Raw genomic sequence first — 65,495 nt, 5'->3', positions numbered from 1 at the left:
CCAGCTTGATCTCTCTGAAGTCGCTTTCAGGTATTGTTCATCTGCTAGGCATTCCTTCAGCTGGTATTTTGTGTGAGCTTAGTTCAGGATATTTGTTTTTGAAAATGAATGTTATGTGTGAGTAACCCCATGTCTTTGATAGACCTACATGAATAATGTTGCCTGGGGTTCTGTCTGGTAGCTAATAATCTGGGAGAGAAAGAGGACAAGAGAGACCTTATCCACAATTCCTTTATTCAGGTGGGGGTTTTTGATTTTGGTTGGGGTTTTTTTCTTGGTGGCAATACCTATCATATTTCTAAGAGCTACTGTATCCATAGAACAAGACCTTTTGTTTAGCTTCTTTTAAAATGCAGATGCATACATACTGGCTTTTATGTTGTTCCTTTGTGACAGGCAGAGATTGATGAGCCGCTGAATTATTTTCTGCAGGAGCTGTGTGGAATGTCACTTGGCTTCTGATGACAAGTCACCGGGAGAATGCAGTGAAAAATGCAAATTGGTTGATGCAACTGTCCAGCACTGCAGAGGGTTTGTACACTCAAATCTTCCTTTCCTCTGTGTGTGTGATTAGTGATAGCTTCCACTTTCAGTAACTTTATATTTGAAAGTAGCCTTGTTTTTCTGCATGGAATTATATCAGGGATCATAAGGCAATTGCTGTCTGTCTACGGTTCTTCTGTGGTAAGTAGGAAATGCAGATCAGGGCTGGTATTTACCCCTCCGGGTTAATTAACTCATTGGATCACACCTACTTTCTAAGCAGTTTATGTAAGAAAGGACAGAATTTAATAAATACCAGAATCAGTGGCTGATGAAAGCCCCTGAGGTGAAGTCATGCCTGCACCATGAGTTCCAGCGTGGCTTCTTTTACCATACAAATGCAAAACCTGATCCCAGTCCTTATGCAGACTCTTGATTACAGTTGGCAACTAGACACAGCCCTTTAACCTGTTCTGCTTCTCGTCAGGTTTTACTAAGACATTCCTAGTACCCTAAAGGCTAAGTACATCTTTCAGTTGCGCATTGTAATACAAAACTGCCCTTCATCAATGGGAATTTCTGGAATATGAATTAGCCTTGAATAAAATAGTACTCAGAAAAAAAAGAATTAACTTTGAATGCAATGCTACATCAAAATCTTCTTCTTTCCTATAGAGGAAGGTGCTTGCCTGTACGGTAGGCAAGTCTGTATTTATTCTTATGGCAAATCTAATCCCAATCCTATGGCAAAATGCAATTGTTAGGTGAGGCAGGACATGGGTGCATTATATCCACAGCACAGATGTAAACATAAGTATTAAATCAGCCAAATGTAAAAGTTAGGATGACAATGCAGAATGCTGTATGCACGTCTAAGGACTGTGTCTGCAAACTGTTGGAAGCCCATCCAGAGCTGCATGCATGCATAAATTTCACTGACAGACATCTTTCCAACAAAGATACACCTTTTGGTTTTGATGACATTACTCCATAATATAGACCTCAAAAGTTGCAAATATTGCCCTTGTAAAGAAATTCTAATTTTGTATTTTTATTAAAATTATTATTAAGCATTGCATTCCTAGATATCAGTATTTGTTTATAAATATAAAAATGTATTTACAAGCTTCAAAAACATATGAGCACTTTTATTGTATCTCTGTAGCTGGTAAAGTTTTCAGGTTGCTATTGCCAGATGGCAGATATTTGTAGCTAGGAATATATAAGACATTCTACTTTCAAATATAATGAATACTCATCAAGAGCAGGAACAGTCACTTATATGGCTCTGTTCCCACACATAGCGGTCACAGGAATATGAGCATGACAACATCACCTCCTGTTCCTGCTTATTTCCTTTTTTTCATGTCCTGTGCTTTCCTGACTGGGACTGTCAGCTAATTCTTTAGATTTAAAATTTATTTGCAGCAGTTACAGCAACTGCTGTAGTGAAGTGAGGTTAATCCAGCCTTCACTATTCCCATCCTAACCCCTCAAAAAAACCAAACAAACCCAACAAAAAACACCCCACAGAAGTTGTTGCAAACTCTGTTTCCTGTTAAACGCTTGTGTAATAGCTCAAAGGATTGGTTTTGGCATGGAGGTAGCCTCATTAAGTCATCCCGAGGGGGGAAAAAGTCTTAAAAATAATAATAATTAAAATATCCTAAAATCAAAACTGTATTACCTAAACAAAAAAAAAAATTGAAGTGGTATAACTAGACCACCACATAATATTTAGGACAGATTATTGATCAACTTCATATGGTAGCATACTGCTTCTTTCTGGTTTCTATTTCTGTTTCTTTAATGCTTCAAGGCTTTTTGATAACTAGAAATAGCTCTCGGTTAAATAAAATATTAGCACTTAAAGATTTACTTTCTCTTTTGCATGCATACGTTGCAACACAATGACTGGAACTGTGGAGCAATAAAAAAGCGTAGGCTTTACATTTGCCTCTTTCCCAGGAACACCTGTTTTAGCCTCTGAGCCATGCCTTTTGCCTCCTCTGCGTCGGTTCTGTGGGTGCTGGGGGTTTCCCTTCCCACTCCCCGCAGCAGGGCCACCGGTGCGGCCGCGGTGCGGGCACCTCTCCGCCTGGGGACCCAGCAGGGCACGGGATGGCACAGCAGCTGTGGGGGTGCTGACGTCTTCATGTTTACTGGGCTTATCTCCATGGCAAGCATCGCTTTTGAATATTTATTTTCATCCAGTTTTAATATTTTAATATTAAAGCGGGCTAATCCCCCCTTTGCCAGATGGATGTAAGAGGAGCCCTTGTTGCTCTACCCACTACCCAGGAGGAACCGCAGTTCCTAAAAAGCGGCTCCTGCCACCGCAGCAGCGCACCAGGCTGCTCCTGCCGCAAGCCCAACCGGGACGGTTACACTCGGCTTGGAGAAACGGAGTTTTTCCTACCCCATAGTGTTGACACCGCACAAATTCCCAGTGCAGCAACAAAATGGATGCTGGAGTCTGGATAAACCTCTAGATCAGCACTGCTCTGTCGCTCCGACTCAAAGTGAGATGAAACTCTTCAAAAAAAGCATTTTGTTCAGCAGAAGACGAAAAAGAAAGGGCATAATGACATTTAAATTTACAGTCAATTTTTTTTGTTGAATCTTTTATCCAAGTACCTCTTAGGGAACAGTCTTTCACACTTCCAGGCTCCAGCTTGCCACCATTACCCAATTCTTCTTGCAGTGTGACTCCAGTGATTTCAAATACCATTGAATATAATGGAATTAGGCCGCCGGCAGAAGTGGGAAGAGTACGATGATTCACTGCAGAATGCAGAAAATTACACAGCTGTAAATTACAGGAGTTTATCTACCTAGGCAAATTTTTGTGCCGGTGGACTGAAAATAATCTATGCGATAGTCTCTCTTAGTCATCCCTCATCCTAAAAATAACATCAGAGAAATAAAATGTAACTGTAAGCTGAGTTCTGAATCGCTTGAACTGGCATCTTTGCTTTCATTTCTACATCCTTGCGCATAATCAGATTTCTGCTCCCCAAATTATGTCTTAAATTATGACATTAAATTAAAATTTACAATTTAAAAATAACAAATATATTTGCACTTACTGCCTTCTGGATAACATTTGGAATATGCCTGCCAGTTTTTCACTGCCTTCAGGATAGCTAACAACTACCTTTTTTTAAAAAAAAAAAAAAGAGCAAGCTAATATTCTTTGGCTCTGCTTGCTTAAAAGAGTTGGGAAACAACAAATATTGCAAAACTTGTGGCAGCATTACTGGAATTGTGACCTGGCAATGAGTGACATTAATTCAGCACACTCAGTCTGCAGATTGTGGCCTTTCTAACAAAATTAAATCTTGTTAAATCAGCAAGTCCTGTCAGCCTGTCACCTTGATAGATAACACATTGCTCTGCCACCAAGGACAGGCAACAGGTTAAATACAAGATTATCACAAATCAAGAGCATGTTTCCATTAAAATCAAACCAGATGTGATTCTGTTTTTATAACAAGCAGAGAAAAAGACCTTAGGGTAGTCAACTATTTACACTTTCATATTTTCTATGGTGTTTAATAGTGTTTTCTAGAAGACCAAACCTTATGATAATAAGCTATATGAAAAAAGAAAAGGGAGCACTTATTTCTTTATGTACTATAGATTTCTTTAAATTCCATATTCCTGTCTGATTCCTACTTTATATTTCATTACTCTTCATATTAAAGTTTGAGGACTTAAGATTTTTAGCACAGTTGCTTATGAAATTTCAGTAAAAGTTTCAAATGAAATAAGAAGTAAGACATACTGGAGAGTGACAATTATTTTTAAAGAAATGTTTGAGAAGCTTACTGTTTTTTCTTACCTCTAAAAATAAAACCTAAGAATTTTTTTCTAAAAATATACAGAAAAGCATACCTAGATCTCCAAAGCTATTCAAATCATGGGTTATATGGAAACATAGTAAGTGTTCAGCCCCAGAAGTATTATTGCACACAGTTATAAGGTCAGATATTTTTGCTCTGTGAAAATATTATCTAAAGTTTATGCTACAAATTATGGCATTTCTGGTTCTGGACCTGTAGTCTCAGTTTTTGATCGTTTTACTTGCTTTATATTGTCCCTCACAGCCAGTTTCCTCCTGTCTCTCTGTTCTCTCTGAACTAACTTTTTGCAGCAGAAAAGGTTTCCCAGTTAGGAATATCTGGGGGAAAAAAAATGATTAAGTTTTTGTGCAGCTCTACATTAAATGGAGAGAAAAATGTCTGTCATCTCAGGTCAGTTTTTATCTGTTTCCCCTGGAATCACATTCCAAAGATCCCAGAATCACAGTTTTCTGGTTTTAATCTATATTTACTGTGGTGACAGTACTGGAGACGCTAATCTTTGAGAGCACTATTGTGGAAGAAAAAATGGCAGCCCTTTTAACAGTACCCATTGCTGTTTGATGTATGTATATCTACTTCTGAAACATAATCTAGACATGGTAGGAGTAGCTGTAAACCAAAGAGAACATGCTGTTTACTTTATCCTATACATACATTTCCTAGGCAGCTGGTGGTTCAGCATCTTGGAAGCACTTCCAATTCATTGAAATTCATAGTACACTAGACTGATAAGGTGCACTAGATGGTCAGGGCAGACTGAGACCACCAGGATCAGTTCTTTGGAAATACAAGTGAAAAATCTGAAACAAAACAAAGCTTGGGTTGGAAGCAAAATTGTTAAATTTAGTAGAAATTGTGAAGGTATTTCTGTTTTCATCTTTCACTTTGCCAGCCACAGACGAGGCTGTGACAAACATGATGCCAGCAGTCTCTCTTGTTCTTACATGTTAAACTTCATTCAATCTGATGAATGACTTTTTCTCCCCTCCCTCTGCAGATTATTCCGAGGATAAATCCATTCCCTGCTCTTTGCAGGGGGAAAATGAATGTATAACCACATTTCTACTGGCTATGGATGAACAGGGAAAGGCAGTCATTCATAGCATAGAACAGAAAGGTAAGCAGTGAATATTGCTTTTTCTATGTGAAATCTGATTTAAAAACACAGGCAGGGTGAGCTACCTAGAAGCTGAGCTCTTTTAAGCAGCACTGCACTTCCTTGTGTTTGTAGCTCTCCTCTGCTCAGCCCTCCTCAAGCACTTATTTAATATGGTGGTAAAATAGATACCTCTTCTTTCATGAAAGATGGGCAGAAGGATCGCTGGGCTGCAAGAGTAAGTTAATTTTTCTAAAGCCCTGTGCAATTCTAAGATACCAAACGTCATTTACATTATACGAGAAAACTGTAATTCACTTTGAAATGACATATATTTCATAGATGGACATATCCATAAGACTATCTGATTGGGTATACCTGATGAAATTCTAAAACATATTTATAATTCCATTTGATGTTGCAGTATCATTAAGTTTTTAATATTTTGCATAACTAACAGATATTCAACAGATCTCTTTATATCCTTTCATTTAACATTACTTCTTTATTTACTGTTATTTCACTACTGATTTTTCATTAAAGTTCCTAATCACGTAGGCCAGGAGAGAACACAGACAGCACTTTTCAGCTGACAAACAGTTTAGTTTCCAGGTGATAAAAATGCTTTTTTTTTCTTTTTTGACACACCCAGTGTCTCAGTGCTAAATGTCAGTTGTTTTAGGGAAGGCCATGCAGATTTGTAACCTCATTCTGTTGGCACTAATGGCATTTATTTTGTTAACCCTTTGTGTAGCCTTTCTCTAGCATCTGTGTGAGAATGAAAATCATTTCACTGCGCAAAAAGGCAGCTTCTACCATAAGAACAGTAGCTTGGTTTTGTATAGGTTACGATTACAGCAAGGATGGTTGTAACAAAGCTAGTACTAACGAAGCACATCTCTTTGTAAACTATACCCCTAAGACTCAAGAATTTAAGGGTAGAATTGTGCTGTGGTGGCTGCGATGCATGCGAACATGAACTGAGACCTCCATAAATGCTCTAGAAATGTATTTCATTTATGGAACCGAAGTCAAGATGGCACCAGAAGCCAGAGCGTTAACCCACTGCTCAACCCAGATCCCTCAGAATTAGTGAAATGATGACATCAAGCAAAAATTAATGATGTGAGCTACAATCATGTAAGCCAAATAAGGCTGAAAGTAATTTTTCAATGTCCTTAAACCATGGTTCAGCAGAAAATTTTGTAAAATAGTAGCATTCACCGACTTTGATGAGAAATACTTTTTAATATGAAAATAATAAAACTTCTTTGTGTTGTGGTGAAGAAGAAACTTCAGTTTTAATTTTGACTCTCTGAAATATTGTATGATAAAATTTATTGTAGAACTTGAAATGCGGAAGTCCTTCAAATTGCTCAGTCCAACGTTTTCAGCAAGTCTAATGGATTTTTTTCCTGGTTGTTTTCATGACTGAAATGCAGTTTCCTTTATTTTCTCAATATCATTGGTGACTCTACCCCGATATAAATCTCGCTAGAATGTTTTCCTCTGCAACACACTGAATATCAGCTAATTGAAGTAGAGCTTCAGTTGTAACATTGTAAAATTCATAATCTTGTCAACTCAGCCCTGTTTTTTAGAATTATATTGATACAGATCTGAATAATTTTCTAACTTTTCAGAATCTGGGTCTGTATCCAGCAGCTGCTTGTCGACACAGTAAAAGAGCAGTGGAAGAAGTTAGAAATTAATTTTTAAAATATTTTAATGCAATACTTTTCAGCCAGTTTCACAAACCCTTTAGCAAGCTAGCAGGAGAAAAATAACACAGACTTGAAGGAAAAGGCATGCATAGCTCACAGCAAATGAGAAGGCCAGCATGCCTCTTGGCTGTTTTTAATTGCCTAAAATTTATTGATTGGATAACCACAGTCATAATTGGTTTTATTTCCACAGATTGCCCACAGCTTCCAAATATCCCAATGATAATGGTGGGTGTCACCCTTGCTATCCTTCTCATTGGCATTGTTTTACTTTGTATATGGAAATTACTGGTGTCAGTTCAAGACCGAAAAGAGGTGGCCAAGTTTGAAGCAGAAAAATCGAAAGTTAAATGGCAAACGGTACGTTAAATGCATTGATTTTATACGAGGTTCTTTAATTTGGTTGCATGATACACAACTGCCTTTAAAATTCTGTGCCTTGGTTTTGTTCTTTTAAATTGATAGATTTTATTGGTAGTTTTTCACTACACTTAGTATTCTGTAAAGTAAAATTGCAATTTTTTTTTAGGGATGAAAAACAGTTAGAGTTTGATCTCTTGGTTTAATTTCTTCCACATGTAAAAGCATGTAGATAATATTTTTTTATTAGTTGTTTTTTAATTAGTACCTCGCCTTTGATTCATCTTAGCAAAGTTGTTCGCTGCCTATGTAATTATCAGAGGTGCACCCCTCTTCCCAGAAACAGCCCATTTTAGGAAAGAGAGATTATTGATGGCCTCTGTCATGACGAGAGCCCACTCACACGGAGGAGCAATGAATGTAAGCTGTCCAAAATGTAGGTAAAAGGACAAAGAAATTCTATCTATAGGTTGCAGACATCTAATGCAAGCTTATACCACATGTTCCCTTTTCTTCTTTCCTTTCTGCTCTTGACTTTTTTGCTCTTCTGCAAAAACTTTAAGACTTCTGAGGCTCTTTGTAAAAAGCATGTTGAGTAAGCGTTTCTGGCGGGTGCCAGGAGGACAGCGATACGCTGCCGTTCCCCCGGCTCCATTCTCGTATGAAGCCCTGTGGTTGCAACATTTCTGCAAGAATGGACATTGCTGGCCTTTCAGCTTTTGAGAGGGGAAAAATCAGTTACTTACCGGCAAGGCCACTTGAGAATGTTGAGCATCCTTCGGCAGAGCTACATGTGGTAAAAGGGAAGGATACACTTGATAGAAGCATTTTAATTTTCTTTTCTGTCGCAAGAGGAAACGATAGCAAGTGAATGATGAGAGCCCAGGATTAAAAGCCCATGTGGGACTCGCCCTTCTCCCAACGTGTGGTAGTCTGTGTGGCTCAAGCAAGAGGACTGTGACAAGTCATACCTCAGCGCTGAGACACTATCTGTGCTTTTAGAATGCTCCAACCACAACATGATACACAAATTATATTGGACATATTTGATAAAATATTGTTTGATGATGCATATTACTTTCATCCGGGAGGCAGATGTGAAGGGAAGCATGTTCTAGACAGGTTTGCGCTGCCTCATCTAGACCAGTCTGGATTTTGGTGACTGCTGAAGGCTGTTCTAAAATTATCAAAGGTACAAAATTACTTCTGTACAAAGAATAGACCAGAAGCCCTCACTGGGGAATAGAAATAGTGGGAGGAGGGTGTGTTACTGGTTTATAAAATTATGACTGGGGAAATTGAAGATGGGACGTTTGTTCACTGACTTTTCCCATACAAGCATGGTGAGATAGCAGGCTCCAAAGAAGCCAAAAGACATAAATACACAACACCTGCTTAGGCCATATGATTTATTTCCAAAGATATCCTGGATGATAAAAATTTGCATGGATTCAAAATGTCTATAGACAAATCCATCCCTTCTGACCCAGGAGGTTTGTGAAATGTGTGTCAGCCTTTTCACGCGCAGCCTGCATCACGCGCCATTGGGAACACGTTGCTGAGCCAGGGAGATGTCTGGCCCGAGTTTCTCACGAAGTAGAGTACCAGTCATCTTCTTCTGCACGTGGGAAAGCAGAGTGGTACTAGCTGGTGCACGTACGACCTGCATCGTAACGCTGGGTCAAGAATAATGGACTGCAATGGTCCCTTTGCTGAAGAGGCGCGCTCAAGGCAGTGGTGTGCAGCTGCATCTGCTTGCAGCTGAAGCTAGGGCAAAATGAGTTAAACATTGCATGACTCCCATTTCTTCTGTTTTTGTTTGACTTTTTAGGAAACAAATCCATTGTACAGAGGTTCAACAACCACTTTTAAAAATGTAACTTACAAGAACCAAGAAAAGCAAAAAGGAGCCGTGGCTGCAGATTTCTATTAGTACTTCCGACACCACAAACTTGGTTTTACTGGCAGGAAATCTAAAAACACTTGTTTCTTCTCAGCTGGTTATGTGATATTTGTTTGCACGTTGCAGTGGTATAATCATTCTGTTAGAGAAAATATATCTTGTCTTGGGAAAACTATAGGTAACATATTAATGGTAAAGGTTAGTAGAAATATTAAAAAAAACACCTTTAATATTAAAGCCCCCCATCTTAAAAAAATAGCATCACAAATATTTTTAATCTTCTCATTAATACTGAGGGATAAAGTTATCATATGTAAGCCTATTTTTGTGAAAATGGTTATGTACAATGAGCTGTATACTACTTTGTTAATACACATGATCCCATATATTTGTGTTTAGGAATGTATTTGTACCAGTCTATTTGGTGGGCTGGTTTAAATTTAAGAAGATAATTTTTTCATGAATGCTGTTTAAATTATTGAGGTTAGGGGTTCCCCATATCACCTCTGTGACTGAATAGTTTTTCATCAGAAACAAGTAGTGTTACTGCCTACCTTCTGTGTATCTAAGGTATACAGAAACCTCTCCCCTCTAATTCTTCTTTCTTGTCCTGTTTCCCTCTTTCCTTGTCCTTGTTGCTGTTTGATGTTCTTTAAGAACCCGGTCCCTGGGGTTATCTCAGGGAAAGCTAAATCAAGCCCTTACTCACTTGCAGGTTTGTTTTCTGTTCCAGGCATAGACTGCCTTTTTTTTTCCTCCCCCTCTCTCTTTCCTTAAAATTCTAGTAGAGACGATCCAGAGCAAAAGAGAAATATTAGTAAATTAGAGACCCCGGTAGAGAAACTTCAAACCAGAGGATTACTGGAACTCCTTTTCACCATTTACATCCTGTTTAGGCACTCAGAATAAACCTTGCATGCTGGACCATCATGGGAACTGTTGCAGGAGCCCTTTACATGCGGGAAAAGTTCATGCACAAAGACTCAGTATCACACACAAAGACAGTACTTTTTTGTTGATACATCCAAAATTGTGAGGTCCTTTCAATGCCCAGCAGCCAAACCATTTATTCATGTGTGAAATAATGTATTCATTATTTTGGTCCATTTTGTTTTGGTTCTTTTTTTTTTTTTCAAACTAGGCAACAAATAGATCTATGGATTCCACTTCTTATTAATTTCCATGACGTTAATGAGGATTTTTAAATCTCAGTTTTAGCTAGTTACTAATGGCTTGCCATAAATTCTTAAATTGTAATGCTGTTACCATGCGTAGTATTAGGAAAAATAAAGCCTCATCAAAATCAGCTAACATGCTGGCATAAAAAATTACAACATTGGGCTATTTTAAGCTAGCACTAATGTACTTTAGTTTTTAATATCACTTTTCCTCTGCATTTTTAGTACTCTGGAACGTATGGTCAAAATGTACATATGAATGTACTTACCAAAAGACGACTTAGAAATCAAAGGTACATCGACACAGTCACAGGCGAACAATTACCTACATTCCCTATGGTAAATCCTATATTTGATCTACAAAAATCGATGTTCATTTTATAATAAATGTTTATAAAGTCTGTGCAACTTCAGTCTCTATATCCTCTGCAACTCCTGGATGCGAGACTGATGTATTAGCTAGCTCTGACCCATGCCTGTTTTAGGGCCTGATCCAAAGCCTACTGGAGTCAACGGCTACAGATGAGAATCTAGTTTCAGTGAAACTATTAGTTTTGGTTTACAAAGATTGTTTTGTTTAATCAAACTGGTTAATACTGTCTATTAGTGGATTAGAACCTATAGTGTATATTTCTGTGCAAAGAGGAATAAACAGTATCAGGTGCCTTTGGAAAGAAGGTGATGCTATAACCATGTATTAAATTCAAAATTATTGCAGTGTGAAGGAAATGATGGCTGTCATTAAACTGGAACAGATTAATTGCAGGTTCACATCTGGACTCTTCAGTATTCCTGTATATCTCATAGAAGAAACTGTGCACAAAGGCTTGCACCTGCGGCCCTTCCAGCCACTAGACTCCCACAAGTTATAGGTGGGGCCAAATCCTGTTTCCCTGGTATATGGATAAACTCATATTTATATGGATAAACTCAGGAGGCAAAGCTGGCCCCTGGATTCTGTCTCAGATTCCACTTAGGTCAGGTTTGCCTAAGGGACTAAGGAAATCTGGGTTTAGGCCCATGTAAATTATCTGTTACTCTTTTGTTTTTCATGTAGGAGTCATCAAATGACAAACTTCCTCTGAAAGAAATGAAAATATTTTTATTATTTTTAAAGTAATAAAAATCTATGCTGTTGATTAAATACCCTTTAAGTTCTGTTTCTCAGAAGACTAATTCTGCTGCTCAATATTAAGGTTGAAAGCCCTTCTTCTGTAGGTCACCCATTTCAATATTGAAATATATTTCAGTATTCAAATGTTATTAACAAAGTGGTGTTTGCATTTCATATCAAACACTTGGTGGTCTACATTCCCTGTTCCTACAGGAGATTTCATTTCACAAAGCTACTTGTTCTCCTCCCATCACTTGCATCTTCTGATCATCACCAAAGACCCAATTTGGTATGTAGGCAAATGTTTACAGTCCCATCACTCCTCCTAGCAATCTCCAAATGATCAAAGACGTACAGAAATCAGGCGGTATGTTTTGCGATTTCCCTGCTGTGTCTGACTGTACTATAAATGTTCTGTGCACCTTCAAAGTTGTCAGGATGGAAATCACTCAAATAATTAAGAATTCATCAGAGGAGAGAAAATAGAAGGGCTTGATGAGGAAGGTCTCTATTATTGAGGGATACCACAGAACTAGGCTCATTCATATGAGCCATCCTTTTAACAGCATTAATTCAGATCATAAATTTTGACTAAACCCCCAGATTTCAAGAACTTTCAAGATCCTACTTAGCATTCACCCTAGAAACAAGAGTGGTGTTCATCTTTTTTTCATTAACTATATTATTTTTATCTTGTAGCATTTGTACCAAAGTTCATCTTTTTCTTTTTTTTCTCCACCAAATTATGAGTGGGTTTGTGTGTGGTGAGTGGGATGAAAAAAATCTTTCTGCTGTTTTCATGAATATTGTTTTGACCTGAGGCTGGACCTTGAGAGTGGCCAAAACATTTTTAATAGTAATACTTCTATTCACTGAAGAGTTAAACTGAATAAAAGAATAATCATGAGCAATGTAATGGTATTTGTGTATCTTTTGCACCCTGTAGAATGGTAATTTCAGTAATGTATGTTAAATAACAATTTTAAATTTGGTTTATAAAAGTTGCATGTTACCCTGTATTGTATATGTCCAGATTGCATCCAACTTAGTTTTGTGATATAACTAGTGGGTAATGAGTCTGGGATGCAAGACTCGGATGTCAAGTGCAATACTCTCCATGTCTTGTCTGCCTTTATACAGAAGTTCAAGTTTGCTTTGCAGTGCACATTATGCCACAAAACTCATCACACACAACCTGAAAGTAAAAAAAAGAGGCAATTTTTATCTTAGTCTATTTGAAAGAAACAGGTAAATGCCTCAACTTGTTTCTGTAACAAAAGGAGTTATTTAACCTTGAATAAAGATTGTAAAATTTAATGTGTTTTTAATATATTCTTATCATTCATTCTTCATTTTCCATTTTGGCATGTCTATTTATCATTTTTTCACATGATTTGATGAATCTTAGCAAATTTCTCATCCTTTGGCATTCCCTAGAGCTTATTTTATAACTCCTCTCCCGCCTTTTTGAAGACAGCACATGGGATTTAACATCTGGATTTTCTTCTATATGTGATCCTTTTACTTTTCATGGAAATGAGTTAATAGATGAATGCTGTAAGCAACCTATTTCTGGAACTCTGATTGATTACACATGGCATTCTTTTATACAGGCATCCCTAAATTGCACAACTTGCTTAAAGCTAAAGATCCATCCATTCTGTAAGTGCCACAGCACTAATATCTTTTTGGAACTACATGGCAAAGTGCGTATTTTCTCTTTAATCTCTTTAATCCTTTTTTTTCTCTAACGAAGTCGTGTATTTTTATGTCTGCTAATTTCCTGCTTTGAGGAAGAGAACATTCCTTTGCACCCTTGACAGGACTGTATTTAAAGCTTATTGTATTCTCCAGGCACACAATAAGATTGTGTTCTCCCGCATTTCACAGTGGATTGTGAAGACTGAAACTGATACAATTGCATAATGTATGCTCATGGCATGTAATTTAGAATGTGTTCTACCCCAGAAGTCTACACTTCTTTTAGTTTTGTTTGTTTCTAGGAATGGTTCGTGCTTAGAAACTTTTCTTCTGTGTTTTCACTGATGTACATATCAGCTACTATTGACAGATAGCACCAAAAGCACAATAATGACAGGTAGTGTAGACAATTATAAAGGCTTTGGCTTTTCAAAGATCTTGGTAGATGAGAGCTTTGTTTCTTGAAGTTGGTTCAGTCTCTCTCTTCTATCAGTATTCATGCAAAAGCAGAGCAAACCAAAAACTGATTTTCATTGTAACCTCTCCCTTCCTCATGCTGTTTACACTAAGGTTTAGATTTCCTTTTAATCAAATCAGAAAATTTGAACCAGTTTCAAGACATTTCGGTATTCAGATAGATGAAGTTCTCAAGGCATGATGTGTTTCTTTAAAAAGCCATTTTTCTACAGGGTAACTTTTCTCAACAGTGCGTTTTTTCATTCCTGTTTCTACGTTTAGAATAGGTGGGAGTGTAAATAAAACCAAGGTCTTTATGTATGAAGAAACAGGAAACTTCTATTTAGTGTTCAGCAGTTGGATGTTATCTGTGTTTGGGAAAGTGTGTACCACCAACGTCGGGCTTCAAAGTTAATAACTCTAGTTTAAAGGTGAATTCTATCTCCTGTTGATCTTCTTAGGTGAGAGGTTAAAACTTGCTTTCTCTAAAACTCTCAACTGACTGAAAAATCAGACCTATAATTATAGTATAATTACCATGTAAGAAATTCTCAGTTGCTTCTATTTTAGGTTACAGTAGATTTGAAAAAGGACAGATTAAAAAAAAAAAAGAAAAACAAAAAAAACCCACCCCAAACCAAACAGGAAAACCAAAACGAACAAAACCCACCACCACCAACAAATCCCCAGTAGTCTCAGAGGTGATGGAGAAATTAAGCCTAAAAATATATCAAACCAGGAAAAGAACAGTTCAGGCTAAGAGTCCTAGAAATCCTTAAAATCAATGAATTGTTACAAAAACTTTTGACATGCTTCCCTCCCCACCAGTGTCTGTAGGGAGAGAAAGTCCTCTGTGCTAATGTGGCATGAGCCGACACACAGGGTGACAATCAAATGACCCATGGTCAAGCAAGAGAATTTGACTTTTTACAGATGCAGCGCTCCGTACCTCTCGTATTCATCCTAAAGTACCTGCAGCTACGCTTCAAGCTGTCTGGGACAGCAGCTGCAGGAAACAAGTTCAACATCTCCCTCCCATAGACTAGAGGTTTTGGATTCCCATTCTGATGCTCTCTGAATCTGGCAGATACAGAACTTCATCACAGAGAGAGGCTTCTCACTGAACAGAGTATTTACTGGGGGTGATTAGTCAGCATCCCAAAAGAGCTTGTTGGAAAGACTGTCCCTTAGGGTTCGTCTACTAATGGCACTCGGGAAATTCATTCCAAAATACATTTATGAATTTATTGTGGGCTGGATAATCCACATGAAAACTGTGTGACAACATTCACTTTGAATTGGACTGGTCTTAATCTAGTTAATCTTTGTTCCAAAGTAAGAACAAGAGCGTATGAACATGCTTAATTCAGTTGATGTGATTTGCTGTACAGTCACCAATTTAATTAATTTAGATTAAATTCTGAGTTCTTCCATGTTGAGATTCTAAGAAAATAAAGGAGGAGAAAGATTAATAGCTGGGAATTTTCCTGCCTTTCTCCATATCAAAGGCCAAGACACCTGGCCTGACTGGTTTAATAGCGTTGGCAGCAAGTCGTTCCCACCGGTTAGAAAGTCGTTAGAGCCTTTCAGTGAGTCATAGTCAGATGACCTCCTGTACTGCAATTAAAGCATTTAAGTTTTTTGACTGCACGTTTGCATCTGATGATAAACTCAGCCTTATGATAGCAAACAGAATTTCCCTGCAGAGAAATGATGCTATTCTCCCCAACGTGTCTAGTTCTTTCACAGGAACAATCCACCAGCAAATGTTATTCTCCTACCTGAAACGAGCAGTGACTAGAGATCATTGGGTTTTATCAATGTAATTTCATTTCTTGTGCTTGTTAACAAATTTTCAATTTGGGCATGGAAGGATGCAAAGGAAAAACACTTTTGCTTTTTCTATTATCTTACCGGCATAAAATTCAGAGAACAGAGCAGAAATTTTAACAAGTGGTTCCCTGGTGCCTACCTGTATGTGTGTGGATATAATATAAAATATAATTATATAAGTAATGAAAACAGATTCTACCACTGTGTGAAGCCAATGGGAGCTCTGGCTTCCAGACTTTCTTAAATCCTGGTTTTTAAATCCTCAAATATGAGACTGACTGTATATCTGATTTACCACAAAACAAAATATTGACGCTAATAAGAAAATAAATGTCTACGCATTTTTATTGAATACAAAGTAAGGTGTCTAATGCAAAAATTATTCCACCTGAGAAGAAATTGGTTAAAGGAAAGAGGCAAAGTAAAATTTGCTCTGTGTGCATATTCTCTAATGAGCACAGTAAATATTTCCACTAGCTGTAAGATTTCTGAGTCTAAATGTGTATGCACAGCTGGAAAAAAAGATCAGCTCTTCTGAGAAGGAATGTACAAGGTGCAAAGGCACACCCTCCCCCTAAGTTAGTGAAGTCATGTCAGCACTGGGGACACGTTATGCCCTAGAATTTCTGCAAGCGTATGTCCTTGTTCTGAGTGTTACACCCAGGCAAGTTTTTTTTCTGACTAGATTGATGGCACGTTGTTCGAGGTCGTCTATCCTTCCTAAGTCTCGTTCTCAGTCTCTTAGTAAATGACACAGCCCAAGGCTACGCCCAGCCCTCACTTCTGCCCGCTCCAGTTTATACCAAAGCCAACCCCAGCTCACGGACACGCTCCTGTTTCGGACACCGTTTAATCAGCAGGCAATGGGACCCGGCGAGAGGTGTTTTGGTGGTGGCCACTGGCGACCACCCGCTGCAGGCTCGGGCCCCTGCCGAGCTGCCTTGCAGCTCTGCCGCCAACCTGCCGCTGCGGGCTGGCGGGGCAGCGTGGCCGGGCGGACGTGGAGGGAACACACTGACTGAAGGACTTGTGCTTGAAAGCATCACTTTTCCTGGCGCTGATAAAAAGTGTCCTCGATGCTTCACTGTCAGAACCAACGTCCACTCCCATTTTTTACAGTGGAACCTGCTTATTCCCTATTGCCCTGATTTACGAAGCTTCACCCTGATAAAATGAAGAGGGGTTGTGCTTAAGGAATTGGTTAGCAGCGGGTAGAAGACACGTATGGCCAAACAAATCAGAGGAATGGTTTCACCTACAAACCTGTTTGCATACGATTAAGAAGCACAGAGAAAACTATCAGTTTAAACCATGAAACAAACGTGGTGAAAGTTTTATGGGATTTATATTTATTCTAAAATGTCTGCTGAGCAGCTAAATGATGGCTTTATTGGTTTGTTTAAAGAGCATAACATTTGTTGATCACAGTATATGTAATTTCTGGCATTGAGTGCAATGAGTCATAGGGTTGTTTAGTAAACAAGTCTACAGTCTAGTATTCATAGCTTTTCTTGGGATCACACTAACTACTCTTTTGTAGCAAATCTTTGCAAAAATTGTCTTACTCTACTATTGATTTTACTATAATAGTACTAACAATGGAAGGCTCCCTTGGCGGCAGCCATGTATGTTTTAAGCATGCTGGCTCCAGGTTAGCAAAGTATTTATGTGTCTCAGACGTAGGTAGGCATATACAAAGGCTTGAAGTCATTCTAAGCATATAAATGTTTAAAATTTAAGCAACAAATTAGCTTCTTTGCCAGAGTTGAAAATTTAATTTAAAGACTGAGATCAGTTACGTGACAAATCCTTGAAATGCTTTAACCAGTGGATCAGCTGTACATTACGGCTCTGAGCTCCGTAAACCTGCGCTAGTTAACAGGGATAGGAAGACTTTGGAAATATCTTTAGGCACAGGCTGTCTAGGCCAACAAATTCAGATGTGGGGCAGCTGGGAGCAGAAGTAGTTAAAAGCTGCATGAAAACTGCAGACAAAAATAGAGCTCTGCTCAACATTTGCTCTTTGCATGTAAATCCCCTTTCTACGGTGCCAGCGTGATTTAGTTTTGCTCTACCGATCCGAAGTCCTGACCTAACACTAGCTTTTCTCAGAAGCTCAGTAAAAGGCAATCAAGGGAAAATCCAAGACTGTTCCCTGCACAACATGGTAGCATCCCTCCCCTCAAGGAGTGCAAGAGACGGTGTTCAAAGGGTAAGAGAGAGCCACAGTCACTGCCCAGTTTTCTCGGCGTTCCCTGAGGCGATGCTGACAGCACGTTTGGGATGCAGCAAAGAACTCTTCACCCTCTGTTTTACCCATGTCCTTCAGGCCCCGCTGCTGAGAGGCATTTGGAACTGCAGTGCATACAATTTATAAGTATATGTGTATTTTTGCTGTAGCCGCAGATAATTAAAATTATGTGAAACGCATGGTGTTGGGGTGTATGTATTAGCGAAATGAGGATTTGCTTAAAAAGCCTTGAATATGGGAAAAATGCAGGTAAGGCAGGCAGATTTTGTACACAGAACTGTATCGGGCAGGTGTGGAAAGGGAACCCTCATGAGAAAAAGACAAGAACGGCAAAAAAATGACTGTGTTATGTGGAAGGATGAACGAGACAGCAGGTATGGTTGTGCCAAGGATCTCAAAGGGAAAGGATAAGGCAAAGACAGGCTTTGAGAAGCTAATGGGGACGGGCCAGAGGCAGCTCTGGCCCCAGAAGCCCGTTTTGTTTTGTTGCAAGTATCGCAGTATTGCGTTTTTTCCCTCAACGCTACATCGGATGGGCTGCATCAAAGTCTGTCTGCTATTGAATTTGATACTATTGCCGAACAACAGCCAGGCTGACATGCTAGAGTTATAGTAACAGTAAAACTTCTCCCCAGTATTAGAGCATCTATATTATAACAATCTATTCTTGATTTGTGTCGGGTGAGCATTTACTGGGAGGGGAGGGACGGAGGGCTTGGAAAGGTGAGGGTTCACCAGGGGCTGGCTCGTGCATCACAGTGACAGCCACATAGGTAGTTACTCTCGCCGCTCCGCACCCTCGCCGGAATAGCAGCTATCCAGCAGAGCCAGCGAAGCGTGAGGCTGTATTAATGCTCTTGGTGTCACCCTTACAGGGAGTTTTTCACGTTGGAAAAAGAAGTTTTTGAACAGCTAACAAATAAAACTTAGAATCACACGTAGAAAAAAACACATTCTGACTCGTGAACACTGAACCCGCAGTTTGCAACCAGGGATTTCAGTTAACCTGAAAGTGGCCAGTATCGGCTGTCCCCTGGGGCCGTCTTACCCGTGGCGGGCTGATGGGGACCGAACTGCAGAGCCTGGCAGCCGCAGGGATTGCCTCAGAGCTCAAGAGGCTGGAGTGGTGTAGCAGAAACACACAGGTAGAGACGCCAAAAGGAAAAGGGCTGTCGCTGGGCATGGTTGAGACATGTCAGAGGAGGTAGGGAAGGTGGAAGCAGTGCCCGTAGTACCTGTAGCCAGGTGTAACTGGAGTGGCAGAGCAGATAATGAGAGTAGTTCTGTGCCTGGGGTAAGCAGGAAAACTTTTAAGTGAAAGGGAAGATGAATACAAACTTTGGAGTTGACCCGAGCTGCCTGGGAACCATCATTTTTCAGCTAAACAGGATCTAGGATGGTGCCTTTGAAAAAGATGGAATTGTTGCTTGCTGAGCAGGGCTAATGCAAGCAATTTTGGTCCTGCTTTTTCTTCCTAGCTATTCTCTGGTTTGGTGTTCCCATTCTGGCTGGGGGGTGGGGGGAAGAGACCTACCCTCAGACTTCAGATTATGAACAGAAATTACTGCATGGGAAGATGCTGAGCACATGACACACTGGATCTGTGTGTGTGCCCTGGAAAAGCAATGGGTTCGTGAGAAAATGGAATTAGCGTGAATTTGATGAAGGCTTGTATTTGTGGATGAGGGCCATGAACACGCACCGGGTTCATATCTGCGTATACGTGTATATATATATATATACACACACGTATACAGCCTTCTGTATTCAGAAGGCTGAGTTAATGTCTAAGCAAAGATAGGGGAAGGTATTGAATGTCTGCATAGAGTACCTAAATAGCAGGTACTATTAAAGGCTATAGCTACCATTTAGGGTATCTGCCTAAAGGCAGATCAGTTCAGACAAGTGCATATATATACATATGGGTCCAAGTATACGAAAAAAGGAAGAGAACAGATCATCGACAGAGAAATGAAGAGAACAATATTTACAAAAAGTCGGTTCCAGACAGAAAATGAAATAAAAGAGCCAAATCACTACAGCAAATGCCTTGAAGAAAGACAAGTAAAGCTTCAAACAAACAAATAAATAAAATTGGAAAGTTATACAATTTAATGTGCAAGATAATATAAGCTATGTCATCAAGTTTACTTCAGAAAATGTTGCCAACCATGGTGGTTTTACAAGCCACTATGCTAGCAAAGATGTCTTATTATTGGAATTAAGTAGGTATAGCTTAGCTATAAATACCCAGGCCAGTATAACTGCAGCTGCACTAGAGAGGATTTACTGGTTTAATAAGAACATAATAGATTCAAGAAAGTAAAAAACTGTTCAGTCAAAGAGGAATCTCTTTGAATATCAAACGAATATCAAAGAAAAAAAAAGAAGCAAGGAAAGCTACTCAGAATTAATAAGTTGCTAATTTGCATTTAGTAAAATATGTACAAAAGCATTGTTGATATGTACATTATTGGGAATCTATAATCGGAACGTGGTTACTTTGAGCTTACTGAAATGAGCAGAAAAATCCGCCTGAGGTGGGGGTCCTTCCCACAGCCCAGAGCAGCCTCATTTTTGCTCACTGGCATGTTCATTTTTAAATGTAGTACCACGAACATGGCGTGATCCCTCGGTGTGACCCAGAAGCAGGTTCTGGAGCAAGACAGCCCTTTTCTGGAGCTCAGTACTCAAAGCAGCGGCCAAATACTCCTAAAGAGATGCAGACAGTTCCGAGTGGCCAGATTTTCATAAATGGCTCATTAACACGCTTCTCGCTCAGAATGTGAAATTCTCTGAAAGCTGCAGCTTTCCTGAGAGGTTCATTACAGTTCCTTGAGAATTACAACCCTTCTGTCTTGCAAAGTCAGGTCACTTCTAGAACAGCTTGTTCAGCAATGTTTCCTGCTGTTTGCTCTCTGCCAGACATTTTTATCATCTGTTAAACTGGGAGGAACCCCTCCAGTTATCTGCTTCTTTCTAAGTGTTTGGCTTTACTTGCTTCTCAACTCCTTCTACCAAACTACTGGTGAGAAGCTCCCCCAAGCCCAGAGGTTTCTGTTTCCATCCTTGTATCATGATTGAGGTGGACGTGGGGGAACAGGGGCTCAGTTCAGTTACGCTTCAACGCTGTACATTTATTTTTATACAGTTATGTATAAGATGTACATACGTATGTTCTTATTTGTATATATTTTATATACTTATATAGGGTTTTGTATCTATGAATATTTATATACTTGTCTGCTATGCATAAAGAACAATGCAGAAATATGCTTACACAGATTAAAAAAGAACCGTCTTGCTGATTCCAGTAAAACTGCTCTATCGTAACCCAGAGGTTCTCCTTTCGACTTCGCTATTCATAGCTTCCGCAAGACTGAAACCCAACCCAAGCGGGGTGGCCCCTGCGAGCGTTCGACTGAAGACAGAGATGAACAAAATGGAAGAAGGCAATTATTTGTCCCCATGCCAAAATGTAAAATGACTTTCAGTTGACAAGCTGACCTGGCTAAAAAAACGAGTCTCTGAGCGAGGTCTGTAAAAGCGGGGATGCTCAGGGACAGAGCAGCGAACCTGTGAACGCGGACTGTGCTATCGGTGGTCTCCCACCTCCAGTGTCTCTGTGTGTTTTTCTGGTTCTTTGTAGGATAAAAGTACCTGGAGCGTAGGCAAGAGAAAGTTGAGTGTTTTCAGACGGAAAATAAGATTAATACAGAGCTTTTTGTCCGCTTGAATCCACAACCCCGGTCTGGGCACGCGGCCCGAGCTGCCTGAGCTGCGTCTCCAAGCCCGGCCCAGCGGTCTCCGGCGGTGTCCCCCCTCCCGGGGACGCGGGCGGGGGCGGGCGGCTCCAGCGTGGCTGCCGCGACCGCCCCTGCGCCCCTCCCGCCGCCGCACGGAGGGAGCCCGCAGGCCTCCCCCTACGGGCCGGGCCGCCCCTCCTCCCCGCCGCGGGGCGCCGCCGGGGTGGGATCGCTCCTCTGCCCTCCCCGGGGCTGGGCTCGGCGGGGCCGGTGCCGCGGCGCGGAGCGGGTGGGCGCAGTGCCGCGGCGATGCTGGGCGTGCGGCTGCGGCTCCTGGCGTGCTGCCTGCTGCTCGGCGGCCGCGGCCCGGCGCGGGGCGCCGCCGCCCTCAGCCGGGACGAGGTGCCGTCCCTGCGGAGTGAGTGACGCCTCCGGGGGGCGGCCCGGGGAGGGAGAGGGGGGCGCCCCGGCGGCGGGCCGGGGGGCGCCATTGGTCGGGCGGCGGCGTCCCCGCTCCGCGCTGGGCTGAGTCGTTCGCCTCCCCCCGCGGCTCCCCGGCCCCGTCCCTCCGTGCGGGGCTTGCAGCGGTGGGGAAGCCCGGGGGCCTCCCGCTTCGCGGTCTGACCCCGCGGCCTCGGCAGGGCCCCGGCGGCTCTGAGCGTTGCGGGCGGCCGGGACGTGTCAAGGCGGGGGGCGAGTCTCCTGCCGGGGTCAGGCCGACCCCGGCCAGGAGGGTTTGGGCAGGGTGAAGGTCTCGCCCCGCACAGGGGTGAGGGGTTTTGGAGGCGTGAGGGGCCGCGGGCAGGCACTGAGCCCGTGCGAACCGCCCCCGCAGGCCTTGCCCCCTTTTCATCCTCCCTGCTTATTACTCGGCTGCCCATTGCTTTTGTTGCACCTGGAGGGAATATAGATGGGTTTTTTCCTCCTTTCCAATGAATTCCAGTTATTTTCTCTATTACCATATAAGCAATTCTCACTGCTCTTTGGGGGGAAGGAAGTGGGAGGTGAGGAGGAAGGAAATGAAGATATCTTGTTCTCCTAGTTTTGTTCTAGCCATGTATTCACTACTAGCCATGTTGAACTTGAGTAAACAGGAACTTGGAGGTACTGGACAGTTGTCAGCTCTTCATCTGTGGCTTCACATCAGCTTGTGGCTTTGCTTCTGGGAGTTTTGTTTCTTGTCACCTTGCCCTTCTGGGGGGGGGGCCCTGGATGTAGGGGAAGCGGGATGTTTCCAAAGGCCGCCCTCCACCCTGTCAGTTCTTAAGGCAGCGGCTGTCTCCTTTTTCCTTGGGTCCTCTGGAGCTTGCAAGTTTATAGAGCCCTGTCAGCTCTTCATCTGCAGGATTTTGGCACAGAATCCGCCCTGACCCCAGGAGCTTTGTAACAAAACCCTTCTGTGAGAGCACCTGTAAAATGGATGATACAGCTTCACAAGCTTCTTCAAAGGAGGGAAGCCCAACAGGCATTCCCAAGGCTTGGTGTTCCTCCAGTTGCTTCATTGCCCCACTTGAGAGGGCTGAGTAGGGGCCCATAGAGCTGTGACTGAGCCTGCCATCTCTCATGTCTTACTGCTTTTACGTGGCAGTCCTCGGGCCAGCACAGCTCTCTTGCCAATTGCATTTTGTAGTTGGGGAGCGGAAACCATATTCAGAAGGGGACTGTGGGGCTCAAGAGTTATGGTCTGGCTGTTCGTGGCATAAGCCGCTGCAGAATGAAAAAGGGAAGCATGCTATTACTCACAGAGCTCATCCAGCTGGGTTAGTTGTATAGGCTGTGTAAGACCCTTATCTTTTTTCAGCAGTCATTGCAACTCTTAAGGGCCCTACAGATAAAGGCATGCAAAGGTTGAGAATCTTTCATGCTTGTGTTGCGATGTTTCCCCCCCCGCCCCCAGGAACATGCTGTGTGCTGTCACAGTGAAGGTAGATGCAGAGTTTGCACGAGAAGTTTGAGTGTGAATCCTGGTATCATGGTGAATTAACCTCATTAATCAGTGTTTACTGGTGCTAACAACATCCCAGCTTCCACTTATCTAGCAAATTAACAGTGTATCTTCTTGGTCAACCAAGATAAGACAGCTGTGGGAAGGGTATACCCTAGCATGAGGGGCAGAAGCCCTTTCTGGCCATGTAGATAGAGGCGCCTGTGTTGCTCATGGAGGATTGGGTTGGATAACAAGGATGAAACCAGCACAAAGTGCACAACTTCACAGAAAACTTAAAAGCCAAGCAGGGTATCTGTCACAGGGTGCTGACTGATGGTTTTTCAGTGGGCTCAGACACCTGGGAGCTGTAGAGATGCAATGGACTAAAGGAACCTTGCTCTGCCCCAGATGGTTAAGGACTTAGCATAGGACAGCTGCTGGGTGCTTGGGAGCTGCAGTTACAGATAACAGGCTGATTCTCACCTGCTCCCGATCAGAAAGGCTTGCCCTGCCCTGCACCATCACAGGCTACCAATGCCTATAGCCGCGTGGAAAACAGCCCCTGTTACCGGTCGTGCAGTCTGCAGTATGGCTGTCCTCTCTGTGCGTCAGGCTGCTCGATGTGCTCAGTGCAGAGTCTGTAACCAAAAACCTCTCCGTGATCCCTGTCCTCTCTGTTCTGCTTGTTGTGTGCACATTATATTGGTGAGCTGATCTCCTGTCTATCTGTTACACAGCACTGTCCCACTACTGCTTGAATATATTTCTTTTCTAGACCTGCACCTGAACTGTACGTACTAAACCCAGACACAACATCTGGGTGGACCTCTGCACCTCATACATTAGATGTGGGCTATGTCAGTTTGAGAGGTTTTTTTTAATTGTAGTTACTGCTTCAGGGTGTTACGGGTAGTGAATTGCAACAGCTAGAAAGCACACGTGGCAGAAATCATCACTGTAAAATTTAAAGGCAAAATGGTAGTGCTGCTCAGGTTTTCAATGCATAATCTCCTGAGGCATAAAACAAATATCTCGCCTATAACGTGAGAGGAACACCATGGGCTAATTAGCATTGGATTTCAGAGGGAACGAAATAGCTGAGCTGTTACAGGTTTATATTTTGCCGATTTCTAGTTCCTCAGCTGCCCGCATTTTCTTCAGTCTATATGCTCAGTTAAACATTTGCTCCCAAGACGTTGAACAGCTGACTTTTTTTTTCACATACTTATGATGTGATGTCACATAGTTCAGTGAATTTCTGCATGATTCCAAGAAAGTCGGGATGTCAGGCTAACCCCACAACATCTGCTGTGGGCCAGGGTAGTCATGTATGGTCGAACAATATGCATCCAATAGCGGAGATACACTTTAACCCTTGGCCACCAGCTCTCATGGTATAGATAAATCCTACCCTTCCTGTATCCTATTTACGATGCAAAATATTTTCTTTCTGTCTCTATAGTTGCAGAGAGTGAAGAATGAATATGGCAGAGAGTATGGCAATGTCAGCCTTAAACTTTTCAGCTTTTAGAATCATAGAATCTTTGGGTTGGAAGGGACCTTTTAAGGTCATCTAGTCCAACCCCCCTGCAACGAGCAGGGACATCTTCAACTAGATCAGGTTGCTCAGAGCCCCGCCCAACCTTGCCTTGAATGTTTCCAGGGATGGGGCATCTACCACCTCTCTGGACAACCTGTGCCTTTGTTTCACTACCCTCACTGTGAAAAATTTCTTCCGTATATCTAGTGTAAATCTTTCGATTTAAAACCGTTACCTCTTCTCCTATTGCAACAGGCCCTGCTAAGAAGTCTGTCCCCATCTTAAGTACTGGAAGGCTGCAATTCACTTGCACTCTCCAATCCCCGCCCTGAGAATTATCTTACAGTACACAGTATGACTTCTTGTAACGCTTAAACTTGTACTCCGTTACTGCGTATTTCTTGGTGACCAGTGTTGGTTTTTTTTCCTCTGAACACAACTTGATATTTTTTAGGTACTCCATTTTTTTGGCTATCCTACCTAGCCTTATTTTTGTGATCTTGCAAGTAGTCCACATGTTAAAAACTCAGCTGGCAGTAAGTTTAGACCAGTACTCTTACTTTTTGAAGTGCCAGTTATTCTGATGGGTGTTTTCAGTTTTCTTCCCAAGTAGCTCCAACTAAAACATTTGTCTTTTGACACTATTTGATCAGTTGCAGTATTCTACAGACTGAAAGTACTTTTTTTTTTTCCCCCCCTCACTACAGATAAAGGGATATTTATTATCCAAAGTGAAGACTCCAACATGTGCATTAAAGTGGACACAGTTGGCCTTGTTCTGGAAGACTGCGGCCAACTCTCAAAAGACATGTTATGGAAATGGGTATCTAATCGCCGTCTTTTCAACATAGGCAGAAGTACCTGTCTAGGACTGAACATCAGTAGACCAGAACAGCCATTACGTATGCTTGAATGTGATTCAACTCAATACTCATTATGGTGGAATTGTGATGGAAAAGCATTAGTTGGTGTATCAGAGTACAAATTAGCCATTGAAAACAGCAAACGTATTGTGGCCCAAAAAAAATCTGCTTATCAGTGGAAACAGTACATGTCCTATGATGAAGACCTTTGTGAACACCCATTTCAAGGTAAAATTAAAATTTTATTATAGAAATGTAGATAGGAAAAGTTTTCAAAAGTTCTTTTGAAGCAAGGTCAGGTGGTTATGGTCCCTTACAGCCTCCGTTGGGGTTTGGGACTCGAAGTTTGGGTTTTTTCTATGCAGTCGTGGAGGTGAGCATACCACACAGTGGATTTTCTTCCTTATCTGTTATATGGACCCCAAAAAGCAGCAGTATCCTTGCAAACCAGGAAATGCTCATTTCAGATCCTTTATAAAATAAAAAAGGGAACTAAGGATTTGCTGTTGCCTGTCCTGCAGCTTTCATTATCAGCTAAACCCAAAGAGAGATAACGAAGGATTTGGAATTTCTGTCACTGAAAATCAGTCTGTGATCACAGTGTGCATGAAACCAATGTTTGCAATGTTCAGCACCTGGACTCTGAACGTGCCAAACTTTGGAGCAGAGATCAGGCTTTTGATTAATCCTGCTGTGCAGCTAGCGAAGGCGGAGGAATGTATGTCAAGATGCAGGTCTGCAGACCTGAACAGTTTTCCAGGTGTAAGGAGTAAGATAAACCCATTGACTACAAACAGGCAGACTGCACCTTGACCCCTTCCTCGGCATTTCTGTAGGAGGAAAGACCTAACGTTTGCACAGCATGTCTCAGACAGGAGCTGTTGATTCTCCCCATTTGAACTGGGTGTTTGGGTTGCAGATCTGGTCTCAGGGGTTTCTTCTGCAGGTGTAGCTGGGCTTGGCCTCTGCTAACTCCAAAGTTGTTTCTTTGGGAGCTGTGATAACTGGGAAAGCACTACAGCATCCAGCCTCTTCTTTAAAACCTAGTGGAGTTTATACTTAAAACCAGACAGAAAATATTTAAACTCACAAAAAGTCTTACACATTTGCTGTGTGCACATAGCGAGATGAAAGTAGGCCTGGCTGCAACATCTGGGAGAAGAGGGTCAGCCTTAAGCAGGCACTTCTAGCCTAATTTCAGGACCAAAGTAATTAATTGTGTTGGCAAAATCTCTTTCACCTCCACTTTCTGTTTTCCTCCTTCTGCCTTAGTTTATGCACATGCAAATGCAAGCCAGCCTGTTAGTGCAACCAGGCTGGGGGGGGCATCTCTACCTTCAAAGAAAAAAAATGTATATAACTGTGGTGAGAAGTCTATAGCTGTCAAATTTGGTTTCTTGCCAGGACTGAGATAATCCCTTGCACCTCCATAGCTAGCAGCATGGTAGCGGGCAGACTGAGAAGCAATCCTGATTTTTTTTTTACCCATGTTCTTTGTATCATCTGTTCATATCAGAAGGCTTTAAAGGGGATTTACAATGTGTAAACTGTTTTTTTATTTGTGCGCAGCCAGCCATTAACTCTGGGAACCTCTAGGAACCTGGCAGCCTGTACTGATTTTGTAGTTGAAGGACTTTGATCTTTAGGCTATCAACATGGAATCTATCACAAACAATTTCATTCCAAGTGTGACTGTGGTTCTTTGACCTTTTGTAGAAGCTCTGAGGTTAAGGAGACAGTCACTGAGGTAAAGCTTTTACAGCTTTCAGTTGCAGTGGATTCTCTTAATATTTTGGTAGTCAAAGTACAATAGGAAAATATTTTAAATATTTTTATAAAATTATGTTTATATTTATTTACAATGAATATTTTTAAAATGCCTTTTATAAGGCATTAATTGATTGTGACAACAGATGTATGTAACATCAGTTCTTTAGCTAGATTATTATTCCCCATGGTATAAAAACTTATTTTTAAAGGTTTAGTCAATATTCCTTTGTCTTTCACATTTCCTTTCCCAGAGAATGACAAAGAGAATGGAAAAAACATTAGAAATCCACTTCATAAAGAGTGGGAGGAGCAGGGGAAATAAATTGCTAAATTGTTTGTCTGTCATAGACTAACAAGTAAAAAATAAGTAGAGTTTGCATCTGAGCTTGTATTGATTCTGCTAACTATTGTTTTAGGTAGTTGTTCTGAAATGTAAGTGCAGATTTTGTATGTTAATTCTTCAGGCTTTGAGGTTTTTCCCAATTACAGTAAGTTACGAGAATGTGCCTTGTTTCATGGTGAACAAATTTCATAAATTATTATTTCCAAATTCTGTTCACTGAAGTTATGCTGCTCATACTTGTAATGCTGTGTTATCAATTACAAATTAAAATTAGTAAATAACTTTAGACGTTTTATTTCTATCATTGCTGCTAAAAATGGGAATAATGAAATATGGGGCCGAATAAACTTCTGTGGTCTGCATTCTTTTAATCTCCGCATTTTGTGTATTCCAGAAACATACACCTTGCTGGGAAATTCTTTTGGTTTCCCATGCATTTTTCCATTTAAATATAACAACAAGTGGTATTATGAGTGTACCAGAGATGGAAAGGAATTTGACTGGTGTGCCACAACAACTCACTATGAACAAGATGAAAAATGGGGGTTTTGCCCAAATGCTGGTAAGATGTTCCTTGTCTTCTCTCTCCCTCCACCCCACAAGAGTATTGCTCTTTATTAGCAATTCTAAGACGCGCTCTGTTTTGGATTACTTCCCTTCTTTTAGAGGGGAATGTCTCTTTAAAAACCACAAAATTTAGCAAATTTTATAATAATTTATCATATTTGGCCTTTGGAGACCCAAGTCCTCATCCCAAAAGCGAAACTACAGGGGGTGAGCCAAAGGTTGTTATTCTGCGCAGCCCATTGACCTTACTCTGCAGGTAAATCTCGCTCTCCTCTGTCCCGGTGATCTACAGGGAGCTTCTCTAAAGCATGTAAAGTAAGGGTTGCTCTTGCAAAGTCATGTTCTGCTTGACTGCATTACATCTTGCACGTTACTTTTCTTCTGTGCACTACTTGGACGCGTCTTGGCCCTAAAACACTTAGAAGCAATAGCTTTAAAAATATTTGCAATGTTGCAAAAAGCAATAACTTTAAAAATAGCTTTAAAAATTCTGAAAGATTTTGGGTGTATAATCTTCATGAATATTCCAGCTTCTTGCATAAATAAGCAAAATAGTGTCTTCTATCAGCAGAAGTGGTTTGGAAAAGCCCTCCCCATTCAAGCTACATTTCGGATCTCCATTCCAAAGCATCTTAAAAATGACTGTAAATGTGTCTTTGTAATGGGGGTTTCTGGGCAGCCAGTATAATAGATGGTATTTTCAGCCTTGCTTATACTTTGTAATTATAGTAAGTTTATTCTCTTGAGTACAAGATAGAAGGATATCCAGTGACTGCTTCTCCACAAGTTGGGTGAGGTGTTCATAGTTTTGAATATTTTGACATGCAGCTTTAGGAACAAATGATCAGCTGGTATAAATTAAAACATAGCTCTGTTGGCTTCATGAGAGCTGTGAAAATCACCACCAGCTCCCAAGTATTTTATCAACCGTATGAAATATGGAGCAACATTTTATTCCGTTAGTGCCCTATTGCCATATGTTCTTTAAGAAGGGAACATGAAAAGAGCTCATAGTCGTCCTTCCGTTGGGATGCTACTGTCATTAATGAATTGAATTGTTCAAGGTGTTATATTTCTGATTAGTTTGTATCCTTGGGCTGTTGGTGATGAATCTGTTTTTGAGCAGAGAGTGGCTGCGATGTTTTTTGGAAGAAGAACCCTGACACGCGCCTTTGCTACCAGTTCAACCTTGCGTCTGTGCTGACCTGGCGTGAGGCACGGGCTGCCTGTCAGCTGCAAGGAGGAGACCTGCTGAGTGTCACCGACCCCGAAGAGCAGAACTACATAAGTACCTTAAGCAGTGAGTAGGCGTTTCTCTGGGGACCTTGTAGGAAACCCATAGTTAGATTTCCTCTTTACCCGTGACAAAGCGGTAACCTTTGGAGCTTAATACTGTGTGATGTCTCTCCCATTGCTGCTCACAAGGCTCCATCACATATCACACCCCGGTAGAGCTGTTTGAAAAAGCAAGGGTGAAGGTAAGTTACAACCTTAATAATCCGAGTGCAGAAATGGTGCTATGTGTTACGTCAGGGTGTAATTGTCTTAATTCTCCCTCCCCACAGAGACTCCCATTCATTCTTGCAGCTGTGGTTATGGAGCGTGTTTGTTTTCTTTGGAGAATTATACAAATATTTACCTTCTCTGCAACATACCCCTGTGTCTCTTTCTCCTGTTAATTTTTCTTTGCAAGCTGGACTTCACCAAATGTGAATGATGAGAATATTTCAGCAGGCTGGAAGAAAACGTCCTGTGTGGGGAAAATGCCAGCTCTGTTTTCATTAATGGATGGTATTCCTCCTTGGATAAGCCTTTTGCTTTCCCCTATGCAGCAATAGTCTTAGACGCATTTGTGGAGCCTTGTGACAGCATGGCTGTCACGGGCATTTTAGTGTGGGTGGAGAGGACCCAGTGGAGGCATGGGTGGTAGAGCTGTGTCGCGAAAGGCTGCCTCAAGCGTCTTGCCCATTGCTCCCCATTATTGCTGGTTTTCAATTGCAGGATATAAGCTAACCGGAAGGTTTTTGAATTATTTCATGAGCTTTTTGATAGCCCGGCAGGCTGTAAAGGGACTGCAAGTTGTTTGGTTTACAGAAAGCTGAAACAGGCTAGCGTTTATGTAGTTGCTTGTTCTAGATCTAACTTCTAAGGTCAGCAACAGCTTCTGCAGGAAGGGTTTGCAGGATGAATAGCTTTTGAAGGATGCAGACTTCTGAGTTTACTTCTTTTCATCTCTGTGTTGATTAACAAAGTAATAGACTTTTTCTAAGGGCAGAAAAAACAGCCTGAACTTTCTGGAAACTTGATTTGAAGGTTTGTTTTACTCCTATTGTAACAAGTCGGGGCAGCAGATCTATACCTGTAGATATTTTTAAACATGGGGAAAGCATGAAGTATTATTTTGTTTATTTTTTCTGTTTCAGGGCAGTTAAACGCCACAGACGTGATGCTGTGGATGGGCCTGAATCGACCAGAGGAAGATGCTGGCTGGCAGTGGTCAGATGGAGCACCACTAGCATTTGTGAACTGGAGAGCAAGTACTTGATGTTCCTCGTGGATATGTTTTAGCAGTGTAGTTATATGCTGTCTGTAATTGCAGCTTGATACAAGACCACTGTTCCTACAGGCGCATTGGAAAAGTGAATCAAGTGAATGAATGTACCTCTTTTTTTTTTTTGTAGAAATATTTATTCATGAACTAAAAGCCCCTTCTAGGGTTGTAGCATCAATTGAGAGGGATCTGGTCAAAGCATTAATGATCTAGCCCTTTTGTCATTTACTTTTACAGGTGTTTTTAAGATTCCAGTTGTGTATTTAAAATCTATGCTCTAGCTGGTTTCATCGTCGAAAGGAGTTTCAATTTGTTTATGTTCGCATACTGTAATTAACACTGGCACATTAACATGAGCTTTGTGACTTGGTTTGCTACATTTTGAGGTCTGTCCACCAGCAGATATAATATAAACACTAGAACTTATTTCAGCCTCTCAAGTGATAGCAGCAGCCAAGGACAGATTGCCACACATGTATAAATCATGGTCAATGTTTCGCTGTCAATAGTATTGGTGTAATATTACTAGCAGTTTGGGTGTGCAGGGATGTTTATACATTCATCGAGTATGATGCAGAGAGCCTTACAACACCATTGTACAAGAAAGAACTGATTTTTTGTAATTTTGTGCTTCTCAAAAATGTGTTTGCAGATGTCTCTGATAACCGTTTTAGAGAAAATCATTGTGCAGTGATTAATTCAAAATTGAAGTACGGCTGGCAAAGTTATTTATGTGAATCTGGATTGCCTTTTGTATGCAAAAAATATTTAAATAAGACAGAGCACGAAACATTGGGTAAGTCTCTCAATGTTACTGTGTCCTATTTGTGAGTGTGGAAGGAGAACAAGAAGAAGCCACCTGAATATAAAGTCAGCAGAACAGAGTCTTAGCTGGACTAAATGTATGGGTTTGCTGGTTTAAGTTGAATAGAGTTTACTTTAACTGGTGTAATAACACTTCCTTCTGTTTAAATGCAGTCCTGGAAAACATGTTTAGAATCTTAAAACTAACAAATAATTTTAATATGCATAGCATTTAATTGGTTCCTTACCAATGATCAGAAGCTTACAGAATGCACGTTCTCTTTGTATTACAATAGAGCCACACTTCTGAGTTTAAAAATAGGTTTTCAGCTTTGAATGGAATTAACCAGTGGTCCACAGAGAAGAAAGTTGTATAAACATAGCTCGAAATTTACAGTTATTGTTATGGCATGCTGTACTTTGATATACAAAAAAGCATTGTACATATATTTTTTCAAAGTGTTTATGAGTATAGGATATATAGCACATAGAGTGCCTCAGACTTCCATTCTGTGGGAAAATTAAATGCAGAATTGAGTTTATTAGAACATTGATTTTTGACAAGAACAACTTAAATAGGATCAACTTCTTCCTGGTAACCTAAAAGAAAGTTTCCCTACTTGTTTCAGATGAGAAAGGACTTACCCAAACCTTTTGTAGGTAATGCATCTGAAAAAGCTTTAGCTGGCTTTTTGAATCTGGGTCTGAGGTAATAAGGGAGATACAACGTGTTTTAAACTGAGTAACAGCTCCATTAGTGTGTTTGCACTAGTCCAGCAGCCCACATGGTTGAATCATAAAATCAAGTGGGAGAAATCTCAGTTTGCTTGGTAGGTGATGTTCCATAGAGCATGTGTTTTGGCCTCTTTAAGTCATCTTGGACGACTGTGTTTTCAGTATTTGAAGATAAAAAAATAGCTCTGAATGTGTTATGAACGTAGCATAACCTTGGAATTCTGTCTAATACACACAAATTTTGTATGCTTAATTAAAAGGTACATGGAAGTATTATGCCACTCGTTGTGATGCTGGCTGGTACCCACACAATCGCAACTGCTACAGACTTCATAAAGAGGAGAAGAGCTGGAACGATGCTTTTATCTCATGCCAAAGTGACAATAGCGGGCTCATCAGTATATCCTCCATGGCAGATGCAGAGCTGCTCCTTAACTTGCTGGAAAGTGGTGAGTTTTGGGAGTTAGTTTAAAGTGCGCAGTTTCTTGAAGTGTTCTGTGATGCTCTTTTGTGCAGCCCTTCAACATAGTTAGCCACATAAGCACTATATTACATGGCACAGTCAAATGAAGTTTACAAAAGAAGAAAGCATGATGCATGCTCCTTCTAGGAGTCTTAAAAATGTATAGCATCACCTTCTCCAATAACCATACTTAAAGAAATGAATCAACAAAACAAACACAGTGAGGCCACAGTAAAGACACTAGCTTTTGTGCTTTCCCGTTCTTGGCTGGTTCCTTGCAAACTGTTGCAAAATATTCAGTGATCATCCTTATGCAAGAATTGTCCTTAGAAGCAACAACAATTGAGTGTATCTTATCTTCTGCTTTCAAGCTGGCCTTGTCTACACTGCAAAGTTGCGGCTGCTGCTGCTAGCATGTTGGCAGAGTCCCCTTTGGCAGCAGGGTGTATCAAAGGCGTTCTGCTAGTCCACATTGTCCTAAGAGGTAGCATAATTGCATAAGCTCTTTGTTGCAGCACTGCCAAGACTTTTGTTGTTATAACAGCAGCAAGGAAAAGTGACTATTTTGTGCCTCCAGCTGACATCAGTGTGCTGGCCGAGCAGCACAGTTTAGCCGTGAGTTTAAGCTTCCCGGAGCTGGGGCACAGTGACGTGTTTTATCAAATCTGTCCCATTAGCTGTGGTTGCAGGATGGTGTGTTACACTGGATTTACTGGACATCATCTCCCATTGTCATCCCTCCTGTCACCCATCCTCTTTGCTGTCCTGTCTCTCTTCTTAGGAGGTTAACCACTGTATCACCTTCCTCCCCTCTATTAACACCCTCCATAGGTACCAAATACCATTATTTCCAGAGATGCTGTAATAGACAGATGTAATTGTTCTCAGCTTGTATTCAGCTTCAAAGTCTGCTGCTGCTGTTTCAGACCTGCGTCAGACTTCACTCTTCAGGAGAAGGACTTACCTGCCTGAAAGTCTGTGCTTTTTCTGGCTGTAGTAGCCGGTCAAGTAAGACATTACATCAAAGCACAAGCTTTGTCTTTCCTATGTTTGCCAGCCACTGTGGCTACAACTGTGCCGTCACTGGAACTCACAAACATCACTTAGAGAAACCTAAACACCTCAGTGTGTCATGGAAGAGTGTAAGAAGAAGTCGTTCCCTTCCATGTCAGCCTTTCTGCCCCACATACTTCAAAAAAGCACACAGGTTCTTGATTTGTATTTTTCAGGATTTCAAAATGTATTATCATGTATGTTGATTTATTTTTGAAACAATTTAGTCTTTAAGGGCAGTAGAACATTTATCTCATCAGTAAGGTTTCCTAAAGTTTGTACAGCTATTTTTTTTCTCCTGGAGGAAGGTGATTCTTATGAAAATCCCATGAATAATTTTTCATGGGAATGTTGATGTTACAGGAGCAACAGGCATTATTTCTTTGCCATTAAAATCTGAACTCACTTATTCTTTTACAGAAAATGTAACTGAAACATGGATTGGGTTATACAGTAATAACACCCCCGTTGTTTTTGAGTGGTCAGATAGTACCCCAGTAAAATTCTCTAACTGGCACCGCCAAGAACCTAACACCTATCAAAGAACAGGACGACTCTGTGTTTCAGCACAAGGATCTGTAAGTTTCCTTTTCTTTTTGGAAGAATTAGACAGATACTTTTATTTTAGCTCATAATAATTTATTTTCTCACTGTGCTACTTTATTAAACCATGACCTGTAGTTGGTTTTTGATTCCTAATATATTCATGTTGTGATAAATGCAATGTAGCCTTTAGGAACCAATACATTTTGCATTGCTGATGCACAGAAAATTAATCATAGATTTTGAGCTTATGTTCAATAAAAAATGTTACATGTGTAAAGCTTGCCAAATGCAAGAGAACAAATATGAGTAGGTATTTTGATAAAGACAAAGTAATTTAAAATCCAAGTAGTGTCCAATCCAGTCCATATCATAATTTATGATGCATCTGTTCTGGTCATGAAAACTTCAAATTCAGGTTTTCTAAAACTGTCCGCTGTGCCCATTTTATCTTGCTGTCAACATTTATACATTCTGTGTAGCCTCTTTCAAAACAGATAGTAGTCTAATCTTTTAACAGTACTTAAATTTGCTAATATGTGACTTACGTAAGTAGCACTATAATCCTTTTTTTTTTTAAAGTATGTTTTGTCTAAGTGTGAAAACTGTATCAAAAAGAGTTTTTGTTGTCTTTCCAGTAGTGGGTCCAGGTTGCAATCTTTAACTCATGGGAAGGCCAAGACAATTCCAGTGACCTGGAAAAGTGGGTTCCCACTGGAAGCAGAAAATAGGACTTTGGTAAAATTGTGGTTTTTAGATACACAAACCCCTATTTCACTCAGTTTGCAAGTGTAAACAAATAAAAATGTAAGATACAAAGGAAAAGGAGGTTCAAGATAAAATTCTTCAAGCATTACTTTTGCTACGTGTCCAGTATGTATAGATGTCTGAAAATTATGTAATATCTTGAGTAAGGACTGTTCAAGTATAAAGATTAATCTTGCAAAGAACTATAATAGTTAGGAAGAAAGTTCATACCTGTTCTGAAAATTAAGTGCTCTGGTATGGCCATAGTGTTAGTTAAGATGCATTACATCCCAAAGAGTGATTCAAAGAGACAAACCCTTTTGTACGATTGATTTGAAAAGTCCTGCTGCCAGTGTTGGTAGAAATAAATGGTTCATCTAAGGATAAATAAATGGAGTGAGAAAAAGTACTCGTTTTTACTGAAGAGTTAAGATAGGAGTGAGTGTAATCTAATGTGTGTACAGATATGCATGAGAATATGGGTATGTACAGAATATACTTCTTTTTATCCCTTAGGAGGGACTTTGGAAGGTTAAAAAATGTGAAGACAGATCTTTCTACATTTGCAAAAAAGCAGGGGAATTTAATAATGTCTCTTCTGAGCTGGAATCAAGTTGTCCAGAGGTAAGGGATTTTGTGTTTTTTGTTTGTTTTAGAGACTTACTGATAAAATAGAATTATATAGGAAACCTCTAAATGTAGCTACAGAACATATGGATGTAAATAGATAGAGAATTTTAGTTTTTCATATTAAAGACGTGCATGTTTTAATAGGAAAAGTATCGTTTGCCTTAAAAGTATGTAAACTAAATTTTAATCTAAGATTAAAAGCTTTCCCCAAGTTGCCTTTCATGGCTTGTTGCGTTGTCAGCGGTTGTGACCCAAGTTCCTATTTCTTTCTAGATCAAAAGTGAAAACCCTTTTGTCTACCACCTGTGCAAATAATGGCTGTTATATGATGCCTCATCCCACACATGGTTTTCATACATTGAAATGGAATGTCAGGGTGAAAAACAATCAGTTTCATTGACATGGGGAGTGAACTCTTCCACTGGAACATTAGCATTCCTTTTGCTTTCAAACATAAATGGGAAGCAGCATGGCTATCTAAATAGGACATTGCAACAGGTTTTCAGGCTTTTAGGCTCTGCATTGGGGTAGTAAAAGGTAACATGTTAAAGTATGATTTTATTTGCCATTGGTTCCATTTCACAGTGTGAAAAGAGCAAACTTGTAGATTGTGTATTTTACTCAACTCTGGAGGAGTTTTGTGAACCTCTTTTTCTACCAACAAAAATATCTCTTCTCTAACTTGCTTTACTCTTTATCTCATTGTGTTACTTTTTAAATTTCCTGTCCTTTTTCTTGAAAAGTCAAGAAACAGAACCAGTTCAGTTGAATTATAAGAGGGTTGAAGTTGAACTGTTGTGGAGTCAGATGCAGTCTTTCCCCCAGACATAGAGTGGCCAGATCCAGCGTTCTGGTCATACCATTATGGAGACAGAAGTTACTGCTTGGTTCCAGTTTAACGCTTCCAAAAGTTTAGGGTAACTGCATTAATTTCATTTGGACCAATGTATTTCATCACTCAAGAATTCTGTGTGTTATCACTGTAAGAAAGATTTGTCATAGTCCTGATCATGTGAAAAACGTGCAGAGCATCAAGACTTTCTTCCAGTTGTAGTCAGGAGCTTGACAGCACTTCAACTTCTGGTACCTCACTGGATGAGAGTCAAGAGATTGAGTCAGTGGTCATACATAGTTTGGTCTGCTATGGCAAACTTCCTACTCAGGATAAGTTTCTGCTTGTTGATGTTTCACACCCTGTAAAAACATATGCTGAACCCTGTTATAGTTCCTTGGTTTCAATAGATACTTTTCTTTCTAATGTGAAAAAGTTATATTCATTTAATCAAAAGAAGTCAGTACTAATCTTACTCAAAGCTACATTTCATTTCAGACATTTTGTCGTGACAACTCACTTTCTTATAACATTCAATGTATATGTTGTTGCTCGTTATTGGCCTAATTTCTCAGGGCTAAGTCTTTTTTTCATCCAGATTTACCTTTTTTTTTCTCATTTTCCTGTTGCTGACTTAACTAAAATGTACAGAATATCTACTGGCATTTCTCACATTTGATCTTTTGCTTCGTTAACCTCGCACTGTCATTCACGTTAGATTGCTAGTAGATTCTCGGGGAGCTTGCTTTGCTTTTCTAAAGCTTTATAGTCTTATGTGTTATTACTGAGCTTTCATCTCATGTTGATTTTATGACTTGTGCATTAGATGAACTAGCCTTTAACATTTTCTGTGGTTCTGCTGATTGCAGTTTTTGCAATATGTCCATATCAAGTTACTAGAAACCTGAGCTCTTTTTTTCCTACGCTTCTGTCATCCTAAGACATAAAAAGTGCTAAGCACTTTCTTCCCTTAGCAGATGAACTATTCTTTTTTCCTAGTCAGCAGGCTATTACTGAGAATAAATATTTTATTGCAAAGGTCAGATTCACTGGGCAGTTTTCCCAACTCTGAAATAACGGTTTTAAACATTTTCTCTCAACCAGCTTTTGAAACAGGTTGTGGAGCTGTCAGCTGCTTGATAGTCGAGTTGGAGGTGTCTGCATGCAGAACTGACTGTATTTGTACTGGTGACTTTCTCCAGTCCTCTATGCTTTAATTAGAGCATCAAAAGATAACAGTGTACTACTAAATCGAGCATTTGTCTTTATGGCTGTTGTAACAGGAGAGAATTGTACTTTTAAGAGAATTGCTATTAAGACTACAAAATCTCTTAAAGACCGGAAGGTCAGCTGCTCAGAATAAGGGTTCATTCAGCCTCGTGTTCTGCCTCCCGCAGGTGGCTGCAGGTGATATTTAGGGAAGAGCAGGACAGGGCAAATACAGATAATGCTTCCCCCAGTTTTCCCTTGAGCCCCAACCATTTGGGGGATTTCCTGAGCCTTTTAAGATTTGTGTATCTCACAGCCCGCATTGGGTATCCCCTCCAAGCGCTTGTCCAGTTTCCCTTTGAACTCATGCAAACTCCTTGCATTCACAACATTGCTTAACGAGGAGATCTGTAATTCTACTACCCTTTGAATGAAAAAATGCCACCTTCTTTCCATGTTGAAGCTTCCTCCTGCTAGCTTAGCTTTGTTTATTGTCCCCAGGGTCTTGCACGACCTTCACGGCACTCACCATTTTGTAGACCTGTGTCATACCTTCCCTAAGGCATCTCCTTTTTCCGGGCTGAAGAGTCCTAGCCTGCTCAGTTACTGCTTATGTGGAAGCAGCTCCATACATTTCATCATCCTTGATGCCTTTCTTTTCTAATGTTGTTTTCTGAGATTGGAGGTCAGAACTCCAAAAAATGGCAAAAAGTAAATTTAAAAGGACAGAGTAACCTTCTCTGTTTTTCTCTCCTCATAATTCTTAAGGTTCATTTGACTTTTTGATTAAACTCATGTTTCATGGAACTTCACCACCATAACGCCCAAATCTCGTTCCTGCAGGGTGGGAGTGAGATAGGTGTCCTTCACTTCATACATGAAATGATTGGGGAGTGCAGGGGAGGTCCTCATGTGCATCACTTCATATTTATCTGTACAGAATGCCATCTGCCATTTTATTGACCAGTTAGTCAGACTTTTAAGTTTGGAATTTCTCAGTCTGTGCTTGCCCTCAAGCTTACCGGCCTCTAGTTACTCCACAATTTTTTAAATTTAAGTAAAGATTAGCATCAAATTACTTTGCTCCAGTCTTTAGGCACCAAGAAGGCTTTAAGATGAAGGCTATGCAATGCCATTTGCTCCAGATTAAAATTTCCAAGAGGTTAGGATGGTTGTGTTTGCTTCATTCAAACCAGTGCATTTATCACTCAAAAATTCCAATTGAAGGAAACGAGACGTTTGCTGTTTCTTACCTGTGTCCCCACAGAGGGTTTTTTGGTCAATACTTAGCCTTTTTCCGGTCCCCACTCCGCCGAGTTTAAGTGCGCGTCAAAGTGAAAGCGGCGTTGCTGTGTCCCCCGTGGGACTGCCCAGAGCCCGCTGGTCCCCGGGCGCTGCAGAGCCCTCGGCACCTGCCAACGTGTTTTTCCCGCAGAGGAGTCCCAGCTCATTGGTACGGAGATAGGGAAGAGCCTCGACCCAGTTCATTTTTGTTTGCAAAGCCAGCGTCTGAGCCCTGCATACGTGTTGTTCTCAGGTGAAACCACAGAAATGGATACTGCAGCTCGTTTTGCTTCTGTACTTTTGTGCCATACGAAGGGCTGTGCCCAGCCATCTTCCAAGCACTGAAGAGGGATGATAGTAAAAGGCAACAGAGCTGTCAGCTACCCACACAGCAAACACACTCCGAACGAGAGGCTGAAATTTGCCTCCTCAGATTCAGCAAGGATGAGGGGTATGCGTAACGTCTGATTGCTGTCTTGAATAGGGCTGCAGCATCTTCTTGTGCATTTTATTGTACCTGAGGGTGGACAGCAGAAAGAGAGCTTATCTGGTTCCCCTTTTTCTCCTTCTGCTGTCAACGTCACCATCAAGCGGCATTTGATGGTGCCCGCCCGGGTGTTGTGCTTGGTTCCTGTTGTGCTGCTTTGTGAGTTCCCCTGCCAGCAGCACCTCCCTCACGGGAGAGGCAGTGGGAGATCGGCTGGTTCTTCTCTCTGTGTGGCTTCAAGTTTAGACAGAGATGGTTTATTATCTCGTTATTCTCTTGATTATTTCAAACACTCCCAGCTAGATGACCAGGCAGGTACAGTGCATGAACTGGGGCAGAACTCACACCAGTCCTGGTAGGTTCTTTGGGACACCCAGAGATGAATAATGAGAAATAAAAGATTAATAATAAGAAGAAATGAGGCAGGCTGACCACTGACTTAGTGTTCTGCCTCATCTGATAAACCATGAAAATGTGTCATTTTAATTCTGCATTATTAGAGTAGGATGATTGTTAATTTAAAAATTTTTTTTTTGGACGTTTTATTTGAAAATGAGAAAGGGAGCTGAGAAAAGGTAAATAACTAGAGTGCATTGCTGTATGAAAGGCCAGCAATTTCTGGAATAAATATTTCTGTTTACAGGTGAAGACAAAGGGCAGCTGTAATCCTTTTTTGTAACAACTGAATCTGATATGGCAGTGTTTATCCTGCACTTCAGCTATTAGATATCAGCAGTGAGATACCAGAGGTGCAAACCAACAAGTGCTACTACACGCTTCATGCCAGAGAGATGGCTGGCTGAGGGGCCCGGCATACCTCCCCAAAACTCAGTCAGGAAAACAGTATTCAAAGTATAAAATTGAAGCAAAAGCGGTATGTGGGGAGAGTGCCTTAACTGTTGCCCACATTTTTGTCATACCCATAAAAGAAGTTATGGTGTGTTTGTGATAAGCCAGTTTTTGCACAATTTAAGGATTTAAACTTTAAACTTCTGTTAAATTTACTCAATGTTTTCAGTGACCTTGAGGGTAACTACTCTTGAACCATGGTAGAAAGGAAAAGGGCTATAGGGATGTCAGTGATGATCAGACAGAAAGTACAAAAGGGGATCAAGTTTTTAACAACTATATAAAAATTAATAATCTATAAAATAATGTTCATTTCTTTTAAGGGATGGGAAAGACATGGTGGATATTGTTACAAAATCGACAGTACCCCTCGAAGTTTTGAACATGCTTCCAGTGGTTATTTCTGCCCATCTGCACTTGTATCAGTAACAAACAGGTAGTTAATCCTTTCAGACAGCGTGAAGATACCTCTAACAAGAGCTATTCTAACTTTAGAAAGTGTTGCATGGCAAAAGATATTACCGTTATGGAATAATACTGCGTGAGAGATGAGCATAATTACTAACATTGGCTAAAATAAAAGATGCGCTTTTTTTTTTTTAAGTGAAAATAAATTTAGTAAAAAGCAGTCGATAGCCTAATGAACACATAGCGATGTGCAGACATGTGAGCATGCAGGAATCTAAGCAAAATGCTTTCTACAGAGGTATGTAACATCTTTAAGAAACTTTATTAGTGCACTTGGAAACTATGCTAAGAAATTAAAATATATTTAATTTTTATAATCAAAATATATCAATTTTTAATCCAAATCAATTAATGTTTCATAAATGTTTCTATTTATATATGTGTTTTAGGTGAGTTCTCAGCAAATAGGGGGAGAGAGTAAATGTTTGAAAGCATTTGAGGTCTGTCTTGCCTTGCTTTGTTCCTGTTTACTTGTATTCCAGCTTCAGCAAAGGCTTTCTCTTCTGCAGATGTCCAGATGCTTGGGTTTTCTCTGATCTCTTTGTGATTTACCCTGTGTGTTGGATTCCCATTAAACTTTATGACATACTGATAGGTATATTACATTTAACCTCCACGTATTTATTGTAAAAAAACCCAAAAACCTTAAAGGAGGAAATCCACCCCCCCCCCCCCCCACTTTGGGATGGGAGAAGTGCTGTAACCACCAGCAATCAGATGAACAATAGCTAGAAATTTTAGGGAAACACAGGCTACCCCCATAAGGATTTACATCGATGAGAATTTGGCCGGCCAGATGGTTTCAGGATTGCGCGCTATGTGTACAGCGCTGTTCTGCAGCACGACAGTAATCCTTACGGGGAAGATGAAGGACAAATTCTTGCGGCTGAGCGTCTGCAGCTCAAACGTCACAAGGAGCTGAGGGCACGCTGCACATCACTGGAAGCATGTCTTCTGTCTTCTGCTTATTTCTTTTTATTTGATTTTTGCTGGGTGTAGCGGTCACTGTTTATTATGTTAGTTCCCAGTTCCAGTGTTGGAGTGGCAAAGGAAGCTAGTTGTTAGTTTAGCTTTTTTTTTTTTTTAATTACTGCTGAGGTTTGTTGTTTCTGGTGTGAAAAATGCAAAAACTTTTCAGTATATTGATCCTAAAATATTCATTAAAAGTAGGCTGTAGAGGAAGGGGAGTTGGTGTAGAGATCATGCAGAAGAAATGAAAATTAAATAAAAGTCCTCAGTCACTCTCAGTGTTGCAGATACAATCAGTTTTTTACATTAATGTCATCCTTATGGTATTTAGCCATGCTTTTCACCATGTGTGAAACCAAGAAGTTGTATAAGTCTTTATCAAACTGGGAATTTACTTTGCTGTATAAATTTTCATAGGAAGCTGATTAAATGTGCTTATAAACTGAAGCATTTTTGTATAATATTATACCAATTATATCTGAATACATTAAGTGACAAATGGGTTACTATATGCAACAGTTATTACTTGCAAAAAAGTGTAAATCTCTCACACAACTTTAATGAAGAAATTATGTGAGAAGGGAGGAAGGAAAAAGTGATTCCTGCTGTAGTCAGATCAGCTAGTGCTTTGAGTCCGTCAGCTCTGGTTTCTTAGCTTTAGTTTGTGTGTCCAGTTCCAGTAGGATACTTCTGTGCAGAGCTTTTCCTTTTCTTTCTTCTGTAGCATTTTCAGACCCACTATCTTTTCTCCTTTATACAAGGAGTTTCTTATCTTTATTTGTGCATCATTAATATGTTCTGTCTTTACATCTTGTAGTTCAAGCATTGAGCTTATAAGATCGTAATCTACTGTTTCTTCTATGTGCCCAAATGCTGAAAAAAAATAGGGAAAAATTGTGGTTTATGCTACAGACTTGTGCCTGAAGTTCCCCATAGCATTCCATAATAAAATTAAGTACCTCTCGTATATTTTTCTCTTCTTGCATAATTAAATAATTTCATGAGAGCTATTCACTGAAATACCAATTGACCTATTTTATTCTAATAAACTTTTTGTCTTCGTTATTTTATTAAGGTTTGAACAAGCTTTTATCAACAGCATGATCCGTAGCGTGGTAAAAGCTGAGAGAACTTATTTTTGGATCGGATTGCAAGACCTTAACAACACAGGAGAATACTTTTGGCTAAGTACAGTGGGAAAGAATCGCTCCGTGAGCTACACAAACTGGAACAAGTACCAGCCACGTGAGTAACACACCAATAAAAAAAGGAATGGCGCGGAGGGAGGCAGTGCACTCTCTTCCCCTTGCCACCAGTGGCTTAGTAGTGACTGAAGTCCTGGTCCTTTCCTCCCTGCCCAGTCAAGAGAGCAGAGAGATGAGCTTACATTTTCTGTCAACTCTGTAACTTCCTACCATGGATTGAGTTAGATGAGTTGGCAGTCATGGACAAGCTGGAGCTTCCTTCCCCACTTTCCACCCGGGTGCTGCTGTTGTCATGGGCTCCCCAGTTTTGGCAGGATGCTGGACGTCGCACTTCCCACCCTCCGGTGTTGCCAGGGGGAAAATTAACAGCTGCGCTCTCCTTGCAGACACAGCTAACCCCTGAAATTTTTCTTTTTCTGTGAGATGTTTTTCATCAGCGCTTCTTGAGACTACCAGCAAAAGTTCCCAGAGTAGTAAAGTATTTTATTCAGTAGCAGTCACAGTTTGTAATTTGCATTTTATAATGAAAAAAGGAGGGCAGAGATTGCTTTAGATACATTCCTGTCAATAAGAGCACTGTGTGGAAGTTTCTTCTTCTTCTTCCCCTTTAGTTTGCTGATACTTGGTTTGCTTGTTTGATTTTTCTTGTTTTATTGTAATCCAAAGGAAAACATTCCAAGAACACAAAAAATGAAAAAATTAAATTGTTTTTCAAGCTTTGAAACATAAAACCCTTAGCAGTACTTGAGAATAGGGACATAATAATAAAGACACTCCATTTCACTAATTGCTTCTCTGTTTTGGACTCTTCACATTTATTGCTTTACTACTGCAGTTTGCAAAAGTACTATTTTAAATTGCATTTCTTCTCCTGCATTTTGTGAGAAGAACCCTTAGTCATGGTTCATTTTACAAGCTCAAGTTAGCCAAGACAGGCCTGTAAACTGGTCGCTGACCAGAGAATTTCCTGCTTTCGTAAGTTCATTGAGGTTTTATCCAGAACCTGATGCCAATAAGAGTCACTTCACTAAAAATTCACAAAATTCAAATGCTTTATTGTGACACTTAACACTTATTCCCATGTCTAGGTCATTCTGGAGGCTGTGTGACTATGCGAGGGCAGCACCCCATTGGCTACTGGGAGGTGAAAAGCTGTAAGAACTTCAAAGCAATGTCATTGTGCAAGCAAAAAGTCAATTCTTATGAAGAACCTGAACTTACTTTTCAAAAACATTTGAGTTCCTGCTATTTTGGATGGGAGTCAGAAGCTAATCTGCTCAACTGCTACAAGGTATGTGACAAACTTGCTTTGAATTTTTCTGATTTTACATCATCTTAGAGATACACTGTTCCTAAAATATTTTTGATAGACCGTTTTTTCTTTCACTCAACAAACAAAAATTAATTGTTGCCATCCATCACTGCATTTTAAAGTGAGTGAAAGTCTTACAAATCAGAACTATACTTGGAATATGCATGGTTTTACTGTAGGAAAAACTGAATAATATTTGATTTTTATAGATTTCTGAAACAACTGCTCTCCAAAATCAATAACATTTATGACAGTGTTTATTTTATTACAGATATTTCACAATGAAAAAGTTCTGATGAGAAGAACATGGGATGAAGCAGAAGCATTATGCCAAGATTTTGGAGCACATCTTGCTAGTTTTAGCCATATCTATGAAGAGACATTTTTAAACAATTTATTATATACAATTTTTGATAGGTACATATATTTTTTAACACCAACAAAATTTATCTTAATCGTACTAATATGTAAAAATAATCTTCAGTTTAGGTTCTTCCATCTTCTTTGCTAGTGGCTGAAGAAGTCTCTATTCTAGAGAACTCTATGAACTTAGAAATGGGTGAAAAGTGTATTAGCATCTCTTTGAAGATGATCTTTGTAGTAGATGTTGAGCAACTGTTAATGTCAAGGTGATATTCTTGTGAGTTAACATTCCCCATTGAAATGGAGGTTCAGCAATTTTAATCCTATTTTAAATGTTTACTTCAAGGATACTAAGTCGTCAAGAGATGTATTACAGAATGATATATTCAATTCAAGAAGAAATGAGTATGGGTGTTTGCACTATTTAAAAAATCATTTCTGAAATGGCTAAGGAAAAAGTGGATGAGAAATGTTACTTTCTTTGTTTCCATCATAGGACAGAAGAAAGGCAGTTCTGGATTGGATTTAATAAAAGAAACCCGCTTTCTGGAGGGACATGGCAGTGGTCTGACAGAACACCTGTAACTATCTGTGTACTATATATTTCAGTAACCTTTCAAGTCATATCTGAGCATAAGTTCACAAAAATAAGCCTTGTGAGCAAATGTTGGCCAGGAAAACTGTTTAGTTTTCATGTCCACATACTTCACTTAAAGTAATTGTTACAGTAAGATCAATAGTAGACTACTAATAAAATAGCAGCCTGTGCAAAGGGGCCGTGCAACTGCAAAAGGAATTTGGTAGGATTATAAAGTTTTGAAGATGTGTGCTTTCCTGCAAAGCACGTTGCGTTTTAGCCCAGAACCAGGCATATGCAGAGCAAACACGTGTGTGTGAGCGTGTATATTTACATATATATACATATATACACTTATATACAAATATTTACATCTATCCCCATGCACACACATTGGAAAGCCTTAGAGCTGTGCTTACATGCTTTATTTGCTCGGTAACTGCATGCCTGCATTCAGAGGTATGTCTTTCCTTTTTTAATACCATTTTTGGTTTTGCATCCTTGAAGACGGTGCCACATGCCACACATTGTTAATATCTGGGATTTAAACATCAAACAACTGAAGAAGGGTCTTTTTTTATGTAATTGGTTTTCAGCCTTAAAGAACAGTGCCAGTTCTGCCATCCTTACTTAAGTAATTTCAGAAGGCAGTTGCAAAGTTCAGTCATATAAAGTGTTGAACCAAAGCAAAGGCTGTTAAATGTGGGCAACTACTCTTATCATGTCAAAAAATTCTTAGCTATTCAACTATTTTTACAAAGAAGATATAAGATGGTAAAGTTGAACAAGACATTGATAGAACATGATTGTGGACCCTATTTTTAGGATTTTACCACCGTAATTTAGGTGGTCCTCTAATTGTTGCGTATGATGTTCTTACCACACACATCTCCAAATCCTTCCTTTTTCTCTATAATGAGATTTTGAAGTTCTTCATCTTGGACTGTCATTGAAAGGTAATGAATGCGCTGTTTTCAGGTTGTATCTTCGTTTTTGGAGAGCAAGTATGTTGAAGATGACTCAAGAAACTGCGGTGTGTTCAAAGTAAATAGAACAGTCTTTCCAGCACACTGCAATGAAAAGCGTGAATGGATATGCAAAATACCAAAAGGTGAAATGTTAATTAACATACATCGTCTATTATACCCATTACTTGCAATTCAGGAGAGATAAGGAAAAAAAAATCTAAAAGCCTGCTTTTTAGCCACATCTGAAGTTCTCCTCATTAGTCTTCTGCATGAAATCATGGCAAAGCTATATGTGGCCATTAAGGTTTGGTGGCCAGTTAATAGGTCTAATATGTGCAGGCAGTTTAAAAATGGATAGCAATGATTAGCAGTTAGTTAGCAGGAGTTAATCAAAGTTCTTATTTATAAAGGTTACTAAAAATGTTGTTTAGTAAGTGTGGCAATTATTTTATTTTATTCCATGTTTAACTCCTTTTTTTGTCCCTGAACAAGAATAGCAATATTCTTCTTGATTTTGATTAAATCCTTACCATGTGGTGAAAGCAATTTCAGTGAAATATCTCTTTTCATTCTTAATCAGCAATGTTTTAATTTATTTATGTATTTTTTGCAGGTGTTAAACCAAAGAATCCAGATTGGTACATAGCTGGTATGATTTTTTTTTCCCCCCACATTGTGAAACATTATAACTTGGAAATACCACTTCAGCCATTGGTAAAAATAAAATAACTAAAATGTCTGACTTAAAAATTTACATTAAGGAACTTTGTAGGAACTTGTTGCTATAGATCAAAATTTGCCACTCTTTTGTTTAGGAACACTGAAACGTCAGATTCTACTTCAATTAGGTAAAGGAATGTTGCCAGTAATAAGCACAGGATTTTCATAACTGCTCCATCACATTAAAACTGCCTTTTTGCAAAGGCTGGGCAACTCTTTTAATATTACTGCAGTGTCACAGGATAGAATATTTTTTTTAAAATGTACTCATAGTGCATTTTTTATTCATAAATTGATATGTTAAACGTTCTGCTGTTAGTTGTGGCATATTTGTCCTCTGAAGGTGGGCCACGGGGGTCACAAAGAATGAGACTTGAAATGAGCTTTTACGCCCGCATACCACTGACTCTTCTGCTTGTTTTCTAGAACTGCCGTGGTCATATTATCAAGGAGCAGAATATCTTTTCCATGTTAGTCCTACGGATTGGGAAACCTATGAGTTTGTCTGTGGCTGGCTTCGCAGTGGAATGGCAACAATAAATTCTTCTGGTGAACAAGCTTTTATTCAAAATAAAATTAAGAAGGTAACAAAAATTACACCTTTGACAAAATAAACCGTCAGGCAGTAACTGGCTTATTTCTGTTGCATCTTTTGGAATATCTAGCTGCCTGGTGCTCCAGGGTAGAATCTGAAAGACATTTTACTTTAGAAATAATTTTCTTGCTGTTTTCATTTCCCACATTCCTCCCTGAAGCCCTATTTAGCTAAAGAAGTCAGTAACATTTCAGAATCCGCAGAATCATCTCTGCTAGTGAGCGAGTTGGTCAGTCTGCCTTGAAAGACCCAAGAGGAGCAAAAACCAGCTTCCTATCCCAAAGTTATGAAAGTAATTAGGGGTAATGGGAAAGGTTTGTTTCACATGTGGTGTACATCCTTCTCTGTTTCCTCTTCTTCCCCTACCCCTCCATGACCAAGGGGCCCTGTCGTGGTTCCTCAGGTGTTCGCCCAGCAGTTCTGCATCCACTGGGATGTCCCCTGATCCTGCACAGTTCCACAGTTACACTCTGCTCCCGTTCAGTAACTTGCAGCTGGTCACCAGGTAGCAATACGGAGGGACATTCCAGTGGGTATATTAGCATGACGTGGGCAGTAAGTCCAGGTGTTGAAATGGTCTTCATAGTTTCAATCTTCAACATGATGATTTGAAAGGTTACTACTGGGGAGAGCTGGCCAAGAATGAAGAATTGCCAATCTCTCTGCACCTTAATTAAATCTAGAACTCTAAACCATAGAGGTGGGTGCATATGACCATGGAAAATAGATTACCTTTTCCTCTGTGTACGCCAGCTAGGGCAACGTTCCCATGTGTCCACACATTTGTATGAAGTCTCCTGAATTAAACCCCTTTGTGACTATGGATATTTATATGGGAAAAAAGGTATCTGCCTCTAAATACCCTCCTCTGGATGAAAGCAGAATTTCTGTAGAACCACTCTGATGTAACAAACAGATTCTGCAGCTGTTTGAGAAATAGCTGCAGAAGCAGATGAATTCCCAAGAAACTAAGTCTGTTTTCTTTTAGGTCTGCTCAGTAAAAGCAAAATAAGGAAAATAAAAAAAAAATTGAATAAAAATAATCTGTCTGCCTTACTGAGGGCAAAATTCTGCGGCTCTAATGTAAAGGGATATCACAGCATAATCTTTAAAAGAACAATAAGTGCTGGGTAGAAAAGCTCTTGCCCTACAATTAGTTTTGCTTGCACTGTGTAGTGCCTTCTCTGCTTTTAACTTATACTAGAAAGCATAAGTAGATTGTGTTGTAGTAAGACGAGCTTTTTAAGTTTCCAAGAAATTATGCATAATTTTTATCTGCTATTTAAGTAATTTTGTATTAAAACATGATGAACTGGATTTAAACCAACAGTTCATGGCAGTAATAGCTTATAATGAAAGAGCAACATAACTAGCTAGGCTGTCTGCTTCCACACCTACCAGAGATTGTGATGTAAGTACTGCCTTACCTAACACTGAATGTTTATGACTTCAAAAATTATGTAACTTCAAAAAAAGATGTATTTTTCCAACTTAAGATCACTTAAAGTGGCTAATGGGAATGCTGCTTTAAAGTCACTTTTACCTACAAGAGATCTTTTAAAAGGAGATCTTTAATTGTCATTAAAATTAGTGGGTGTTTTGGCAGTTTATGAGCATTCTGCAATGAAAAAGCCAAGTTTACCCCCTTAACGTTGGAAATCTGGTTAACTTCCTTGAAGTTTTGTCTCAGAGTATAGCACACGCAGCTATTTTAAAGCCTGCCGCCTTTGGCTAAGCTTTCCCAGTATAGCCAGGTGTGTCCCTAAGTGATTGTAACCGGTTTCCTGTGGAAGCAGGAGTAAGGATGGCAGTCACTAAAGTGATGCTCAGCAGTCTGAATAGACTTTGCATGTGTCATTAGAAAACTTGGTCAAAATTTCTTAGCATGGAATTTGTATTTGTATTTTTCACTGTTTCTTTAAAAACTGTAATGTGTAGGTTGAGTGCTGTGATTAGAAAACTAAACCCAGGGCCAGGCAATACCAAATCTGGTAGCATTCCTGAGTCTCCTCTTTGTCAGAAATGTCTACTTTCTTCATTTGATATTGCTATAGAAGCTGTAAGCTGGTGAAATCCTAACTATAACTCCAAGGACAGCGTGGCTGCCACAACACAGGCTGCACTTCAGTTCCTTCTGGAAAAAAATAAATGCTTCTCAGAGACAGGGTGGCTTTTCCAGTGTCCTGCACATTCAGAACTCTTTGTTTTGTTTTGTTTTGTTGGCTCTTTCCCAAAGAACCCAAAACTCTGACTACTGAGTGGCTAACCCTGAAAGTGACGCTTGTTCATAGTTTAAGGCAGAATCAAGTCAGCACAGCAGTAATAAGTGGCTGTTTGAATTACATTATTTCTGTGACTTTTCCATAATACTTTGCCTTTTAGGAGTGGAGGTCTAGACCCTTTCATGAGAAGAACAATCAGTCTGGAAAGCATGTCTAGGAGTCTCTTGTATGAACCATACAAAGTCAATCAATGTTCATAGAAAACATTTTGGAAACATTAAGGACCAGCAGTATATTAATTCTAAAAGGAAATATTTGCTATTGTCTATTTTTAGGAGTTAGGGAAAACAAATTCTGGCCCACAAAAATGATGAGAGGGATGGAGCACCTCTCCTATGAGGACAGGCTGAGAGAGTTGGGGTTGTTCAGCCTGGAGAAGAGAGGGCTCTGGGGAGACCTTATTGCAGCTTTCGAGTACTTAAAGGGTGCTGATAAGAAAGATGGGGACAGGCTTTTTAGCAGGACCTGTTGCGATAGGAGAAGGGGTAATGGTTTTAAACTGAAAGAGGGTAGATTTAGACTAGATGTAAGGCAGAAATTTTTCACAAGGGTGGTGAAACCCTGGCCCAGGTTGCCCAGAGAGGTGGTAGATGCCCCATCCCTGGAAACATTCCAGGTCAGGCTGGACGGGGCTCTGAGCAACCTGCTCTAGTGGAAGATGTCCCTGCTTGTTGCAGGGAGGTTGGACTAGATGACCTTAAAAGGTCCCTTCCAACCCAAAGATTTTATGATTCTATGATTCTAAGACTAGAGTTCTTTTCAAGCCAGATAGGCCGTAAATTCCTAAAATTGTAAATTCCTAGTTTACAGAAGATACTTCAGCAGTCCAGTGGAAACTGGGGGCTAAATCGTGCTCTACTTAATGTGAATAACCTTACTGAAGTGACATAAATTAACACGGGCATGATTTAGTTCCTGTTCTTCCCATTGGAACCCAATGGAGATGCTATTTGTGTGAATAGAGAGTCTGACTTTAGGAGTTTGTTAATGCTTTGATAAGAGGGCAGCAACAGCTAAACAGATGACAAAACATTTTTTTATAGCTGTCGAATAGCGATGTTCACTGGTGGATTGGATTGCACGCAGACAACTTCAGTGATGAATTTCGGTAAGAATACCTACACCTCAGCTGCTGTGAGTTGTACTTGGCATGCCCTGTTTACAGGCTGCCATTCAGTCTGATGGACTGAAAGAGTTTGACGACTGAGCGGGATATTGAAGAGACAACTTCGGTTTTCACGTAAATATTATTCAGAATATATTACCCTTAATTTATCTCCATGTTACAGTATTTCATCTGAAACGAGTATAAAAGATACGAGTCAGACATGACTCTCAACTTTGTTGTTGGTTGTCTGTTTTTTTTAACGCTTAGTTAATAAAGAGGCACTTTCTACCTTGTATCTCTTTAAAAACGCTTTTAATAGCGGGTGTCTTTTTAGGTAAGGATAGGAAAAATTGTAACTACACTGTCAACATTTCTGTGCAGCTGGAGAGATGAATCACCAGTAACGTACCGGAACTGGAATGAAGGGAGGGAAAGAGATCCACAGAAACCAGGGAAAAGATGTGGCTTCATTTCATCACAAACAGGTATGTTTTGTATTTCCTTTTGCTTCAGGAATTGTAATTTGATTCTGTTGTTGGCCAAGGGGTTTTTTTTTTAATTGTTCTCAAGAAATGCAATCCATATTAAAGGCCTGTTACACGGTTATAATTTGCTCAACTACTTTTATGGTTAAAGAATTGTGAAATAACAATATGCTCAGAGACTAGGTTGTAGGATTTAAAAGTATATTAATAGTTCCAGTTCTGTAATGTCAAAATACAAAGATTCGAGTGATACTGATACTTCAGTTTTACTTAAGAAGCTGTTATGTGGCACAGCAAAAATGTTAATGCATTGCTGATTTTCACAGTCAGTTTTCTCATGACCAAATGAGCCAGACGGACTGAGCAACAATTTTTCCTACAGTTATAAGCTGTTCTTCTATCAGCACACAACTTGAAATATTCAGGTTTCTAGCTTATTTTTGATCCGATAGCCAATCTGCTGAAGCATTTTTGGGTACCACCGTTTTGGTGCTAGTCTTTACATCATCACATAGCTCTATATTTTACTACAATAATAAAAAAAAAATTACAGTGCTGCTGGTTCCAGTGATTTCTGTTATCTCATAGTGTCTGTTTTCTGAAGATCTGCCAGTCATATGATAAAGTAAACATGTCAGATTCCATGGACAGAAAAAATACCCAGCTTTGTATTTGTGAGAAGAGCTGAAAAAATGTAATCCAGCTGCACTCTCGTAATCTCGGCCTCAAAAGCCAAAACTGAAAAAATGTAAAACCTTCTCTTTTTCCACTCATAATCATGGGGTTTTGATTCATGACTTTCGAATGCTTGAGTTTGGCGTTGCTATAGTTAGTATCGGATAAAAGGAAGGGACACCCACCCTCCCCCCTCAGCTGGCCCACAGATGGGAGCTGGTCAACAACTTGAGTGCGCTGAAAAATGTATTTTCCTCCTAGGCAGGGCAGTGCTTTATGTCAGTACCTGGATCTTGCCAAAAATTTTCAATGTAAGGAAGTCAAACCATTTTATCTGGAAGGCATCATTTCTCTACCTTTCCTTTTTTTTTTGCATAACTAGTATTTTTTTAAATACACAATAGTATAGGCATATGCTGTGTGACTCAGTGTAGAGGAATTGGTTTAATTTAATAAAATCAAACTGGGAATAGAAGTATGAGCCTCATGGACCATCAAACCACTGTAATGCGGCATGTCCAAATGTATTTGATGTAGAATCTCGTCTTACTCAACCACTAAAGGATACCCTTCTTAACAATATTTAAGCTAGCTAAGAAAAGAAACCCTTTCCAATTCCCAAGCCAATATTAAACTGTGATTTTTCCTTTTACACAGGACTCTGGGGTGACGAAAACTGTACTATCTCTCTTCCCTGTATCTGTAAACGTAAATCTGCATGGAAAATAGAGAAAGAGATTCCAAAAGACCAGAACCAGCAAGGAGCATGTCCCAAAGGCTGGTTGCACTTTGGATTCAAAGTAAAACATTTTTTTTCTGCTGTTTGATTATTCAAAATGCTTTCCATACTTATGACAGAAATTGGACTTCTTAAGGATTATTCAATATTTGAAGATCTTCTTCCTTTTTGAAAGAAGGGCCCTTAGGTCTATAACTACTGACACATGATACAAAGGTTTACAGTTATTAAGTAGCTTTGCACACAGAAGTTGTCTTAGTAAGGTGTCAAAAATTCTACTTTAGTTCAAGGAACTGAATACTCATATATGCAGAAACTAAGTGTATTTGTGCATTTGCTGTAAAAAGCCTGCTCCATCCTCTCTTTCCCACTTATGACAATTCCAAGAGTCTTTTATGGTCTCAAAACAGTTCTCTGACCCCTTGTACTAAATGGATCCCTAACCGCTGTCATCCTCTGAAAGATGCTGTTTCAAATAGGGTTCATCAAAGATAATTATAAACCAAAGTCTATTTGCAGTTGAAGGTCGAAAGGCAATTATTTCATCAAGCTTGTTTTAAATACGTATGTTCCTTAATAGCAACATGCATTGAGGAGGCCGGATTTATCCCAGTGCTGAACTGCACTGACTATAAGGATAAATTTAACCCAGATTGTGTTTGCCTTTAAACAACTGATTTGAATCCAAGCCTGATCACAGCTGAAAACTAATACCAAGCGTGCTGGCGAGGTCCATTGCAGGACAGAAACTAATTAAATATTTAATATTCACTAACAGCGTGTGAAATGTTTTAGTGATCACTCTTAGTCATTGATAATTTTTTTTTTTAAACAGTGCTTTTTGATACAAATTCCAAGGGATCCAGAGCATCTGAGAAACTGGTACGCTGCGCAAGAGTTCTGCAGTAGCTATGATGGGTCACTTGCTTCCCTCGAAGATGAACTGGAACAAGGTAGAGCGCTGAAAATATTGTTAAATAAATAAAATTTCATATTCATTAGGGTGCTCTAGTAAAGTTTCATCTTGGAGACAGATTTAGGAAAAAAGATAATTCAAATCCTACTCATGGTTCCACTGCTTTAAAAAATTAGTGTTTCTCTTTCCCAGTTTCCCAAAATGTAAAGATTCAGATATTGACTGAGCTATATGACAGGTACGTTTTGAGAAGTAATTAGAATTTCTTCTGTGTTTATTACCATGCATTAGAAATAAAAAAAAATAATGGAATACCCATTTTAAAATTTGCTATGTAAGATTTCTACCTTATGAATGCAACATCACACTGTTATAAAAGGAATCTCATTTTTATCCTTTAATAATACTTAAAAACTGTTCAATAGTATAGCACATAAGCATAGTGCTAGGCTGGAACTGTCAGAGAAATAAATGCCAGCGCATTTGGAAATATTTATAATCCCTATTCATAAAAATCTGGTTTTTTATACATTTGTAAAACCGCTTATTTGGAGGTGGGAGGAATCTCACTGGCTGTCCTTAGTTGAGAAATCTTACTTTCAACTAAAACTGAGAAGAGCTTTTTCAATGGGACAGTACCCCGAACAACTTAAGTTGTTCAAGCTGCTGTGAACATTTCTGTAAGACTCAGTTGTTAATGGACTAGATTCTAACCTGACTGGAGTTAATCAATTTAACTAAATTTATAGTTAGATGACACTGAAATGCCACTCATGTTCTTACTTTCTAGTAAGTATGTAATATCATTGATTAGTAATTAAATTTTTCAGTGCTTTAGTGTGTTGGAAGAGACTTCATCTATCCCTAAATGGTTACCAGTTAATTATATTTTATTCCTGTTTAATTTTCCAGCTTTCATAACAATGAATCTATTTGGACGAAAAACTAGTGTTTGGATAGGTTTCCAGAGTGATGATTATGAAAAATGGGTGAATGAAAATCCTCCGATGTATTCCAACTGGTCTCCAGTTGAAGTAGTGCATGTGAGTATTCCTAGGGGGGTTAAGGACAGTGGGAAGTTTTTCTATCCATAAAAGTCATGTCTGCCACAAAGACAAGGCCTAAACTTGTTACAGCAACTTAGTCTTCTCTTAATTTTTGCAACTTCAAACAACCATGGGCACAGATTTATGGACATAACTAGAGGTAGCAAAAAAGGCACTGTCAAGACAGTTATTTATGTAACTTGTGGCTATAGTCACATTCTCTTGCAATTGATTTTAAGCACCAAAGTTTGACTTATATGGTTAGTATAATATGCTGGGTCTGAGCAAAGTTTAGGCATAACATAATGAATTTTGTGTTTTAATATATTGTCTTACACCATGTTAGTCCACATTGGGTTTGGCATTTTAGTTTGTTCAGTGAAAGCTTGTGCCTTTTGTATTATGAGGGTGTTGTTTCACATTGTATTTATGGGAGTGTTCATAGTTGTACCTAAGTATTTATAACAGTGACTTTCAGATAATTATTCTTCTAAATTTAATGTAGTAATTATGCATTGTTTTTACACAGTGTCTTTTTTAATTAATATAAGGTTCTGTGTTGATTGCAGAGACAGCGTTATAATAGTGCAAACATTCAAGAACAACTTCCACTATGTACATTGGTATCAAATAACCCTAATTTTTATTTTACGGGAAAATGGTACTTAGAAAACTGTCAGAAAAATTATGGGTTTGTCTGCCAAAAGACTCAGGGTAAGTTTTTGTTTTGCTTTGCTTCTGTTCTCTTTTCTTACTATATTGATTTCATCTGACTTTATTTTCATCTAGAAGCAGCTTGTTATAGGTGTCTGTAAAACCAGGAACACAAAAGTTTACTGTGATAGTTTTACTTTTATATTTAGACAGACTAGCTCTACACTATTTAATAAATCAATGGCTGTGATGTAGAAGTAATTTCTAAAAAAAATGTTCCGTTGTTAAGTTCTCTTCCTAACTTTGAGCTTTCTGTTGCGTACCTTAGAATCAGGAATAGAGATGAAATTTCATGTTTTCAGTCATGGCAGCAGTGTAACCGCATGAAATTACAAAAGACAAAACTGAGGATAATTTTGATGAAAATATGATTATTGGAAGGCGGGGAGAAGTAGGACTTGCAATATTAACTCAGAATAGGTTCTAGAAAATGATTTATGTGAACAGTGTGGACCGACTGGCCGATCAAATACAGTTTGACTTTTCTTTTCACACTTCTCTAATTCTGTTACCATAAAGTTCACTTGCCAGAAGCACGAAGCTTTTTGCGTTGTTTGGTTGCCTCGAGCCACTATCCGGCGTTGCCTCTCCCGTGGGCAGCCGCTGGCTCCCCCAGGGCGCTGGGGCAGCCTCGGAGCCCCGTCCCAGGGACGGCTGCAGCGGGAAGCTGCCAGAGCTCCTTACCAAAATAGACCAGCAGCAAATTATTAACCCTAAGGCAAAGGGGAGGGCTGTCATCGGAGCCTGTAAGGAGTGTCCTTGGGTGCTGTACTTACTGCGGGGGTGGTTTTATATGGCTCAACTTTATATATCACCTCTTTGTTGAGGCCTGGGTCTAAAAAAACAATGCTCTCCTGCTGGCTGCCCAGGAGGCAAGGGAGAGGGAGTCCCCAAAGTAGAATAAACTAATAGAAGCTTTGGGCGGTGCTCACATGTGGCTCTAGCAAACCATAGCTGTATTTGACATCATGCATTATGAAGTACGGTTGCGGGGAGTGCTGGAGTAATCCTACATGCAGCGTAGAAAAAATAAATAAATACATTTTCCTGCTGGTTTGTTTTGCTTACCTCCTGAACATTTGTATTTTAACCCCTTGCTGCTGCTTCAGACAGATGGAAAAGGCTCGAAAAGGCTGCGTAGGGAGGAAAACTGTTGCCTTAGGGCAGCAAGGCTGCAGGGTGCCTGGGGGGCACTGGGGCTGCAGCGGGTGCTCAGCACCTTCCCCACGTTTCTGGCTGGGTGAATGTGAGCGCAGCCTGTGGGTCCCGGCCGAAGCGTGGTGGGTATGGGGGGACACGCTGTGCCCCCGACCTCAGTGCTGCCCACCCATCCCATGAGCAGCAGAGTGCTGCTGGGGGTGAAGGGACCAGTCCTGCCTCCCCAGTGGGACACCTCTGGCAGTCTTCAAAACACAACACAGTCAGGCAGTTCAGCTTGCGAATTCAGCAGAAAGCTTTCCCATCACTTTTTTTTTTTTTTTTTTTTTTTTTTTTTGGCCAAATTGATGTCATTCTGTGCAGATTTTCCAGGCTGCATCAGCTCAGTGCAGGGTCAGGCAAACACCAGACCTATGCATGGGAATATGCAGCTGGAAGAGCAGAGAAGCAAGGAAGGAAGAAATGAGACAGCCTCTTGCTGGCAGTAGTGAACTGCTAAATTTGATCAAATGTCCAAAAAAAAGTGTCAATTCTTGGAAAGATGAGCTGGTGCTTTGCTTCTGCCATCCTGTCCGCATCCTGTCTCGCCTTTTTTGAATTAGTTTGTGTAGGAGAGTAAAATTAAATAAGCCAGCAGGAGATCTGAACTGGGCTCTGATCTCTTAGAGATGCTTGACTTAGGATTGTGTCGGCATTTTACTGCGTTTCCTGCCTTTCCTTTTTTTAAGCAGTGACATGCACTGAAAGCGGGAAGAAAATGCAGTACTTCAGTTAGCTCAAGAGCAGAACTTTTTCTTGCTTAGAAATTTCTAATTTGAAATGATTTGTGAATGACAAATAATAAATTAATTTACTGTTTTAAGGTGCTTGTTAACACTCCTGCTCCTGCTCTCTTAGTTGTAAAGGGAACCAAGTCTAAAAACACTCCACCTCATAGCAAAGCAACCACTTCATTTTGTAATTACAGTGAAGTTTTATAGACAGAAGTAATTAATCCAAACTGACAAGTGGGATTAGAACTGAGGCATTGCTTTATTTTAATAGTCTTGTTTAAAGTATACTGTGGGCATTCATACACATTAGCAAAGGCATTTGCCTCCTGTGGAAAAGTGAGCACCACAGACTGGACTGAGGTGGAGATGGTCTCTGTCTCCTGATTTTTTTCTCATGGGAGACTCACTCTCTTTATTTCTTAAATCTAAAAGGTCTGCTTCTTCCTTTCTTTTCTTTGGACATTGCTATGTTAGTTTATCATCAAAGAGAGATTTAAGTCTCCATGCATAGAGGATTTCTCTTTCAAGTGCCAGTACTGTGATCTTCCCTATATTTGCACATGGATAGTAAAGGTGAGCTCAGGAACCTCCCAAGCACGCACTTGTACCACGAGCGACAGTTTTGTAATCCTCTTGTGCCAGTACAAGTGTTTGTGTGCCAGTGTACTGTGTGCCAGTACAATTGTGCCAGTACAGTTATTTGTGAGGCCAGGCCTCGTGCTGTAAACTGATCTTGGAAATTACTAAAAATAACGGGTCAGAAAAGAGGTAATCTAAATCCCATGCAAGGTGTCTTGGATAAGAGCCCTCTGCAGCCCACTTCTATTGGACATTTGGGATATGCCCAGACCCCAGGTGATTTCTTACTGACCTTCAAAGGTCCAGTCAGTGGAACTGATTCCATCCAGCTTTGCTTTTGTTTGTTATACATTAAACTCATTCCCTCCTGTGATGAGTTTTGTGCTGTGATGGAATTTCAGGTACTGTTCTAGTAGTCACCATCATCTTTGTCTTTTTCTTTTTCTTTTAAAATTCACAATGCTTTCCTGAAACCAAGGAGTTTGCAATTTTTACATTTGTTTTTAAGGATAGTTCTGGGGTTTTTAAGCTGTTCCGCTACGTTCAAGATGTCTGTTTTAAAAAAAAAAATAAATCCTTTATCTCTATTTGTAACAGACACATCCAGACATGTCATCAATTCATCTGAAATGTACCCTGTGCCAGATACTTTAGAATATGGAAACAGAACGTATAAATTAATACGTGGGAATTTTACATGGTCCTCAGCTTTAAAAACCTGCATGGCAAATGGCACAGAGTTGGTCAGCATCACAGACCAGTATCACCAAGCTTTCCTCACGGTCATTGTGAATCGACTGGGATACAACCACTGGATTGGACTGTTCACTTCGGATGTACGTAGTGAACTCCCTGGCTATGAGTATGATGCTGCAAAGGAGTTCTTCCAGTAATAGGCTGATGAGCTGTGTCACTCATTTGAAGTCACAGGAAATTTGCATCTGGCCATGAAACCCTGGAAGGCTTGAGCCCTAACCTTTTGCAACATAATGTATAAATCTAACGGGAGCCAGTTTGGTGCAATGACTACTGAAAACTAAAAGCCATAGAAAACACTTAAAAACACAAAAAAAACCCTCTTGTAGTGTCAACATTGAAATGATGTTGTTTAATTTTTAGTTGCTCAATGGCCCAAATAACCACTTGCTGAAAACAGCAGGTTAGATGTAGTTTGTGATCTCCCAGAAGTAAGTTGGGAGGATCCTTGGATCTGCCTTTTGTAGATCCCCCTTCATCTACCCAGCCTTCAGCGATTAAAAGACATTCTGTAACGTGAGGATGCCGTCAGAAGAAGAAGAAGTTGTATGGTGCTAAAGCATATCAGAAAGATAATGTGAAATTTGTTTTGGCAGAACGGGCTTAACTTTGAATGGTCGGATGGGACTAGGTCTTTGTTTACCTTCTGGGAAGACGACGAGTCCCAGGCCTTCGGCAGCTGTGTTTACATTGATACTTCGGGGCACTGGAGAAGTGCTAACTGCGAACGACTTCTGCAAGGAGCGGTTTGCCATGTGCCACCTAGTAAGTCAGAGTTAAGTTTTCTATTTAACCTTTGCAGCTGCAAATGTGTGTATTGACAGTGGAAGTACGTGAAAGGAAATCAACTGGCTTGAGGTTAAGCAATGACGATAGTGTTACTCAAAACTGAAGTATATTCCTGGCGTTTCCTTGCTGTATCTCCTATTTGTGAAACCATTTTTTCCCCATAAAATATTTGCCATCAGGTCTGGTTCGTAGGAAAATGGAAAGAGAACTTTCATAATAAGAAAGAAACAGGAAAATTACTTACTCTGTCTCTTCAGTGAACTCTATATTATCTGTGAAAAATGACAATTGCTAATAATCTAGCTTGAAGGGAAATAAATTCAGTTTGCTGCAATTAACTGTGGGATGGGAGAAGGGAAGCATTTAGAGCAAAGTGAAAAATTAGTGTCACATCTTCACTGACTGCACATAAGAGATTTTGCAACTTTTTTGGTAAAGATAGATAAGAATATTTTCCTGTATGCTAAAATAAGCTGTGTTTCCTGCAATGCTCTGTCAATTACCTGGGCTTTGTTTGAACCCAGAATTCAGGTCAGGAACTCCATTTGATGCAGAGTCTTTGACAGCACCCATTTCTCAAAATTCAGTGGTATTGATGACCAGGGATTTGCCTACATCTTATTATAGCTTTTGGATCTGTTGAGAAGAAAGCTGTTTCGGAATCCGTCAAGACAAACTTACTCCTTAGCATGGTTTTTGTAGCGAAGCTGAATAATTTTCTCATTTGTTTCTCATATATATATAGCCTAAGGTTTATGTAATTTTTAAAAGTTGTGTTTTGTAGCATGTGAGACTGTAGCTGACACAGCTGAGTCTACAACAGTGCCAAAAAGTGATGCTGGGGATTGCAAAGTGAGCCTGTGGAGTTGCCCTGTGGAGGGGGACTCTTTGCTGCAGCACGTTGCATGCTGGCGAGGCCGGCTGCTGCTTACCAATGGGAGACTCTCCCTGTGCCATGGTATTTGGCATGAAGTTATCTTTGCGGCTTGGTGGAGAGGAACTCTGCGGTCCTTCGAAATCCCCAGCCCTCTGGGAGATGCTGGGCAGCCCGGCGTGCTCTGATGTGCCCGTAGTTCGGTCGTAACTCCTCATGCGCATCAGTATCGGTTAGATTGTCCCGATATTGCTGGTGCAGTCTGGCAAGGATTTTGGTCAGAAATAAAACCAGCTTTACTCTGCTAATACAAATATATCTAACCACTAGATTTTCGCTTGGAAAATAGAGGCAGAACACAATAACGTGCTTATTAGCATTACTCCAAAACGGTGTGTGGAATGTTATATTAATGTGTAAGTTGTTGTGCCAATAAAGCTGTGCTGTTATTTTTATCACAGAAGAGAAACTCACTGCATATAAAGGCTTATGTTCAGAAAAAAATGTTCCCTGGATCAAATTCAAAAACAGTTGCTACAGCTTTTCCACAGTTCTGCAGGGCACAAGTTTTGATACTGCGTATGAAGTCTGCAAAAATCAAGGTAAGTGATTATTTTATCGCTACAAAATGTCATTGTGATATCTTAAAAAAAGATATATTTTCTGAAATGACTGAAGTCATGGCATGTGTTTTCTCTAGTTCAAGATAATGACAGTGGAGCTCATAAGCCAGCTATTAAATTGGAGGCAATGTACTTCAAAGAAATATTCCTTTCCATGTGAAAATATTGATTTCTAGAATAACAGATAAGATGCATTTCTTTCCCTTCAAACTTGTTGTAAAATCATGTGAGAACAGTATTATATCAACCTGAGCATTTTCACATTAACTGCAAACTTAAGAACTTATAACCAGACTTCTTAAGCTTTCCAGTTAAGGTTAATAATATTCAGTTTTTTAAATGCATTTTAATGGCATGCATGGACTGTTTGAAAATTTGTTCTGTGTTTAATCTGTAGGATCAAATCTCCTAACTATTCAAGACGAAGATGAAAATGCATTCATTCTGGAAGAACTGCACAGTTTTGGTTATTCTGTGCAAATGGTTTGGTTGAACATCCTGCTTGTTACAGACAGTAAGTTCTGGGTGGAAGAGAACTGCATGTAAGAACCTGGTTTGGTTTTTATTTGAATGCTAGTGTAACCATCTTCTAAAACTGTTATCTTTTGAGATTTATTTTTTTTCGCTGCCTATTACCTGTTTATGATGTAGTAAAACTAGTCAAGCTTTCTGTAATTATCACTTATTAGTATTCTGTATGCTCTATATGTATAGATGTATGTGAAAGCCTTTATTTTCTTCCTAAAGAAGCACTACAGGCTATCTTCTGTGTCAACTACATAGGCTATTTTTAAATGCTTAAAAAAAAGAAAGTAATGTAGTGGCCAAACAGACAAAATCCCGGCATTCTTTAATTCAATATTTATTTATGCGAGGCTAAGTCCAACTGAAACAAAGATAATGATCAAAACAGGATGGTATTTTATAATGATTTATAACTTCTACCCTTAGATGAGACAGTCTCCTGGTTTGATGGCTCTCCCTTAAATTATTCTAACTGGGGCATCAGGGAGCCTGAATTTGATCATCTCAAAGGGAATTTCTGTATCAGCCTGAGGACCACAGATGGAGTCTGGCAATTATCTCCATGCAGAGAAAAAAAGGGATTTGTTTGTAAAATGGATGCAGGTATGTTCTTCTATAAAAAGGAGGCAATTGTGTCCTTTTAACCATTGTTTTACATGTTCCTTGTCGCTTGCTTACTTGCTTTTAGTTTCCACTTTAATTTAATTCTAATTACATAATTCTGTCCCTTGGCATTAGGGAAAATCAGGTGTTTTATTAGATATTATATATATTAGAAAAAATACCTGTAAAAAACCCAACCAGCCAGGGTAACCTTCTGTTGAGGAACCTGGGCAGCCATTGCATTATTGCTGTCTGTGGTAGCCGGCCATGCGCAGAGAATCATAGAGTACCAGGTTGGAAGGGACCTCAGGGATCATCTGGTCCAACTTTTCTGGGCAAAAGCACAGTCTAGACAAGATGGCCCAACGCCCAGTCCAGCCGAATCTTGAAAGTGTCCAGTGTTGGGGAATCCACCACTTCCCTGGGGAGATTATTGCAATGGCTGATTGTTCTCATTGTGAACATTTCCTCTTGCGTCCAGTTGGAATCTTCCCAGGAGTAACTTGTACCCATTACCCCCGTCTTTTCCATGTAACTCCTTGTAAAAAGGGAGTCTCCATTTTCTTTGCAGCCACCCTTTAAAGACTGGAACGTGGCGATAAGCTCTCCCCTCAGCCTGCTTTTCTCAAGGCTGAACAAACCCAGTTCTCTCAGCCTTCCCTTGTATGGCAGAGCGTCAGGCTGGCCTTCACAAACCCCGCGGATGGGCAGGCGCAGCCCGGGAGACCTGCAGAGACACCACATCAGCAGGAATGTGGGTCTGTGAGAGAGCTGAAGTGTTTTGAGAGCCCACCCAAAATGCCCAAGTTGCTGTTGCACTCAATAGCTGGATTAATCTACTGCTGCACAGATCTGCTCATGCATTTGCACTTCAAAAACTGGATAAATGCTGCTGCTCATCCTTGCACGAATGTCAAATAATACATTCCGACAAATTTAAGGGATTTTAGATAACAGATTAGGTCATGTTTAACTTGGCCAGTTGGAATCCCATTAACATGAGTAAAGCTAAAGAACAGCCTGCTCTTACATGGTTTTAGGTAGATTGTCTTTTTGGTATCAATTTTACCATGAATGTATGTAGTAACTTTTGTTAGTTCTATGGGTAATTTTATGACTGTTCTGGATTCTATTTCAGCTATCGATGCAACAGAACCCTCTGAAAAATGTAAGTTTCTTCTGTACTTCCTTAATATTTTTTTATAAGGAGTAATAACATATTTTGAGCCGATAATTTGTGAGGTAACATTTTTCACTGTTAAACCTGTAATTTAAAATGTGTTACACATAAGGGGTAATAATACGTTTTCCACAAAACGTCTATATGTTTATATTTAGAAGTCTATATAATTATAACTATATCTGCTTAATAAGAATTTCTGTCCTTCCCTTTCAGCATCATACCGTGGACTTGCAGCTCTGGCTGTTTTCGTGACGTTAGTGATGCTGGCTGCCATTTCCCTTTTCCTGTGGTGCTTGTACAAACAGAATAACCAACTCTTCCGCAGGATACTGTGGGTCAGAAATGCCTATTTGCCACAGATCAACGCTGATGTTCCTGCTTTAGAAGAAAGCATTCTCATTTCTGATTTTGAGAGAAATGACAACAATTAATTGATCAGAAATAGCCAGCAGACATGTCTTCCATGTGAAACTCCACAATCTACAGCGGTTTTCTCCTTCTCGGGAGTCCCCCGTGCCGAGAGAGCCTCACAGCCATTGGTGTGAATGCCATAGGGGCTCCCCACCTTGGAGAGCTTTTGCCTTGTGGCAAGATGAGGTGAGGATGCAAAGCAGAACCATGGACAAATTGGCTCCTTTGGGACAAGCCGGGAACCGAAAATACTCCCACACCATAAACCTCCAACCGCTCACATGAAGCAGTAAGCAGTCATGTCTGAGGCCCCAGAGCAGCGGGCATTTTCATGCAGCTTTTTCCTTCCGAATGTTTGGGCTTTTGTGTCTTTGTTTTTGAACGTCGCAGAATTGCTCATGAGCCAGCATTAAAATTTGGCCTTGAATTTTGGAACTCTGAAACATATTCCAAGGATTATGGTGTAGATTTTTTTTTCTTAGTAGCCATTCCTTCTGCAAAATGAACAGTTATTTTTCAGACCGTGGATTCTTGCCAGGTGGATTTCCAAGCTTGCAGAGAGATGAAGTCACTTTTGACTTGGCAGTGCCAGAGTACTGGTAGTTCAGCCCGTGATGTCTAGTTCATGTTATAAAATAAATTAGTCTAGAGATATAATGGCATGTGGACTTTGTCATCCTGAAGTTAATATATTAATTTGAGATGCGCCCAGCGTCCTGTTAAAGATTTAACTATGTGATCTCTCACCTAGGTTATTTCAGAAATTGAATCCCATCAACCTCTTTTAAAGACTCTTTTGGGCAATATCTGTTTGAAGAAAAAAAACTGTTATAAGTCTTGCTGAAGTTATGGTAATAATTTGCTTTACTGTTCACCTAAAGTATTTCTGCAAGCAGTGTTCACGTATGCTCTTCTGAGACCCTGCGGTCAAAAGCTAAGGACGATACATGGGGGAGCCACATTGCTGTTCCCAAAGGGTGCTATAACCCCATGTAGCAGACCCTCAGAAGGACAATTCTCACTTTCAGTGTTCATACTAAGGTGCTAACGAAGGAGATAAATTTCGCTGACCAGCTGGTCTGCAGGCTGATGGTTGTGAAGGACCCAGCTCAGGTCTCTGCACTACCTCAATTACAGTGGCCCAGAACAGCAACACGTACTCTCCGTGGGA

General features: G+C 40.0%; 2 protein-coding genes across 2 annotated transcripts in view; both read left to right on the top strand.

Moving 5' to 3' along the window:
• Nucleotides 1–9,462, top strand: part of ITGB6 (integrin subunit beta 6) — a gene marked incomplete at both ends in the record, with an annotated part of 31,115 nt that extends 21,653 nt beyond the window's left edge. The window contains 5 exon segments of the mRNA XM_082001402.1: nt 433–517; nt 519–531; nt 5,347–5,466; nt 7,363–7,529; nt 9,361–9,462. Coding sequence (XP_081857528.1) covers nt 433–517; nt 519–531; nt 5,347–5,466; nt 7,363–7,529; nt 9,361–9,462 — 487 coding nt within the window.
• A 12,258-nt stretch (nt 9,463–21,720) lies between these two features.
• Nucleotides 21,721–64,344, top strand: PLA2R1 (phospholipase A2 receptor 1; the record flags this gene model as incomplete). Its single annotated transcript, XM_082001842.1, has 30 exons — nt 21,721–22,129; nt 25,886–26,269; nt 28,549–28,716; nt 29,848–30,021; nt 31,145–31,258; nt 31,925–32,068; nt 33,072–33,260; nt 34,748–34,905; nt 36,134–36,241; nt 41,232–41,344; nt 43,421–43,590; nt 44,639–44,841; nt 45,134–45,279; nt 45,722–45,806; nt 46,781–46,913; nt 47,384–47,419; nt 47,917–48,074; nt 51,411–51,475; nt 51,857–51,960; nt 53,293–53,435; nt 54,210–54,327; nt 55,203–55,333; nt 55,906–56,050; nt 59,158–59,396; nt 59,913–60,081; nt 61,441–61,581; nt 62,000–62,116; nt 62,554–62,730; nt 63,869–63,898; nt 64,127–64,344. Exons 1-30 carry the CDS (start codon nt 22,021–22,023, stop codon nt 64,342–64,344), a joined length of 4,389 nt encoding a protein of 1,462 aa, XP_081857968.1. The 5' UTR covers nt 21,721–22,020.
• Nucleotides 64,345–65,495: the final 1,151 nt, after the last annotated feature.

This window comes from Phaethon aethereus (genome assembly GCF_964289735.1).
Source record: "Phaethon aethereus genome assembly, chromosome: 6".
Classification (NCBI taxonomy): Eukaryota; Metazoa; Chordata; class Aves; order Phaethontiformes; family Phaethontidae; genus Phaethon; species Phaethon aethereus.
Note: the sequence above shows the minus strand (reverse complement) of the source record. Positions and strands in the feature narration are given on the sequence as shown.